Source organism: Balaenoptera ricei, chromosome 13 (genome assembly GCF_028023285.1).
Source record: "Balaenoptera ricei isolate mBalRic1 chromosome 13, mBalRic1.hap2, whole genome shotgun sequence".
Classification (NCBI taxonomy): domain Eukaryota; kingdom Metazoa; phylum Chordata; class Mammalia; order Artiodactyla; family Balaenopteridae; genus Balaenoptera; species Balaenoptera ricei.
The window spans coordinates 35696995-35769083 of NC_082651.1; the positions used below are offsets into that span (position 1 = coordinate 35696995).

General features: G+C 43.2%; 2 pseudogenes; both read left to right on the forward strand.

Moving 5' to 3' along the window:
• Positions 1 to 9622: 9622 nt before the first annotated feature.
• Positions 9623 to 10121, forward strand: LOC132376963 (mitochondrial import inner membrane translocase subunit Tim8 A-like; annotated as a pseudogene).
• A 21315-nt stretch (positions 10122 to 31436) lies between these two features.
• LOC132377341 (heterogeneous nuclear ribonucleoprotein A3-like) lies at positions 31437 to 35695 on the forward strand (annotated as a pseudogene).
• Positions 35696 to 72089: the final 36394 nt, after the last annotated feature.

Genomic DNA, 72089 nt, shown 5'->3' on the forward strand with positions numbered 1-72089 from the left:
ACTACAGATCTAGAGACACATACAGACTAAAAGTGAGGGGATGGAAAAGGTAGTCCACACAAATGAAAATCGAAAGAAAGCCAGAGTACCAATATTTATATTAGATGAAATCAACTTTAAAATAAAAACTGTCACAGGAGACAAAGAAGGACACTACAGAATGATCAAGGGATCAATCCAAGAAGAAGATATAACAACTGTAAATATATATGCACCCAACATAGGAGCACCTGAATACAGAAGGCAAAATATTAATAGACATAAAAGGAGAAATCAACAGCAGCACAATAATAGTAAGGACTTTAACACCTGACTTACATCAATGGACAGATCATCCAGAGAGAAAATCAACAGGGAAACACAGGCCTTAAATAACACATTAGACCAAAGGGACTTAACTGATATTTATAGAGCATTCCACCCAAAAGCAGCAGAATGCACATTCTTTTCAAGTGCACATGTAACATTCTCCAGGATAGATCACATGTTAGGCCACAAAACAAGCCTTGGTAAATTTAAGAAAACTGAAATCATATCAAGCTTCTTTTCCAACCACAACTCTATGGAACTAGAAATCACCTACAAGAAAAAAAACCTGCAAAAACCACAAACACGTGGAGGCTAAACAATATGCTACTAAACAACCGATGGATCACTGAAGAAATCAAAGAGGAAATCAAAAACTACCTAGAGACAAATGAAAACGAAAGCACGATGATCCAAGACTTATGGGACGCAGACAAAGCAGTTCTAAGAGGGAAGTTTATAGTAATACAGGCTTACCTCAGGAAACAAGAAAAATCTCAAATTAACAACCTAAACTTACATCTAAAGCAAGTAGAGAAAGAAGAATAAATAAAAACCAAAGTTAGTAGAAGGAAAGAAATCATAAATATCAGAGCAGAAATAAATGAAATAGAGACTAAAAAAAACAATAGGAAAGATCAATGAAACTAAAAGCTGGCTCTTTGAAAATATAAACAAAATTGATAAAACTTTAGGAAGACTCATCAAGAAAAAAAGGGAGAGGGCCCCAATCAATAAAATCAGAAATGAAAAAGGAGAAGTTACAACCGACACCACAGAAATACAAAGGATCATAAGAGACTACTATGAGCAACTACATGCCAATATAACGGACAACCTAGAAGGAACTGATGAATTCTTAGAAAGGTACAACCTCCCAAGACTGAATCAGGAAGACACAGAAAATATGAACAGACCAATTACCAGAACTGAAATTGAATCAGCAATTTAAAAATTCCCAACAAAGAAAAGTCCAGGACCAAATGGCTTCACAGGTGAATTCTACCAAACATTGAGAAGAGTTAACACCCATCCTTCTGAAACCCTTCCAAAAGTTTGCAGAGGAAAGAAAACTTCTGAACTCATTCTAGGAGGCCACCATCACCCTGATACCAAAACCAGATAAAGATATTACACAAAAGAAAACTACAGACCAATACCACTGATGAACATAGATGCAAAAATCCTCTACAAAATACTAGCAAACCGAATCCACTAATAAATTAAAAGGCTCATACACCATGATCACGTGGGATTCATCCCAGGGATGCAAGGATTTTTCAATATCTGCAAATCAATCAGTGTGATACACCGCATTAACAAACTGAAGAATAAAAACCATATGATCGGGCTTCCCTGGTGGCACCGTGGTTAAGAATCCACCTGCCACTGCAGGGGACACGGATTCGAGCCCTGGTCCCGGAAGATCCCACATGCCGTGAAGCAACTAAGCCCGTGTGCCACAACTGCTGAGCCTGTGCTCTAGAGCCTGTGAGCCACAACTACTGAGCCCGCGTGCTACAACTACTGAAGCCTGTGCGCCTAGAGCCTGTGCTCCGCAACAAAGAGAAGCCACCGCAATGAGAAGCCCGCACACCGCAACAAAGAGTAGCCCCCGCTCGTTGCAACTAGAGAAAGCCCGCACACAGTAATGAAGACCCAACACAGCCAAAAATAAATAAATAAAATAAATTTATTTAAAAAAAACATATGATCATCTCAATAGATGCAGAAAAAGCTTTTGACAAATTTCAACACACATTTATGATAAAAACTCTCTAGAAAGTGGGCACAGAGAGAACATACCTCAACACAATAAAGGCCATATATGACAAACCCACAGCTAACATTATACTCAATGGTGAAAAGCTGAAAGCATTTCCCCTAAGATCAGGAACAAGACAAGGATGTCCACTCTCGCCACTTTTTTTCAACATAGTTTTGAAGGTCCTAGTCGCGGCAAGCAGAGAAGAAAAAGAAATAAAACGAATCCAAATTGGAAAAGAAGTAAAACTGTCAGTTTTTACAGATGACATGATACTATAAAATCCTAAAGCTGCTACCAGAAAACTACTAGAGCTCATCAGTGAATTCGCTAAAGTTTCAGGATATGAAATTAATACACAGAAATCTGCTGCATTTCTACATACTAACAACGAAAGCTAAGAAAGACCAATTAAGCAAACAATCCCATTCACCATTTAGAACTAATAAACGAGTCAGCATCGTTGCAGGATAAAAGTTAAATATTAAAAAAATCAATTGTATTATGATATACTTGCAATTAACAAACTGAAAATGAAATTAAGAAAACCATTCTGGGGGAATTCTCTGGCAGTCCAGTGGTTAGGACTCTGCAATTCCACTGCAAGAGGGCATAAGTTAGATCCCTGGTTGGGGAACTAAGATCCCTCAAGTCAAGCAGCACAGCCAAAAACAAAAAGAAAAGCAAAAGGAAACCATTCTGTTCACAACAGCCTCAAAAAAATTAAAATATTAATGTAAATTTAACATAAGAAGAGAAAAACTTCTACTCTGAAAGTTACAAAAAATGACTGCAAGAAATTAAAGAATATCTAAATAAATATCTAAATCAATAAATATCTATCTAAATCAAACATCCCAAGTCCACGGACTTACTGTTAAGAAAGCAATTCTCACCAAAGTGATCACAGATTCAACACAATCCCTATCAGAATCCTAGCTGATTTCTTAGTAGAAATTTTGCAAGCATATGGAATTGTCAAGGACCCAGAAGAGCCAAGACAATCATGAAAAATAAGGTCATGTTGGAGGACTCATACTTCCCAATTTTAACTCACAGAATGGGAGAATATATCAAAATCAAAATTTTGATAAGAATGTGTATCTAGAATACATAGAACTCTTAAAACTCAATAAAAAAGAGAAATAGCCCAAATAAAAACCAGGCCAGGATCTGAATACACATTTCTCCAAGGATAACACACAACTGGCCAATAAGCACACAGAAAGATGTTCAACATCATAATCAGGAGGCAAATGCAAATCAAAAGCAAAATGAGATACAACTTCACATCCACTAGAATAGATCCAATGAAAAAGTCAGATAATAAGTGTTGGTGAGTTAGTAGAGAAATTGAAATCCTCATACATTGCTACTGGGAATGTAAAATGGTGCAGCCACTTTGGCAAACAGTCTGACAACTCCTCAGATGATGAAATATAAAGTTATCACATGATCTAGGAATTCCATTCCTGGGTACGTACCCAAGACAAATGAAAACATATTGTCCATATAAAAACCTGTACATGAATAGAAAAGCATTTATATTTTATAAATATAAAATCATTATTTTATAAAAGCATTATTCATAGTAGCCAAAAGGTGGAAACAACCAAATGTCCATCAACAAACAGATAAACAAACTGTGATACATACATACGATGAAATATTATTGAGCCATTAGAAGGAATAAAATAATGATACAAGCCCTAACTTGGATGAACCCAAAAACATCATGCTGAGTTACAAGAAGCCAGTCACAAAAGTCCACACATTAAATGATTCCATTTGTATTAAGGTCTAGAATAGGAAAATTTATAATAGAGACAAAGTAGATCAGTGGTTGACTTAGGGCTTGGGGGGAGGTGGGTGATGAGGAAATAGAGGGGTGATAGCTAAGGGGTATAGGGTTTCTTTCTGAGGTGATAAAAATGTTCTAAAGTCAACTGTGTGGATGGTTGCACATATCTGTGAATAGGGTAAAAATCATTAAATGGTACACTTTAAGTGGGAGAATTATATATGTGCATTACATATTAAAAAAGCTGTTTGAAAAAAAAATGTTCTATGAGCATTTGAAAGGTTGTGTTTTAAAAGCATACAAACATTTATACACATCAACCTCAATATTTCCAGATGTTTCTCTAACTCTGCTTTTTTTTTTTTTTAATTTCATTTCTATGGTCTGTCATGGGCTAAGTATGTGTGTTCAAGCTCTCTAGTGTTCTGTATTATCCATTTCTCCTTGAGGGTCCTCTAGGGCAGCGGTCCCCAACCTTTTTGCCACCAGGGACCGGTGTCATGGAAGACAATTTTTCCACAGACGGGGTTGGGGGGTGGGGGGATGGTTCAGGCGGTAACGTGAGGAATGGGGAGCGATAGGGAGCTGCAGATGAAGTTTCTCTCGCTCGCCCGCCCGCCGCTCACCTCCTCTGTGCGGCCTGGGCTAGAGTATGCTTCTGCAGGTTATATTTCCATCTTTCTTTTCCAAGCTATGTCTCCTAGACTACCCACTGCAGAATTGCAATGTTGTTTTTTCATCTTACACATTCTTTTTTGTGTGTGATAAACACAGAAGATTAAATTTACCATCTTAACCAATTTTTAAGCATACAGTTCAGCAGTGTTAAGTATGTTCACACTGTTGCACAACAGATCTCTAGAACATCTTCATCTTGCAACACTGAAACTCTATACCCAATAAACATGAACTCCCCCTCCTTTCTCTCCCCAGCCGTTGGCAGCCACTTTTCTACTTTGTTTCTATGATTTTCACTATTTCAGATACTTCACGTAGGCGGAATATACAGTGTTTATCTTTTTGTGACTGGCTTATTTCACTCAGCACAAGGTCCTTGAGATTCACCTATGTTATAGCATGTGACAGGATTTTCTTCTTTTAAGGCTGCATAACATTCTATTGTATAGATATCACATTATATTTATCCATTCATCTGCTGATGGACGTATCTTGATTATCGTGAGTAATGCTGCAATGAACATGGGTGTGCAGATATCTGTGAGATCCTGCTTTGAATTCCTTTGGATATACACCCAGAAGTGGGATTGCTGTATCATATCGTCATTCTATTTTTAATTTTTTAGGAACCTCCACACTGTTTTCCATAATGGCTGTGCCATTTTATATTTCCACCAGCAGTGCACAAGGGATCCAATTTCTCTGCATCCTTGACAACGATTGTTATTTTCTGTTCTTTTGATACTACCCATCCTAATAGGTGTGCAGTAGTATCTCATTGTGGTTTTGATTTGCATTTCTTTGATGATTAGTGATATTAAGCATCTTTTCATATACTTGTTGGCCATTCATATATACTCCCTGGAGAAGTGTCTATTCGAGTCCTTTACCCATTTTTAAATTGGGTTTCTTTGTTGTTGACTTTTAGAAGTTCCATATATAATCTGGATATTGGTCACTTATCATGATTTGCAAATATTTTCTCCTATTCCACAGGTTGTCTTTTAACTCTGTTGATTGTGTCCTTTGAAGCAGAGTTTTAAATTCTGATATAGTATAATTTATTTATTTTTGCTTTTGTTGCCTATACTGTTGGTGTCATATCCACGAAATCATTGCCAAATCCAATGTCATGAAGCTTTCCCCCCATGTTTTCTTCTAAGAGTTTTATAATTTTAGCTCTTCTGTTTGGATCTTTGATCCATTTTGGGTTAATTTTGTATATGGTAAAAGGTAATGGTCCAAATTAATTCTTCTGCATGTGGATATCCAGTTTTCCTTTGACAGCTAGGTAGTAATGGCTTGTGTCCTATACACTTTTCTTTTATGTTATTAGAAAAAGGGGACCATGGGTGAACATAAATAGATTTGATCTTGGGTCTTTTTTATTGTAATTTTTTAAAAGTTTGTATTGAGATTCTTTCTGTCTTTGTCACAGTCATCTGGAATGCCTTAAGCTTTCCCTCCCCTGTTTCAGTGTTGAGACATGATACTTCACTTCTAATACTATCAGCCTTGGGTATTTAATTGTAATTTTGTTTCTAAATTGCCAGTGTCTTTTCCCAGAAGTAACAATTATCTTACAAATAAATACATACATCCACACAGACAAAGAAGCACTGAAGTGATATGCATAAGAAAGCAAAAAATAAAAAGATGGAACTCTGTTTAAATTGTGAGACTATAGTCTCATCAGAATTAAGTGGAAACACGTAGACACAGGCGTTTGCGTGTGCATGCTCTCTCTCTCTCACACCCCCTACCCCACTCCCCATTACCTGCAATATCTATTTGCAAGGATTTCTTCTCTTCGGGCCAGGCTTCCTTAGGAACGGTCCTCTTACTGTGGATCTCCCCTTTCTGTTTAATGGCTTTAGTGTCTGCTAGATTATCAATCTTCGTGTCTTGTAGTTGAGCTGACTGCTCTGAAGCAGCAGCAGCCCTGGAACCTAAGAGAGGGAAATCACGATTCAGACAGGAAGCTGACAAAAATTATTTTAAAATACCTCTCAAGCATCTACTAGTGTGAGAAGAGAGTTACACTGGATAAACAGTGAGATGGATGCAGGACAGGAATAAAGACGCAGACGTAGAGAACAGACGTGAGGACACGGGGAGGGGGAAGGGGAAGCTGGGACGAAGTGAGAGAGTGGCACGGACTCATATACTACCAAATGTAAAATAGATAGTTAGTGGGAAGCAGCCGCATAGCACAGGGAGATCAGCTCAGTGTGGTGTGACCAGCTAGAGGGGTGGGATCGGGAGGGTGGGAGGGAGATGCAAGAGGGAGGAGATATGGGGATATATGTATATGTATAGCTGATTCACTTTGTTATAAAGCAGAAACTAACACACCATTGTCAAGCAATTATACTCCAATAAAGATGTTTAAAACAAAACCAAAAAAACTGAGATGGAAAGAGAAAAGCATTTTGGGCAAAGGTGAATACATATGAAAAAAATGGAATCAGGAAAGCAATTGAACATCTAAGAAACAGTGCAAGTATATAATTTATTAGATTATAGAATTTGTAAGGAAAAGAGAAAAATTAGCATTTGAAAGGTTCTTTGGGAGCCCATTCTACTGTTCTGAAAGACTAGGCTTAAAAAGTTTAGTTTTCATTCTTTTTCTTTAATAAATGTATTTATTTGTTTATTTATTTGGTTGCATTGGGTGCTCATTGCTGCGCGCGGGCTTTCTGTAGTTGCGGCGAGCGGGGCTACTCTTCATTGTGGTGCGCGGGCTTCTCATTGCGGTGGCTTCTCTTGTTGCGGAGCATGGGCTCTAGGCTCGCGGGCTTCAGTAGTCGTGGCATGCGGGCTCAGTAGTTGTGGTGCATGGACTTAGCTGCTCCACGGCATGTGGGGTCTTCCTGGACCAGGGCTTGAACCCGTGTCCCCTGCGACGGCAGGCAGATTCTTAACCACTGCGCCACCACGGAAGCCCCTCTTGTTTCCTGTTCTTGTTCTATGTTATTTTGCTTATTTTATATACTCAACAATAATTTGGAAGACAGATATCTAGTTTTAAAATTCTTTTCGAGTTTCATTTTTTGGTAGCTTTTTTCCATTGTGGTAAAATATACATAAAATTTACCATTTCAAACATTTTTAAGTATACAAGTTAAGGCATTAAGTATATTCACATTGTTGGGCAACCATCACACCATCCATCTCCAGAATTAACTCATTTTCCCAAATGGAAACTCTGTACCTATTAAACAATAACTCCCTTTTCCTCCTCCTCCAACCCTTTTGTGACTGGCTTGTATTACTTAGCACAATGCCTTCAAAGTCCATCCACAGTGTAGCATGTGTCAGAAATTCACTCCTTTTTAAGGCTGAATAATATTCTATTGTATGTATGTATCACATTGTATTGATCCATTCATCAGGTGGTAGACATCTGGATTGTTCTCACCCTTTGGCTATTGTTAATAATGCTGCTATGAACCTGGGTGTTCAAAATCTGTTCAAATCCCTGCTTTCGATTCTTTTGGGTATATACTTAGAAGAAGAATTGCTAGATCATATAGTAATTCTATGTTTCATTTTTTGAGGAACCACTACACTGTTTTCCACGGTGGCTATACCATTTTACATTCCCATCAGCAATACACAAGAGTTCCAATTTCACCATATCCCTGCCAACCCTTGCTCTTTTTTATTTCATAAAAGCCATCCTAATGGGTATGAAGTGGTATCTCTTTGTAGTTTTTATTTACATTTCCTTCATGACTAATGAAGTAAAACATCTTTTCACGTTCTTTTTGGCCATCTGTATCTTTCCTGGAGAAATGTCTCTTCAGATTCTGTACTCATTTAAAAATTAGATTGCTTTTTGCTGTTGTTGAACTGTAAGAGTTCTTCATATATTATGGATAGTCATCTCTCATCAGATATATGAATTGCAAATGTTTTTCCCAATTCTGTGTGCAACCTTTTTACTATGTTGATGGTGTTTTTTTTTTTTTTTTTTTTTTTGGTGCACACAAGTTTTAAATTTTAATCAAGTCAAATTTATTTTTTATGAAAACTTCTTTAACCTATCTGATCACCAAGTCATGAATAAAATGACAGCTCTTTAGTCAAAAAGACAAAAAAATACAATTGTTTTTTCTTTTCATGCCTTTCATTCCAAAATTAACTTTTGGCATTTTTTTTTCCACCTTGTAACTAAATTTGCTATTTAGATGAGTGTTGTGTCAAACTGACTTCAAAGTTCACCACTGATCACTTTCAGCATTGCTTCATTTCTCTGTAATGAATTCTTCATTTTGATTCATCTCTTCAGCTGGGTGAGTCTTCAAGTGAATTTTTCAAGAAGGTACAGAGGTTGAATATACTTTCTAGCTGCTGTGTACTTGTGAAAATGTCTTTTCATTGTCATAGTGCTTAATGAAAATGCACTGGGTCCATAAATCCTTGAATTATATAATTTCCCCAATAAATACAGATTTGGTTCCATTATTTTTACATTTAGTATTTTAAATAAGCCTGATATCAGACTAAATTTTCTTCTCTTAACTTTTTTTTTAAAATTGTTTATTTATGGGATTTTCTTCTATTTATTTTGACTCAAAAATCTTTTTCTGATATGTGTCTCAGTCTCTGATTTTTCCCTGGATTTTTATGGCAACTTTCAATCTGCATACAGTGTTCCCCTTTTCAGGAGGAGGATGTTTTATTCAATTAAGTGTTTGAATATTACTTTCTTCCTCAGCTGCAGATATAATTCTTGGTTTGGTTTACTTAGCTATGTTTCTTATGTCTCTCATCATCTTTCACAGCATTTTCATTTTCTTCTCCTTTTTCCTCTGTAATTTTGCAGACTCTCAGATTTGTCCTCATCACTAATTTAACTTCCTTCATGTTAATTCCACCCTTTCTTGCCTGCAAAATGTATTTTAAATCTGTTACCAAATCTTTACAGTTTTAGGCAGTCTTTTCCTTCATATGTTCATTCCTGCCCACCCCCCCCCACACACACACACACTTTTTTTCTAAATTGAGACAAAACATGAAATTCACCATTTAAGGGTTCTGCCGCGGAGACACGTGAAGGTCGGTGACTTGGTGCGGAGTTTGTCTCGGCACGCGTGGCCGCGCTGGGATGGCGTCCTCCTCGTCTTCCTCCGCAGCGGGTTTGGGCTCGGTCGACCCGCAGCTGCAGCATTGCACGGAGGTAGAGACTCAGAAGCAGCGCTTCCAGCAGCTGGTGCACCAGATGACGGAACTTTGTTGGGAAATGTGCATGGACAAGCCTGGGCCAAAGTTGGACAGTCGGGCTGAGGCTTGTTTTGTGAACTGCGTTGAGCGCTTCATTGATACAAGCCAATTCATCTAGAATCGACTGGAACAGACCCAGAAATCCAAGCCAGTCTTCTCAGAAAGCCTTTCTGACTGACCTGAGTATTACCTCTCTGGAAAAGGAAGGTAGTTCAAGAAATGAAGAGCAGTTGATGGGATGGTTGAAGAAAAGGCTGTGGGGGGATCGGCTCCCACCTTTGTCACTCTTGGGACATCCTGTCATCTGAGAATGAATAAAGACCGATTTTTGTGTGTGGGGGTGGTTTGAGGGTCAAATGTGTTTGGGGTTGTGTTTTTTAATGCTAATCTTGGGAAAACAATTGACAGATGAATGGAAAACTCTACTAGGTGTATGTTACTGTATGTGGGACGATGCTTTCCTCATAGTCCCATTAACTGCTTCCTATAATTTTAATAGTGGAACTGCTCTATAATTTGATATGTGGGACCACATAGGTAATAATCTGTTATTTGTGTGGATTCCTTTCAGATTTCTGGAGAGATCGATATACATCTTTGTGTCTCTCAGAAAGGGCAGCAGTGGGGGAAAGAGTAATTTGGTACTTGACTGTAGGCCTCCTTATCTAGTGTTTGATTATCAGTGCTGGAAAAAAAATGTATGGAGTATTCATACAGTACATTTCACTTTTCTAGATTATCTCCCTCCCTTATACTGTGATTCACTTAAATTTCTATATATAAAGTACAGTCTTGAGCTAGTACAGGTAGCCTGAGAGTCTAGAGGACTTTAGTTAAAGGAATCTAGCCAGCGAACATAATTCTCATACTAAACTGCCACAAGGAAGACGTTAACTTACCCTGTATGTCAGGGTCCAAAAAAATTTAAAGATGTGCCTAAATGAAAAAATAAGTTATAAAGATTTAGGCCAGTCAAAAACTAACAGCAGTTTCAGGTAGAGGTGCATGCCTAACGTAAACCAGCATAGTTTCCATTTACTGCGTTCTTTTCATCACTGAAATAAAAACTTCTACAAGATTCAAAAAAAAAAATTCACCGATTAAAGTAAGTGTACAATTCACTAGTTCTTAGTATTTTCACAACCAATATTGCTATCTAATTCCAGAACATTTTTGTCACGCCCCCACAAAGAAATCTTGTATATGTTAGCTGTTACTCCCTATTTTCCCCTCCCCAACATCCCCTGGCATCCACTAATCTACTTTCTGTCTATATGGATTTGCTCATTCTGGACATTTCATATACATGGAATTATACAATATATGACCGTTTGCTATTGGCTTGAAATATTTCTCCGTTTAATAGTGTCAGTTTTTCGGACTTCCCTGGTGGTACAGTGGTTAAGAATCCGCCTGCCAATGCAGGGGACACGGGCTCGAGCCCTGGTCTGGGAAGATCTCACATGCCGCGGAGCAACTAAGCCCGCGCGCCAAAACTACTGAGCCTGCGCTCTAGAGCCCAAGAGCCACAACTACTGAAGCCCATGCACTTAGAGCCCGTGCTCCTCAACAAGAGAAGCCAGCACAATGAGAAGCCCGCGCACCACAACAAAGAGTAGCCCCTGCTCGCCACAGCTAGAGAAAACTCGCGCGCGGCAACGAAGACCCAGCGCAGCCAAAAATAAAAATACAAATAAATAAATAAATAAATTTATTTATTTATTTAAAAAAATAGTGTCAGGTTTTTTCATTTTAATTCTGTTAGTTTTTCTTTATGTATTTGGGACTTGCTTATACTGCATTTGTCTTTTAAGTCATATAGGAGAAAAACTGACTTACAAACAAAAATACATTTATACTGTCTTTTGTATTTACTTATGTAGTTACCTTTAGTACTTTTTTCATGTGGATTTAAGTTACTGTCTGGTGTTCACCATTCCATCTTGAAAAAAATCTCTTTAGTATTTTCTGTGGGTCAGTTTGCTAGCAGTGGAGTCTTTCAACTGTTGTTTATCTGAGAATGTCTTCATCTCTCCTTCATTTCTGAAGGGTAGTTTTGCTAGGTACAGAATACTTGGTAGGCAGGTTCTTTTCCTCAGCTCTTTGCATATGTCATTGCAATGCCTTCTGGCCTCTATGGTTTCTGATGAAAAATCAGCAATTAGTTTTATTGAAGATTCTTTGTACATGATAACTCCGCTCTTGCTGCTTTAACACTGTCTTTGTCATTTGATGGTTTATGATGTATGTAGATGTGGCTCTCTTTGACTGTATCATGCTTGGACTTCCTTGAGCTTTTGGGATGTGCAGATTAACAGCAGTCATCAAATTTGTGAAATTTTAGGCCATTATTTCTCCAAATACTCCTTCAGTCTCTTTTTCTGTCTCTTCATCTGGAACTCCCATTATGTGTATAATAGGATGCTTGAAGGTGTCCCATAGGACTCTGAGATTCTGTTAATTTCTCTTCATTCTTTTTTCTTTCTGTTTCTCACACTGGATAATCTCAATTGGCCTATCTTCAAGTTCACTGACTCATACTTCTGCCTGTTCAAATCTGATACTGAGCTTTCTCCAGTCAATTTTTTATTTTAGTTATTGTACTTTTCAACTACAGATCTTCTATTTGGTTCTTTTTTGTAATTTCTCTTTATTGATATTCTCTATTTGGTAAGACACTGTTCTTATACTTCTTTTTTTTTTTTAAACATCTTTATTGAAGTATAATTGCTTCACAATTGTGTGTTAGTTTCTGCTTTATAACAAAGTGAATCAGCTACAGATATACACACGTTTCCATATCTCCTCCCTTCCGCATCTCCCTCCCTCCCACCCTCCCCATCCCACCCCCCCCCCAAGGTGGTCACAAAGCACCGTGCTGATCTCCCTGTGCTATGCGGCTGCTTCCCACTAGCTATCTATTTTACATTTGGTAGTGTATATATGTCCATGACACTCTCTCATCCTGTCACATCTCACCCCTCCCCCTCCCCATATCCTCAAGTCCATTCTTTAGTAGGTCTGTGTCTTTATTCCCATCTTGCCACTAGGTTCTTCATGGCCCTTTTTTTCCCCCTTAGATTCCATATATATGTGTTAGCATACTGTATTTTTTTTTCTCTTTCTGACTTACTTCACTCTGTATGACAGACTCTAACTCCATCCACCTCATTACAAATACCTCCATTTCATTTCTTTTTATGGCTGAGTAATATTCCACTGTATATATGTGCCACATCTTCTTTATCCATTCATCCGATGATGGACACTTAGGTTGCTTCCATGTCCTGGCTATTGTAAATAGAGCTGCAATGAACATTTTGGTACATGACTCTTTTTGAATTATGGTTTTCTCAGGGTATATGCCCAGAAGTGGGATTGCTGGGTCGTATGGTAGTTCTATTTGTAGTTTTTTAAGGAACCTCCATACTGTTCTCCGTAGTGGCTGTATCAATTTACATTCCCACCAACAGTGCAAGAGTGCTCCCTTTTCTCCACACCCTCTCCAGCATTTATTGTTTCTAGATTTTTTGATGATGGCCATTCTGACCGGTGTGAGATGATACCTCATTGTAGTTTTGATTTGCATTTCTCTAATGATTAATGATGTTGAGCATGCTTTCATGTGTCTGTTGGCCATCTGTATATCTTCTTTGGAGAAATGTCTATTTAGGTCTTCTGCCCATTTTTGGATTGGGTTGTTTGTTTTTTTGTTATTGAGCTGCATGAGCTGCTTGTAAATCTCGGAGATTAATCCTTTGTCAGTTGCTTCATTTGCAAATATTTTCTCCCATTCTGAGGGTTGTCTTTTGGTCTTGTTTATGGTTTCCTTTGCTGTGCAAAAGCTTTTAAGTTTCATTAGGTCCCATTTGTTTATTTGTGTTCTTATTTCCATTTCTCTAGGATCTGGGTCAAAAAGGATCTTGCTGTGATTTATGTCATAGAGTGTTCTGCCTATGTTTTCCTCTAAGAGTTTGATAGTGTCTGGCCTTACACTTAGGTCTTTAATCCATTTTGAGTTTATTTTTGTGTATGGTGTCAGGGAGTGTTCTAATTTCATACTTTTACATGTACCTGTCCAATTTTCCCAGCACCACTTATTAAAGAGGCTGTCTTTTCTCCACTGTATATGCTTGCCTCCTTTATCAAAGATAAGGTGACCATATGTGCGTGGGTTTATCTCTGGGCTTTCTATCCTGTTCCATTGATCTATATTTCTGTTTTTGTGCCAGTACCAAACTGTCTTGATTACTGTAGCTTTGTAATATAGTCTGAAGTCAGGGAGCCTGATTCCTCCAGCTCCATTTTTCGTTCTCAAGATTGCTTTGGCTATTCGGGGTCTTTTGTGTCTCCATAGAAATTGTGAAATTTTTGGTTCTAGTTCTGTGAAAAATGCCAGTGGTAGTTTGATAGGGATTGCATTGAATCTGTAGATTTCTTTGGGTAGTAGAGTCATTTTCACAATGTTGATTCTTCCAATCCAAGAACATGGTATATCTCTCCATCTATTTGTATCATCTTTAATTTCTTTCATCAGTGTCTTATAATTTTCGGCATACAGGTCTTTTGTCTCCTTAGGTAGGTTTATTCCTAGATATTTTATTCTTTTTGTTGCAATGGTAAACGGGAGTGTTCTCTTAATTTCACTTTCAGATTTTTCATCATTAGTATATAGGAAGGCAAGAGATTTCTGTGCATTAATTTTGTATCCTGCTACTTTACCAAATTCATTGATTAGCTCTAGTAGTTTTCTGGTGCCAGTTTTAGGATTCTCTATGTATAGTATCATGTCATCTGCAAACAGTGACAGCTTTACTTCTTCTTTTCCGATTTGGATTCCTTTTATTTCTTTTTCTTCTCTGATTGCTGTGGCTAAAGCTTCCAAAACTATGTTGAATAATAGTGGTGAGAGTGGGCAACCTTGTCTTGTTCCTGATCTTAGTGGAAATGGTTTCAGTTTTTCACCATTGAGGACAATGTTGGCTGTGGGTTTGTCATATATGGCCTTTATTATGTTGAGGAAAGTTCCCTCTATGCCTACTTTCTGCAGGGCTTTTATCATAAATGGGTGTTGAATTTTGTCGAAAGCTTTCTCTGCATCTATTGAGATGATCATATGGTTTTTCTCCTTCAATTTGTTAATATGATGTATTCACGTTGATTGATTTGCGTATATTGAAGAATCCTTGCATTCCTGGAATAAACCCCACTTGATCATGGTGTATGATCCTTTTAATGTGCTGTTGGATTCTGTTTGCTAGTATTTTGTTGAGGATTTTTGCATCTGTGTTCATCAGTGATATTGGCCTGTAGTTTTCTTTCTTTGTGACATCTTTGTCTGGTTTTGGTATCAGGGTGATGGTGGCCTCGTAGAATGAGTTGGGGAGTGTTCCTCCCTCTGCAATATTTTGGAAGAGTTTGAGAAGGATAGGTGTTAGCTCTTCTCTAAATGTTTGATAGAATTCGCCTGTGAAGCCATCTGGTCCTGGGCTTTTGTTTGTTGGAAGATTTTTAATCACAGTTTCAATTTCAGTGCTTGTGATCGGTCTGTTCATATTTTCTATTTCTTCCTGGTTCAGTCTCGGTGGGTTGTGCATTTCTAAGCATCTGTCCATTTCTTCCAGGTTGTCCATTTTATTGGCATAGAGTTGCTTGTAGTAATCTCTCATGATCGTTTGTATTTCTGCAGTGTCAGTGGTTACTTCTCCTTTTTCATTTCTAATTCTATTGATTTGAGTCTTCTCCCTTTTTCTCTTGATGAGTCTGGCTAATGGTTTATCAATTTTGTTTATCTTCTCGAAGAACCAGCTTTTAGTTTCATTGATTTTTGCTATTGTTTCCTTCATTTCTTTTTCATTTATTTCTGATCTGATCTTTATGATTTCTTTCCTTCTGCTAGCTTTGGGGTTTTTTTGTTCTTCTTTCTCTAATTGCTTTAGGTGCAAGGTTAGGTTGTTTATTCGAGATGTTTCCTGTTTCTTGATGTAGGCTTCTATTGCTATAAACTTCCCTCTTAGCACTGGTTTTGCTGCGTCCCATAGGTTTTGGGTCGTCGTGTCTCCATTGTCATTTGTTTCTAGGTATTTTTTGATTTCCCCTTTGATTTCTTCAGTGATCACTTCGTTAATAAGTAGTGTATTGTGTAGCCTCCATGTGTTTGTATTTTTTACAGACCTTTTCCTGTAATTGATATCTAGTCTCATAGCGTTGTGGTCAGAAAAGATACTTGATACGATTTCAATTTTCTTAAATTTACCAAGGCTTGATTTGTGACCCAAGATATGATCTATCCTGGAGAATGTTCCATGAGCACTTGAGAAAAATGTGTATTCTGTTGTTTTTGGGTGGAATGTCCTATAAATATCAATTAAGTCCATCTTGTTTAATGTATCATTTAAAGCTTGTGTTTCCTTATTTATTTTCATTTTGGATGATCTGTCCATTGGTGAAAGTGGGGTGTTAAAGTCCCCTACTATGATTGTGTTGCTGTCGATTTCCCCTTTTATGGCTGTTAGTATTTGCCTTATGTACTGAGGTGCTCCTATGTTGGGTGCATAAATGTTTACAATTGTTATACCTTCTTCTTGGATCGATCCCTTGATCATTATATAGTGTCCTTCTTTGTCTCTTGTAATAGTCTTTATTTTAAAGTCTATTTTGTCTGATATGAGAATTGCTACTCCAGCTTTCTTTTGATTTCCATTTGCATGGAATATCTTTTTCCATCCCCTCACTTTCAGTCTGTATGTGTCTCTAGGTCTGAAGTGGGTCTCTTGTAGACAGCATATATATGGGTCTTGCTTTTGTATCCATTCAGCCAGTCTGTGTCTTTTGGTGGGAGCATTTAATCCATTTATATTTAAGGTAATTATTGATATGTATGTTCCTATTCCCATTTTCTTAAATAGTTTATGTTTGTTATTGTAGGTGTTTTCCTTCTCTTGTGTTTCTTGCCTAGAGAAGTTCCTTTAGCATTTGTTGTAAAGCTGGTTTGGTGGTGCTGAACTCTCTCAGCTTTTGCTTGTCTGTAAAGGTTTTCATTTCTCCATCGAATCTGAATGAGATCCTTGCTGGGTAGAGTAACCTTGGTTGTAGGTTTTTCTCCTTCATGACTTTAAGTATATCCTGCCACTCCCTTCTGGCTTGCAGAGTTTCTGCTGAAAGATCAGATGTTAACCTTATGGGGATTCCCTTGTGTGTTATTTGTTGTTTTTCCCTTGCTGCTCTTAATATGCTTTCTTTATATTTAATTTTTGATAGTTTGATTAATATGTGTCTTGGCATGTTTCTCCTTGGATTTATCCTGTATGGGACTCTCTGTGCTTCCAGGACTTGATTAACTATTTCCTTTCCCATATTAGGGAAGTTTTCAACTATAATCTCTTCAAATATTTTCTCAGTCCCTTTCTTTTTCTCTTCTTCTTCTGGGACCCCTATAATTCGAATGTTGGTGCGTTTAATGTTGTCCCAGAGGTCTCTGAGACTGTCCTCAGTTCTTTTCATTCTTTTTTCTTTATTCTGCTCTGCAGTAGTTATTTCCACTATTTTATCTTCCAGGTCACTTATCCGTTCTTCTGCCTCAGTTATTCTGCTATTGATCCCGTCTAGAGTATTTTTAATTTCATTTATTGTGTTTTTCATCGTTGCTTGGTTCCTCTCTAGTTCTTCTACATCCTTGTTAAATGTTTCTTGCATTTTGTCTATTCTATTTCCAAGATTTTGGATCATCTTTACTATCATTATTCTGAATTCTTTGTCAGGTAGACTGCCTATTTCCTCTTCATCTGTTAGGTCTGGTGTGTTTTGACCCTGCTCCTTCACCTGCTGTGTGGTTTTTTGTCTTCTCATTTTGCTTATCTTACTGTGTTTGGGGTCTCCTTTTCACAGGCTGCAGGTTCGTAGTTCCCGTTGCTTTTGGTATCTGTCCCCAGTGGCTAAGGTTGGTTCAGTGGGTTGTGTAGGCTTCCTGGTGGAGGGGACTAGTGCCTGTGTTCTGGTGGATGAGGTTGGATTTTGTCTTTCTGGTGGGCACGTCCACGTCTGGTGGTGTGTTTTGGGGTGTCTGTGGCCTTATTATGATTTTAGGCAGCCTCTCTGCTAATGGATGGGGCTGTATTCCCGTCTTGCTAGTTGTTTGGCATAGGGTGTCCAGCACTGTAGCTTGCTGGTCATTGAGTTAAGCTGGGTCTTGATGTTGAGATGGAGGTCTCTGAGAGATTTTCACCGTTTGATGTTACGTGGAGAAGGGAGGTCTCTTGTGGACCAGTGTCCTGAAGTTGGCTCTCCCACCTCAGAGGCACAGCCCTGATGCCTGGCTGGAGCACCAAGAGCCTTTCGTCCACATGGCTCAGAATAAAAAGGAGAAAAAAATAGAAAGAAAGAAAGAAAGAGGATAAAATAAAATAAAATAAAGCTATTATAATAAAAAATAAGAAAAAAAATTAAGAATAAATGTATTCAGAAAAAATTTTTTTTAATTTTTAAAAATAGATTTATTAATTTTTTGTAGTAAAAAATAAGAAAAAAATTATTAAGAAAAAAATTTATTAAGAAAAAATGTTTAATTTTTTAAAATAAAAAATATGAAAAAACTTATTAAAAAATTTTTTTAATTTCTAAAAATAGAAAATAAGGGAAAAATTATTAAGAAAACATTTATTAGGAAAAAAATTTTTTTTGAGTGAACAAAAAAACAAACAAAGAAAAAAAACATGGACGGACCTAACCCTAGGACTAATGGTGAAAGCAAAGCTATACAGACAAAATCTCACCCAGAAGCATACACATATACACTCACAAAAAAAGGAAAAGGGGAAAAATTAATATATTCTGCTCCCAAAGTCCACCTCTTGAATTTGGGATGATTCGTTGTCTATTCAGGTATTCAACAGATGCAGGCACATCAAGTTGTTTGTGGAGCTTTAACCCACTGCTTCTGAGGCTGCTGGGAGAGACTTCCCTTTCTCTTCTTTGTTCGTACAGCTCCCGGAGTTCAGCTTTGGATTTGGACCCGCCTCTGCGTGTAGGTCGCCTGAGGGCGTCTGTTCCCCGCCCAGACAGGACGGGGTTAAAGAAGCAGCTGCTTCGGGAGCTCTGGCTCACTCAGGCCGGGGGGAGGGAGCGGTATGGAGGAGGCGGGGCAAGCCTGCGGCAGCAGAGGCCGGCGTGACGTTGCAGCAGCCTGAGGCGCGCCGTGCGTTCTCCCGGCGAAGTTGTCCCTGGATCACGGGACCCTGGCAGTGGCGAGCTGCACAGGCTCCCGGGAGGGGCGGTGTGTAGAGTGACCTGTGCTTGCACACAGGCTTCTTGGTGGCGGCAGCAGCAGCCTTAGCGTCTCCCGCCCGTCTCTGGGGTCCACGCTGATAACCGCGGCTCACGCCCGTCTCTGGGGTCCGCGCTGTTAGCCGCGGCTCGCGCCCGCCTCTGGGGTCCGCGCTTATAGCCGCGGCTCGCGCCCGTCTCTGGAGCTCGTTTAGGCGGCGCTCTGAATCCCCTCTCCTTGCGCGCCACGAAACAAAGAGGCAAGAAAAAGTCTCTTGCCTCTTTGGCAGCTGCAGACTTTTTCCCGGACTCCCTCTCGGCTAGCACCGAAGCCCGAGCCTCAGCTCCCAGCCCCCACCCGCCCCAGCGGCTGAGCAGACAAGCCTCTCGGGCTGGTGAGTGCCACTCAGCACCGCTCCTCCGTGCGGGAATCTCTCCGCTTTGCCCTCCGCACCCCTGTGGCTGCGCTCTCCTCCGTGGCTCCGAAGCTTCCCCCCTCTGCCACCCACAGTCTCTGCCCGTGAAGGGGCTTCCTAGTGTGTGGAAACCTTTCCTCCTTCACAGCTCCCTCCCACTGGTGCAGGTCCTGTCCCTATTCTTTTGTCTCTGTTTTTTCTTTTTTCTTTTGCCCTACCCAAGTACGTGGGGAGTCTCTTGCCTTTTGGGAGTTCTGACGTCTTCTGCCAGCGTTCAGTGGGTGTTCTGTAGGAGCAGTTCCACGTGTAGATGTATTTCTACTGTATCTGTGGGAAGGAAGGTGATCTCCTCGTCTTACTCTTCCGCCGTCTTGCCCCTCTCCCTATACTTCTTTAGACATGGTTTCATTTAGTTCTTTGAACATATTTTAAATAGCTATTTTAACATCTTCATTTAGTAAGTCCAATGTCTGAGATTCCTCACAGACAGTTTCTAAACTTTTGTATGGTCCATATATTTTGTTTTTACTTTGAATTTCCATATCTTGTAACTTTTTGTTGAAAACTCGACATCTTAAAAAATATAATGTGACAACCCTGGAAATCAGAGTCTACTACCTCCCTACAGTTTCCTGCTGTTGCTTTACGCTGTTTTTTTTTTAAGTAACTTTTCTGAACAAATTCTATGAAGTCTACTGAAGCTGCCACTCAACTAGCTTAGTGGTCAGCTAATGCCTAGATGGAGGTATCCTTAAACATCTAGAAACAATAAATCTCCCAGTCTTTGCCGAGGGACTACGTGCACATAGCCATCAACGCTGAGGGCAGGGAGTTATCAATTCTGCCTTAGCCTTCCCTTTCTTCTTGCCCAGAGCCTCAAGGGCAGCCAAAGGTAAAGGGTAGGCCCCTCTCAGATCTTTCCTGAGCATGCACTCAGGCCTGTGCACACTTGTGGTCTTCTAGAGTCCTAGGAATATATCAATGCTTTTCAAAATATCTATGGACATCTCATCCTCAGTTTTTCCGTTAAAGCTTTTGGTTAGTCTATTGTTTGTCTAAAGTGTTATCCACTGCCTCCTGCATTGTGACATTAAAACAGTTGCCTGGGGACTTCCCTGGTGGTCTAGGGGGTAAGACTCCGGGCTCCCAATGCAGGGGCCCCGGGATCGATCCCTGGTCAGGGAACTAGGTCCTGCAACTAAGGAGTCCGCATGCCGCAACGAAGATCCTGAGTGGTGCAACTAAGACCCGGCGCAGCCAAAATAAATAAATAAAATAAATAAATATTTAAGAAACTAAAATAAAACACTTGCCTGTAAGTGTTTTTTGACAAACACCTCACACATAGACACAGAGGCTCATACGCACTGGATAGCTCTGAGTAAGGTCAAATAAAGATAAGCCTTTTGAGTGGAGTCTTCCAGAGAGCCATCAGACAGATCAAATACTGACAATTCTTTGGGAATGAAATTGTGAAAGAGGTCCAGCTCTGTTCTGCTCCCTCCAGTCCTGGGAATGCAGGCTGATATTTTTCAAGGTTATCACTGAGCTGAGTGCGGCAATGAGAATAGGGCAAGGTAAAATGCCACAAGCTTACTATTCTTATCAAGGTTCAGCCATTTTTCTTGAATAAATGCTTACTACAAAAGCTACAAGCCTTTGGTTAATTTCGAGTTTTGGAAAAGTTTTCCATAAAGTTTTGCCAAAATTCTGTTGCTTTTATCACAGGGCAAAATGTTGGAGGTCTTTACTCCACCATTTTTTTCTGCTATTAACTCCTCACTTTGTTTTAAAAATCCCAACCAGTTCTCTCCCCATGGCTTTTTGCTCCTATTGACAGTACTAGTACACAAAATATTTAAATGTCTTTAAATGAATATAAAAATAACATCTATATTATATATTGGTATGAGGTATAAAATGGCTTACAAAAAAAAAGACATAGTACCTATCTTCACAGAACTTACTGTCAGATATAAATGAAATCCTGTTACTACTTCAGAGTGTTACTTGACCTAATGAGTAAATCTCTAACATCTATCTCTTTCTTTGCGAGGTTACCTTTGCCTTGTTTTTTTGTTTTTGTTTTGTTTTTAATTTATTTATTTTTATTTTTGCCTGTGTAGGGTCTTCGGTGCTGTGCACGGGCTTCCTCTAGTTGCGGCGAGCGGGGGCTACATTTCGTTGCAGTGCGCGGGCTTCTCATTGCAGTGGCTTCTCTTGTTGTGGAGCACGGGCTCTAGGCATGCGGGCTTCAGTAGTCGTGGCTCGCAGGCTCTAAAGCGCAGGCTCAGTAGTTGTGGCGCACAGGCTTAGTTGCTCTGTGGCATGTGGGATCTTCCCGGACCAGGGCTGGAACCCGTGTCCTCTGTATTGGCAGGCGGATTCTTAACCACTGCGCCACCAGGGAAGTCCCTTTGTTTTTGTCTCTAAAAGAATTTTATGAGTTCAATTGTTTACTCATTCTCAACTGAGGAGAAATTATTTGGTCCAAATATCTGCAATGGTTTATGACTTGCCCTTGGCCCCAAACTCTAGTTGGATCTTTCTAGTATCTATAGAATCACAACATACTAATAGACACTATCTATCAGAACAATTCCTAGGCTTTCATCTAGATCAGCTCTACTGGTCTAAGAAACTATTATTTTCTACTGTCAACTCCCTCACTCTCAGAATAGATGCAGAACATGATAAATGACAACCTCAAGTATATATAGCCAACAGATCTCTTCTTGTCTAACTGATGCATTCAGTACTTTATTTATACGGACAGTATTTCTCAGGATACAGTGTACCATCCCTGAGTCATTTCCTCTTCCCACTACTGTCCAATTTTTCTCAAAGTTAATGTCTCCAAAGGGAAGAGTTAGGATGTAAATGAATAGAAGTACACAGGAGGCCTCAAAAAATACTGGAACACCTGATTAGACTTCTATTGGTACATTCTGTCTTCTGAACTAGGGGGCTGAAAGTGAGACTGAGATAAAAGATTTTCCTACCTACAATCAATTAAGTAAGCTTGTTTTATGTCTCGTAGCCACTAAGTGAGTTTTTAAAATCATAGCCATGCAGGTAGTGAAAATTTCTTCCAGTTCCTGGTTATAGGCTTCATAATCAATCCTAACATATGAGCATTTTGTGGTTCTTTTTTTCAGTGGCATCACAGTGGGAAATCAGGAGCAATTATATCGGGGCTTTAACTCAGTTACCATTAGATACTAGTTGGGTCCTCTTAAAATTAACAGAAAATCTGCGTAAGACCAGGGACAACTACTTTCTTTTTAATTTCTACACCTATAAAGATGTCTATTGACAAATCATGAACAATTTATATCTAAACTGAACCAAGTCAACTCCTGTGGACCAATCAATATGTTATCCCAACAATCAAAACCCCGCACCATACCAACTCCGTATCCTTATAATTTTCCACAGAAAATATTTATTCAGTTCCTCCACAGGATGCTATTCATTTTCTAAATCTGCAGTTCTATTGTGGTGATCTCACAGGGATGTTGTGGGATATTTTAAAATTCTAGAGAAAGAGTGATATGTAATATCTGGTGTACAGGACAAAAACTAATCGCTAAAGATAGTTTAAAGTTTCAACATTAGATACTGCTACATTCCTTTCAATGCTGCTGTCTGTATCTCTGCAGAGTTGGATTTTTGACGGTTTCTGTAACAAAAGCAATAAATGAGGGTGGTTGTGTCCAATCTCATCTCAAGGTTTGAGAAACTGTGCCCTAATAGCCACACATATCTCGTTAGCAAGTAATTATGCATATTTCTGAACAAAGTAAAATGTTTTCTTTCAAACACAAAACGAAAAATATTTTTGCTTATTAAGCTGTAAGATCAAAACGCTAAGTATTTTTATACCCTAATAACATAATAGCTTAGTGTCTGAAAAAATACTTCATGTATTTATATGCTGCTGATGATTTATATCCCCACGATGATGAGAAAAGAAATCACCCAAACACTAAGGTGACTGTGAACAGAGAAAACTTGGAAACCTTTGTCCTAGATGGAGTCCACTAACCCAAACAAGTAACTGTTCATACAATTTTCTTCAAATATTTATCAAATGTTTGAGTGTACACAATACATCTGACCAAATAACTCACCTATCTGAACCAGAGCCTGTGTCATGAAAATCTCCATGTTTCACTTAAAGATTAAAGAGCACTGAGCTTTCATATGTCATCCAGAATTAAACAGCCAATCCACAAATAAAATTTCAAAAAATAAAATTTTGAATAATTTCTGCATAATACCTGAGTGTGAGCTCTCAATGGTGGTGTCTGACTTGGAATCCAGAGATGAAGGAATTTGTCTTAATTGGGGAACATAGTACATCTTTGTACTACCAGAAGGCTTATATGGCAACAGTAAAGGCTGGCCTAAGGACATAAAGATCAGAATAATTAATAAGAAAACATTTATTAATTAACTGAACAAATATTAAGCACCTTTAATGTGCCAAGCAGTGGTCAAGATTCTTGGAATGTATCAGTAAACTAGCATTCTAGAAGAGGGAGATAGACAGTAAACAATTAGCATACTAAATAAGTAAATCATCTAGTATTTTTATAAATTATTAGTGACATAAAAAATTAGAAAATACTGGGACTTCCCTGGTGGTGCAGTGGGTTAAGAATCTGCCTGCCAATGCAGGGGACAGGGGTTCGATACCTGGTCTGGGAAGATCTCACATGCTGTGGAGCAACTAAGCCTGTGCACCACAACTACTGAGCCTGCGTGCCACAACTACCAAAGCCCGCCCGCCCTAGAGCCCGAGCGCCACAACTACTGAGCCCATGTGCCGCAACTACTGAAGCCCACGTGCTCTAGGGCCCTTGTGCTGCGAGTACTGAGCCCTCGTGCTGCAACTACTGAAACCTGTGCGCCTAGAGCCCACGCTCTGCAACAGGAGAAGCCACCACAATAAGAAACCCATGCACCACAACGAAGAGTAGCCCCTACTCACCACAGCTAGGGAAAGCCCGTGTGCAGCAACAAAGACCCAAAACAGCCACTCCCCCCCCAAAAATTAGAAAATGCTGAGGAAGATTAGAAGTATTTGGGAAATTGCAGCAGGATGCAGTTTAAATAGAGTGGTAAGGGTAGGATTCATTGAGAAGACGACTTCTTAGCAATCTATTCCATATTTAGATGGCTCTAACTAAGAAACACTTTATCTTATATTGAACCCAAACCTGGTCGTTGTTAACCCCTACTACTGATCTTTGAAGGTTCTCCCTCCAGAGTCATAGAAAGTAAATCTAATTCTCTTCTATGTGGCAGATTTTCAAAATAAGTTTCCCATTAAAAAAGTATAACTTCTCAATATTAAAAAAATACACAGAAATAAAAAAGACAAAGTCTTACCACTCAAAGATAACTATTATTAATATTTTAATGTATTTCTACAGGTCTTTCCTCTGTATTTCTTATTTGTTTACATAGTTGTGTATAGTATGTATAATGTGGAATTCAGTTTTTCTACTTTACATTGATAATAAAATATTCATTTTATTTCCTATCTTCACATTTTTTATCATTCTACTACACATTAAGTGTATTTAACCCTTCTCATAATGTTAAAAATTTAGGCTGGATTAAATTTTCAATAATAAAGAATTCTGTAATAAAGACTTCCTGTTTATAGCATACCCATTCTCCCCTGCTGCCCCATTTCACATAAGTTTTCTGATTTCAGAGTGAAAAATTATGTCATTTATAAAGTTTCTTTTTTTTAAATACTAACTGCTAAAATTCTTTCTAAAATGTCTGTGACATGGTAGTAATTTGATTATTATAGAAGATGAAATCTTTTTCTTCTTCTTCTTATTTTTTTACTTCATTGGGTCTTCATTGCTGCACGCGGGCTTTCTCTAGTTGCGGTGTGGGGGGGCTACTGTTCGTTGTGGTGCGCGAGCTTCTCACTCTTCTCACTGCAGTGGCTTCTCTTGTTGTGGAGCACAGGCTCTAGGCACGCAGGCTTCAGTAGTTGTGGAGCATGGGCTCAGTAGTTGTGGCTCGCAGGCTCTAGAGCACAGGCTCAGTAGTTGTGGCACACGGGCTTAGTTGCTCTGCGGCATGTGGGATCTTCCCGGACCAGGGCTCGAACCCGTGTCCCCTGCACTGGCAGGTGGATTCTTAACCACTGCGCCACCAGGGAAGTCCCTGAAATCTTTTTCTATACACTTGTTTTTCTTTCATGATGTGGTAGAAACTCTCTCTCTCTCTCTGTAACAGCATTTTGATATTTAGCTGGGTACATACTGCTCATCTGTACACTGTATTTCCCAATCTCCCTTGCAGACATGTATGGACATATGACTAAGTCTGGGCCCATAGGTCAAGGGTGAGAATAATGTCTGCAACTTCCAGGCATCCCATTAAAACACTCCACTGGCTGCTGCTAAAATTTATCCTCCCCATTACTCTTCTTTTCCAGTATTTTCTTTATTAGTCTTCCGGAAAAAACTTAAGATCAATTAAACAAGTTCAAAAGAACAATTCCATTAGAATTTTGAGTAGAATTACATTAGAGTTTAAATTCATTTGGGAATAAATGACATCTTTAAATATTCAATTTTCCCATTCAGAAATATCCCATCCCTCCTTTTAGTCTACTCTCCTTTTCTATGCCTACACAAAGGATTAGTATTGCCATCACATGAGTCCTATAAAATTCTTGTTTAGGTTACTCCTCAGTATTCATGGGGTTGTACTGCTCATTCAAATAGAATTTTGTAGATAGCTACCACTTCTCCTGATTAAACACAACAGCTTCTTCAGTTTATCCTTATGGACCATGGTCTTCTCTTGCATCCTGTAATCACCTCTAGATGGACTCCTAGTTGCCCATGTCTAGTTTATAAAAATCAAAATACTCTAGACAGAGTCTGATAGTCCCAGAGTAGAATGAGATCTCCTTCATTCTGGACGCAATAACAACTTTTATATTACTTAGAATTGTGTTACCATCCTTGACCACTCCATCATTCTGATGATTTGACATGGAATCCATATTACTAGTACCCTGCTTCCAACCAAGGAACTGACTTCATAGTGAAGGAAATGAGACAACAGGCTGATGCCTAAAGGGAGTCACTGTTCTCCTCACAAGCCTGATCACCCACAGCTATGGTAAACTCAAAAACAAAAAAGCGAGTGAACAATTTACTGATAACTGTCATGGCACAAGCTGGGAGGCATCACTTTCTGAGGCTGGAATGCTAGCTTGCCAAATACGGCATGTGCTCAGAACCACATATGGCACTTGCCTATCCTACAGACAGAATGCATATATTTAGGAACAAAGGCAGAAGCCTTTAAAATCTTTTGCTTTCTATCTCTGTGACTCTGCTTTGTTTGATGGAAGATCTTAGAAATAAGGGAGGGGCACTTCTACCGGGAGACAGGAGCCATCTAGTCATTTTACATTCTTTATGTCACTGAAACAATACAGGGAATAGGATGCCATAGTGTTGACTAAAACTACAATTGACCTTAACTATCAGGGAGAAATAAGGTTACCTTAAAAGAAGAAAGTCAGTAGGAGTATGGCTTACACCTAGGGGACCACTTTACCAAGCCTGGTCATAGAAATTAACAAAAAATGACCTTAAACCTATGCAGGGCTAGCAAAGCCTTAGACTACTTAGGAATACTTGTACCAACCTATCAGGCAAAGCCCCAGCCAATGAGAACCTGGCTGAATTCAAGGAGAATGAAGAAATGTATAGAGGCTGGAAGAATTTAAATAACAGGAAAAATAGGCTGTAGCCTCTACTTCTCTTTGGACGTTGCTGTAGTCATTATTGTTAGAATATTGACTTAGTAGTTTTCTTCCTCCACCAGTGTATATAAAGCTTGGTGGTGATGGTTAAATTTACCATTTAGTTCAAAGTTTGCAGAAAATGGACAACAACAATTGGGCAGAATTACAATGGACCCAGAGCAAGAATGGCTACCATGTGGAGATGGAGAATTCAGAGGCAAGATAAGTGGCTTTTTGAAATTCTCAACAACTTTCTGTTTGGATGCAGAAGTCTTAAAGTTACTTTGGACTGCCTATCTCTGGGGGAAGAAGCGACTATTCAGCAAATAATGGTTGTTCCTGGGAGAGAAAGAAAGGACTGCAGAAGGGTAAAGAAGAAAGTCCAACCATAAACTTTATTCCTTCAAAAAACTTGCAAATGGAACTAAATATAAACATATAGCATATTACTCTTAATTTGTTAATTCAGAGCAGTGGACACATAGTCATAAATTCAACATGCTATTCTGTATACTTTTAAAATATTTTTAAAATTTTACTTCTGAATCCACAGAGTTAAAAATCTTTTATTATTAAACCAAATAATATTTCTCTTTTAAAGGAGTCCTTTCTACCAAGTACCTGTATGTAAAGGTAAGACCGTGAACTGTGGGCTCTATGTAGACCGATCCATTTGATGTCAGAAGAGGTATAAAATACACTTTCACAGTTGGATTTCCTCTCCTGTGCTCTGCCACCAACATGAAAACAGCATACCCAGAGTAGCCTGGGTTTCAGTACAAGGCATGTGGAACAGACCCAAACCGTTTTTGCATCCTGATGCCAAACTCCAACTGACTCATAAGCCCATGAGTGAGGAAAGCAAATGTCTGTTGTTATAAAGCACTGAGATTTTCGAGGTTCTTATACAGTATCACGGTGGCAATAGGTAACTGACACATTAAAGGTGTTCTGTGTGATATTGATTAGACTATACATTTGGGGGGCATAATTTTATATCACAATAAAAATGTATAAGAAATATAACCATCTCGGGTTTCCCTGATAGCGCAGTGGTTAAGAATCCGCCTGCCAATGCAGGGGACACGGGTGCCAGCCCTGGTCCGGGAAGATCCCCCATGCCGCGGAGCAACTAAGCCCATGTGCCACAACTACTGAGCCTGCGCTCTAGAGCCCGCGAGCCACAACTACTGAGCCCATGCACCGAAGCCCACGCGCCTAGAGCCCGTGCTCCACCACAAGAGAAGCCACCGCAATGAGAAGCCCGTGCACCGCAACGAAGAGTAGCCCCCGCTCGCCGCAACTAGAGAAAGGCTGCACGCAGCGATGAAGACCCAACACAGCCAAAAATAAAATAAATAAAAGTAAAAAAAAAAAAAAAAAAGAAAAGAAATATAACCATTTCAACATATAAATGTATTTATTCAAATTAAATTCAGTGCAATTTACATGTGGAACTAAGCAATTTTCTTTATACATTTAGGCATATTCCATTTATACCTACAGACAGATAAACTTTTTGCACAAGTAGGAAAACTTAAAATATATTTTGAATAGATTTGTACAAACTGTTGAATACTTTAAAATTAGTAATTGAAAGTTCCCACCCTCATTTGGAGGCAGAATGGGAACTTAACTTTCCAGTTACTGGTCTGAAAAAGAAAATAACTTGCTATAATTTTGAATGTTATATAGTATAAGCACTATAAAAATATCACTGTCATGATAGCATAGGAACACTCTAAATGTAGACCTTATGGTAGAAATTGCTAGCTGTTCACCAAAACTCTTTTCTTCTTCATCCTGGAAAGCACAGCTAAACTATTCCTAGTCAGTGGAAAGTGATGTGGGCCACACCTAGGCCTAGCCCATAAAAGCCTCCCAACATGTGCTCCTCCATGCTTTTCGTCCCTTCCAGTTGACTATGATGATGAATCCAGGGTTCCATGTTTTAAAGAAAGCAGAGTCACAGTCAACCTGGGTCCCTGCTCAACGTTTCTTGAGCAAGAAATAGACTGGTATTGTGTTTGCTATCTGTTCACTGTATCATGCAAAACAATAGTAAAAGAAACAATGCCAAATAGTTATCTACCTCCCTAAAATTGAACCTCTATAGTTTTTATGTTTTCATGAACTACTTGCATTCTTATGACAAGTATTATGAGTTGAAAATACGTCAGCCACAAGTAGCATGAGTTTCACATAGGTTGTTAACTTCACTAGAAATTGAAGTAAAAACATAATAAATTATATTCTCTTCATAGCTATGTAAATAAAAGATGTTTTAATCATGTACAACCTAATGCTTAAAATTAAAATTAGGTTTTCTAACTAGAAAGACCCAATCAAGAAATTTCTTAGTTAATGACACACAAAAGTTGGTAATGTGACCTAAAATTCTCTTACCATCTGTGCCATGAAGAACAGTAATCTGTTTGGACTGAAGATGATGAAGCAAACTTGACAGGAACTTTGCCCAACTTCTGTGTACCTGAGGTCTGGAATATCATGTCCACGATCTTCAGCATTAACAAAAATCTCAGATGAAAACATGGTTTTTCCTGGACTCTCTGTTGTTATCTGAGTGACTGCATCAGATGATAATTTTCCAGAGAAGGGAGAAAACGGGGTCTTAATCTCCTTTGGTGATCTGAACAAAAAAGAGAAAGCACACAGCAGGTCATATCCTTGGCTTATCAAATACTGTAATTTCTTTCCAAATGTGGCTTCAATATTTTTTGGAGACACATCCAACTCAAATGGTTAAGTTATTTCTGCAGTACCCTTTGCTTTTTTACATACTTATTACAGGGTGATCATGCATGAGTTTACTTTTACTTATTTTAAAATCTACTTTTATTTTGGATTTAGAATGCTATTATATAAGGAAAGGGTACTTTTCAGTTGAAGTGGAAAGATATCCATTAAAAAATAATTACTGGAAGTCCACTATAAATTAGGGGACTATGCTAAACGCATAGAGTGTACAAAAATAAAAAAGAAACAGAGCCTTTCCTCAAAAAGTTTATATGTCAGTGGGGGAACCAGAGGTTTTTAAGGTTGTAATTATGTATATAGATTATAAAGAATCCATATTAAAACATAATGGAGTAAATAAATGAGTGTATAAATAAATAAATAATAGGAGGGAGGGAGAAGACAAATCTTGCCAACAGAAGAATTCCATATGTAGGTAACCTCCCCCCCGCCCCCCCCGCCCCCCCCCCCCTCCCCGGCATCCATCTCCTCCCCAAGGAGGTGGAGGTGAAGCTTAATCTTCCCCTTAAGTCCAGTCCTGGGCTGGCCTTAATGATTGAATTCCAAAGACAGTATAAAATGGGAGAAAAAGTAACTTTACAGTGGAGAAACCAAGCAAACACCATGTTATGCAAGTGATGATGTTTCACATCACCAGTGATGTCACGGAGACACTACATACTCTCTGTTATGATGTGATGAGACGGTTACTTCGCTTCTGCGGTATTCTTTGTCAAAACCTATAACTCCAGTCGAATCATGAGAAAAACATCAGCCAAACCCAGACTGAGAACAATTCTACAAAATATCAGACAAATATTCCTCAAGACTGTCAAAATCATGAAAAACAAGGAAGGAATGAGGAACTGTCATAGACCAGAGAAGACTAAGGAGACATGACAACTAACTAAGTGGAATGTGATATACTGGATTGGGTCCTAGAACAGAAAAAGGTCATTAACAGGAAAACTGGTGAAATCCAAAAAAAGTCTTAAGTTTAGTTAATAGTAATGTATAAATGTTGGCTTTTTAATTTTGAAAAATATACTATGGTAGTATAAGATGTTAGCAATAGGAAAAACTGGGAGAGAGGTAAAGGGAACTCTGTTTGTATCTTTTCTGCAGATTTGAAATTATTTGAAAATGAAAAAGGTCATTTTTAAAAAATGGAGTAATACTGTATTGTATTATATCACAGAAGAAGAAGACCTTTTAAAAGGTCTTTTAAATCTCTACCCTCTATATACTATTCACTAATTAAAAGGACAATTATGAGAAAAGAAAATAGGCCCATCTCCCTTATGTATACAGAAGCAAAAATCATACACAAAATGTTAGACAATCAAATGTAGAGTGTGTGAGTGAGTGAATGTGTGTGTGTGTGTGTGTGTGTGTGAATTCCTACCAAGTTGTTTTACTCCAGAAATGCAAGGTGAGTTAACATTCAAATATCAATAGATGTCATGCACCACATCCATAAAATAAAGGAGAAAATGTATATGATCATATCAGTATAGTCAGATAAAGCATTTGATAAAATTCAATAATTATGTATGATTAAAAACTCATAGCAAAGGGAAACTACAAAAAACTTTAGAGCCACCATCCTGTTTATAGTGAAATGTGGAGAATGTCCACTGTAAGATTAGGAACAAAATAAGAATGCCAACTCTTACCTTTTCTATTCAACCTATTAGTAAAAGTATTAAATGGCATTAGCAGTAAGGCAGGAAAAAGAAATCAGAAATATAAGGCTAAGAAAGGAAGAAATCATACTGTCACTTTCCATAGTTGATATAATTAAGGATACAGAAAATCCAAAACCATCTACAGATAACTTATTAGAATATCAGTTAGTTTTTAGAAGAGTTGCCAGATAAGAGACCAAACATTAAAAAATTCCACTAACATTTTTCTGTGTCTGAAAAGTTATAAAATTAAAAACTAAAAAATATGCCATCTACATTATCATCAAAACATCATATACCTAATAATAAGTGTAATAAAAAATGTAAGAACCCTATTAGAATAGAAAACTATTGATATATCATAGAGAGAAATTAAAGGTGATCTAAATAGGATTTCTGCTTTGAGGCAGGATGTATAGGCATACCTCACTTTATTGCACTTCACTTTATTGTACCTTGCAGATAATGCTTTTTTTTTTTTTTTTTTTTTTTACAAATTGAAGGTTTGTGGCAACCCTGTGTCAAGCAGCTCTACTGGTGGTGCCATTTTTCCAACAGCATTTGCTCACTTCGTGTCTCTATGTCATGTTTTGGTAAGTCTCACAATATTTCAAACTTTTTCACTATTATACTTGTTACATGATCTGTGATCAGTGATCTTTGATGTTACTATTGCAAAAAGATTACAGCTTGCTGAAGGCTCAGATGATGGGTAGCATTCTTTTTTTTTTTTTTTTTTTTCAATTTTTTTTTTTTTTTTAATTAATTTATTTTTATTTTATGGCTGTGTTGGGTCTTCGTTTCTGTGCAAGGGCTTTCTCTAGTTGTGGCAAGTGAGGGCCACTCTTCATCGCGGTGCGCGGGCCTCTCACTATCGCGGCCTCTCTTGTTGCGGAGCACAGGCTCCAGACGCGCAGGCTCAGTAATTGTGGCTCACAGGCCCAGCTGCTCCGCGGCATGTGGGATCCTCCCAGACCAGGGCTCGAACCCATGTCCCCTGCATCAGCAGGCAGATTCTCAACCACTGCGCCACCAGGGAAGCCCCCTATGGGTAGCATTCTTAAAGTCTACTTTCAAATTAAGATATGTACTTTTTTTAGACATAATGCTATTGCACACTTAATAGACTACAGTATAGCATAAACATAACTTTTACATGCACTGGGAAACCAAACAACTCGTGTGACTTGCTTTCTTATGATATTCTCCTTATTGTGGTGTCTGGGACCAAAGCCATATCTCCATAATAATATGCCTGCACTAGGTAGGCACAGGCCATCACTCCTGCTGCAACGAGCAAACAAACTTGAATAAAAGATCATCGAGCTAAGGAAGCAATCAAGAAACAATATCAACTAATATGCTAGAGAGGGACATTTAGAGATTTGGAGCAGGGGTTTGGTGTAGGGAGACATACTCCACTGGAAAAGAGAAATCACCATACCTTTTGATGAACTCATTTGCTGGCATGATGGAGTGAAATCTAGCAGAATGTCAAGCCGATTTCCCCCACAGGACATTTCCTTAGTGTCAGGGTGGTATAGGATGATGGGGGACTGAGCCAAGAAAGCAGAGTGAAATTTCCTGCACAGTCATGGCACTAACAAACCAAATCCCGCTAGATAAAGGGGCCTGTGACAATCATTAGGTCTCCTCTTCAAGACATTTGCCAGTTTTTGAACCTATATAAAGCAGGAAGCTAAATACCTAATGCCTGAGGGAGAGAACTTTCCAAAGTGAGGAATTAGAGACCTACCAGACTCACAGTAAAAACCCAGAAGTGCCATCCCCAAGAAGGGGGCTGAGTCAGAAAAAGTGAAATCATCTGCAATGTTTCAGTGTTTATGAGACAAATTTTCACTGAGAAAGTGTAACGGCAACAAATACATAGCTGGTCTCTCCTTACATTTGCCATACTCTGAAGCTGTGAGAACTGAGAGCCTAAAGAGCTGAATTCAAACATCTGAAAGACTGAAGTCAATAACTGACTGTATTTATTGAAGAATCAAAGACCTGTCAGGCTCACAGCAAAAATCCAGGGAGGCCACAAATTAGGAAAAATCATAGGTAGGATGAGACAACTAAAGCTCCAACCCAGTTCTGACCTAGTAAAATTCCTGAAATGACTGAAATGATCAGCCACTCTGATTAACAGAGAAAAGGGTAAATCTTCTCTGGTGCAAAGTAATAGCATCTTCAGTCTCTATGAATTTTTTATTCACCACGTCCAGCACACAATCAAAAATTATGAAATTCCTGAAGCAGGAAAAAGTGACTAAAACTTAAGACAAAAAAAAAAAAAAAAAACCAAGAAAAATTGATTTAGAGGGAATTCAGATTCTGGAGTTAGCACAGAACTTTAAAATGACTATATTGAGAGTAAAAGATGGGGATTAATAGATTAAAATATGGAGAATCTCAACAGAAAATTGGAATCAATTTTAAAAAATCAAATACAGATAAATGAAAAATAAGAAAACTGATCCCCAGCAGACCTTAGGGAATACTAGAAGAAATTTTTTTGGGCTGAAGTAAAATGGCCCAACATAGAACAGAGCTGGGCTCTCGGTCCCATATTGAACTCGAGTTGGAAGAGGCGAGTCCGGTCTCAAAACGGAGGTAAAACCGCCGCCCGGTCGCCCCCAGCCCGACTCCGGCCGCCGCCGCCGCCGGGGGGAGGAGGGCCATGATCCAAAGGAACCAGAACAGTTGAGAAAACTGTTTATTGGCGGTCTGAGCTTTGAAACTACAGACGATAGCTTAAGAGAACATTTTGAGAAATGGGGCACACTTACAGATTGTGTGGTGATGAGAGACCCCCAGACAAACCGTTCCAGGGGCTTTGGTTTTGTGACTTACTCTTGGGTTGAAGAGGTGGATGCAGCAATGTGTGCTCGACCACACAAGGTTGATGGGCGTGTAGTGGAACCAAAGAGAGCTGTTTCTAGAGAGGATTCTGTAAAGCCTGGTGCCCATCTAACAGTGAAGAAAATTTTTGTTGGTGGTATTAAAGAAGATACAGAAGAATGTAATTCGAGAGACTACTTTGAAAAGTATGGCAAGATTGAAACCATAGGAGTTATGGAAGACAGGCAGAGTGGAAAAAAGAGAGGATTTGCTTTTGTAACTTTTGATGATCATGATACAGTTGATAAAATTGTTGTTCAGAAATACCACACTATTAATGGGCATAATTGTAAGTGAAAAAGGCCCTTTCTAAACAAGAAATGCAATCTGCTGGATCACAGAGAGGTCGTGGAGGTGGATCTGGCAACTTTATGGGTCGTGGAGGAAACTTTGGAGGTGGTGGAGGTAACTTTGGCCGTGGTGGAAACTTTGGTGGAAGAGGAGGCTATGGTGGTGGAGGTGGTGGCAGCAGAGGTAGTTATGGAGGAGGTGATGGTGGATAAAACGGATTTGGAGGCGACGGTGGTAACGATGGTGGTGGTCCTGGTTACAGTAGTAGAGGAGGCTATGGTGGTGGTGGACCAGGATATGGAAACCAAGATGGTGGATATGGTGGCGGTGGTGGAGGATATGATGCTTACAATGAAGGAGGAAATTTTGGAGGTAACTACGGTGGTGGTGGTGGGAGCTATAATGATTTTGGAAATTATAGTGGACAACAGCAATCAAATTATGGACCCATGAAGGGGGGCAGTTTTGGTGGAAGAAGCTCGGGAAGTCCCTATGGTGGTGGTTATGGATCTGGTGGTGGAAGTGGTGGATATGGTAGCAGAAGGTTCTCAAAACTCAGAAGAAAAGGGCTACAGTTCTTAGCAGGAGAGAGAGCGAGGAGTTGTCAGGAAAGCTGCAGGTTACTTTGAGACAGTCGTCCCAAATGCATTAGAGGAACTGTAAAAACCTGCCGCAGAAGGAACGATGATCCATAGTCAGAAAAGTTACTGCAGCTTAAACAGGAAACCCTTCTTGTTCAGGACTGTCCTAGCCACAGTTTGCAAAAAGTGCAGCTATTGATTCATGCAACGGAGGGTCAATTAGATGTACATTCCTGAGGTCTTTTATCTGTTGTAGCTTTGTCTTTTTCTTTTCATTACATCAGGTATATTGCCCTGTAAATTGTGGTAGTGGTACCAGGAATAAAAAATTAAGGAATTTTAAACTTTTCAATATTTGTGTAGTTCAGTTTTTCTACATTTTAGTACAGAAACTTTAACAAAATGCAGTTTTGAAGGTGTTTCCTTGTGAGTTAACAAGTAAAGAAGATCATTCATTGTTCATTAATATTTTGTATGAATTTTGCTAAAGTTAACTGTAAAGAAACACCTGCTGACTTGCAGTTTAAGGGGATCTATTCTCCCCATTTCCAAACCATGAAATGAATGGGCTCTGACATGTGGAGAGAATAGATATTTGTATGTTTGCAATGTGTGTTTTAGATAATAGAATTGGGTATTTAAATTAGCATATTTGTGAATTTAATAGCTTTAAGATGTACTTCAAATGAAAAATCTCAGAATTCAAAAAAAAAAAAAAACAAAAGAACAGAGCTGGGAGCGCGATTGGCGCTGCCTGCGGGGGAGGAGCGCCGCCGCCGCCGCCGCCGCCGCGAGCTGGGAGCTCGATTGTCGCTGCCTGCGGGGGAGGAGCGCCGCCGCCGTCGCCGCCGCGAGCTGGGAGCTCGATTGGCGCTCCCTGCGGGGGAGGAGCGCCGCCGCCGCCGCCGCGAGCTGGGAGCTCGACTGGCGCTCCCTGCGGGGGAGGAGCGCCGCCGTCGCCGCCGCGAGCCGGGAGCTCGATTGTCGCTGCCTGCGGGGGAGGAGCGCCGCCGCCGCGAGCTGGGAGCTCGCTTGGCACTGCCTGCGGGGGAGGAGCGCCGCCGCCGCGAGCTGGGAGCTCGCTTGGCACTGCCTGCGGGGGAGGAGCGCCGCCGCCGCCGCCGCGAGCTGGATTGGCGCTGCCTGCGGGGGAGGAGCGCCGCCGCCGCGAGCTGGGAGCTCGTTTGGCGCTGCCTGCGGGGGAGGAGCGCCGCCGCCGCCGCCGCGAGCTGGGAGCTCGATTGGCGCTGCCTGCGGGGGAGGAGCGCCGCCGCCGCCGCGAGCTGGGAGCTCGATTGGCGCTGCCTGCGGGGGAGGGGGGCCGCCGCCGCGAGCTGGGAGCTCGCTTGGCACTGCCTGCGGGGGAGGAGCGCCGCCGCCGTCGCCGCCGCGAGCTGGGAGCTCGCTTGGCACTGCCTGCGGGGGAGGAGCGCCGCCGTCGCCGCGAGCTGGATTGGCGCTGCCTGCGGGGGAGGAGCGCCGCCGCCGCCGCCGCCGCGAGCTGGGAGCTCGTTTGGCGCTGCCTGCGGGGGAGGAGCGCCGCCGCCGCCGCCGCCGCCGCGAGCTGGGAGCTCGATTGGCGCTGCCTGCGGGGGAGGAGCGCCGCCGCCGCCGCCGCCGCGAGCTGGGAGCTCGATTGGCGCTGCCTGCGGGGGAGGAGCGCCGCCGCCGTCGCCGCCGCGAGCTGGGAGCTCGATTGGCGCTGCCTGCGTGGGAGGAGCGCCGCCGCCGTCGCCGCCGCGAGCTGGGAGCTCGATTGGCGCTGCCTGCGGGGGAGGAGCGCCGCCGCCGTCGCCGCCGCGAGCTGGGAGCTCGATTGGCGCTGCCTGCGTGGGAGGAGCGCCGCCGCCGCCGCCGCCCCCGCCGTCGCAGTCGTCGTGAGTGAAGAAGCGCCTCGGTCACGCCTGGTGAGGGCCCTCGCCGACGCCTGGGCTTACCTGCCGCCCGGCCAGCTCCTCTCGTTTCCCGTCCCCCGCGGCCCGGCGCGGGGCAGGCCTGCCAGGGCCATGGAGGACGAGGTGGTCCGCATTGCCAAGAAGATGGACAAGATGGTGCAGAAGAAAAACGCGGTGAGCGCGGCGGGCGGCGCGGGCCGGAGGGAGGCCGGGCGGCGGGCGGGGGCCAGTCGGCCTGAGGGGGCTCCCGGCCCGCGGTGAGCGCGGCGGGTGCTGCGAGACGGCGGCGAGGCCCGCGCTCTGGGGAGGGGTTCCTGGGGAGGGGGGAGCTTCGTGTCCCGCGGCCGCGTCCCGGGCAGGGGTTCTGGGGGGCGTCCTGTCCCGCAGCTGCGTCCCGGGCAGGGGTCTGGGGGGCGTCCTGTCCCGCAGCTGCGTCCCGGGCAGGGGTTCTGGGGGGCGTCCTGTCCCGCGGCCGCGTCCCGGGGAGGGGGTCCTGGGGGGGTCCCGGGGAGGGCGTCCGGTCCCGCGGCCACCGGCGCTGGGATCCGCCCTGGGCGCCCGAGGCCCCTCGTGATTAGCGCAGCCCGGTAAACTCTATGGAGGCATCTTCCTCATTATTTTAAACGTGACGGTGGTAAAGCCTCGCTGGTTTAGCTGAAGAGTGCAGAGAGCCCTCCCTGTTTGAAAGAATTGGTTCTCTTTCCCGGGCTCATTGGCCAGCAGCGAGAAAACAACATCAAACAGAGGTTTGTGATCAGTTTTAGACATGAAACTGTTCAAGCAAAACGTGAATTTCCTGGATCTTATTTTTGAGGAAGGCTGAACATTCCCTTGATTGTCTCAACTCCCCTGCATGTTTGTTTAGCAATTAAAAAAGGTGAACTACGCCAGTGTACTTGGCAAGTTGCTAAACTTTTTGGAAAAAGTGGATCTCGTTAGGCCGCGGAGTGCGGGGAGCTGTGTTTAAGGCATTGCCGCCGACGAGGCTGTGCTGCCGGCTGGATTTGGACACATGTCGTTGCTGGTCCTCTCAGTGGTTTACAGTTGCTACCGGTGGCGTTTTCTGTTACTGATAACGTGTGCACGTGAACGTGGTCTCTTGCGGTTTGTATGAGGTGCTCCAGTTTCTGCATTTCTTTCCACCTGTGTGGGCCACTCTCAGTCCCTTGCTTCCGAGTCGTCTATATTTTCAGCTAAACTTCTGAAATTCTAAGTCCAACGAATGTGAAGGAGAGAAGGGCTGCTCTGATTTGCACAGCACTTTGGAGTTACAAAGCGTTTGTGCAGAATTCTTTGGGGACTCACGACAGCTGTGTTGCATTCATTTTACAGAATAAGAAACTGAGTCAGACCAAGCAGTTCACCTCCTTAAATGAAGTGTGCGTTGTGGATTAAGCCAGGACCCGAGTTTTCTGCTGGGCAGCATGCAGAAGTAGTGTTAAACACCGAATTCTTAAGACTTCAGACTTGGTGTGCGCCTCTTTTCCTTTAACAGGTGCATTGCCCGGCGTGTAATTTCATACCCTGTTCATCTGTCTTTGCAATTTTGGCTTTTTAAAGGATTTCCTGTTTGTTTTCTGTTGCAGACGTTGCCGGTGCCATTTATTTTTTCTGTTGATACAGGCCTTTCATTCCTCACTGCAAGTGATGAGTTCTGTATATTTGATTGGCTGAACGTTTCTGTTACTCTGTTTAAACTGGCAAGTTTTTTTTCTTTGCCTAGAGAACCCTAGACTCCCCTAGTAGAAGCTGGCTCCTAGGGAAAAAGGCCGTTTCTTGGGTAATTTTTTTCTCGAACTCAGGCTATAAAATGTGTACCTTTTAATCATCTAGTGCACTAGGTGTTTTTGTTTGTTTCCTTTCCTTGAAATAGACGTTTCCTAGAAATGAGGAATTCCTTAGTGAGCAAGTATGGAGAAGACCAGTTTGTATTTATCTGCAGTTCTCAAATTATAAACACATAATGCGTCAGCAGGAGAATGAGGATAAGCTCCACAGATAATCCTCAAGTCTCACTTTTCTTTTCAAATCTTATATTTCTAGTAGTACAGAACTTTACCAATATAAAAACTTGCCCCCCCCCCCCAAAAAAAAGAACACAACTGCAGGAAAGAACAAAGAGCACTTAAAGTGTGTGTGTGTGTCTAATATATACATGTACATATACCCAGGTACATACACCTTTATATTTATACGTTATTTTGTAAATAAATGACAATAATAATGTCTTGTGGAGATGTAGAACAGAAGTATACAACAAAAGCACAAACAGCAGGAGGGGGCAAATGGAGTTAAACTGTTAAACCTCCATGGGATGGTTCCATGGAGGAGGCAGAGAGGGGGATGGGATCCTCGAAGAGCTGCTGAAGACCTTGCATTTTTTGCAGATCTCTTTAGAATGCTACTTGCATATTGTGCTCTCACTGAATGCACCTGGCTGAGCTATGGCACATTAGCACGGTAAACATTTGTCAGATTTGCCCTAGTCAGAAAATTTTCTATACCTGCCATCCTGCTTGGCACTTAAAAAAAAATTTTTTTTTTTTAAGCTCTCTATGATATAGGGATGATGGGTGAAGAAGGTAGGCTGCAGGGTAATATGTAGTATGTATGATCCCATTTTGATACAGTAAACAGAAAGTATTAAATGCATGCCTGTTTGTATGAGCAGTGAGTTTGCATGGTTATCTCAAGAGGGAGGGAATGGGACGGGTAGAGAAAGAGACTGACCACAGACTATTGTTTTACTTGTTACAAGAGGCATGTGTTGCCTTCATTTCTGATTAAACTTTTTGTTTACAGATTATTGTAGGTTTACATGCAATTGTAAGAAATAATAGTGCGATAGCTCCTGTGTGTCCTTTCCCCAGTTTTCCCCAATGGTAACATCTTACAGAATCATAGTATACTGTCACAACCTGGGTATTGCCATTGACACAGTCAAGATAGAGAACATTTCCATCCCACAGGATCTCTCCTGATGCCATTTTATAGCCACTGCTGCTCCCCCACTCCCCACCAAATCATAATGATCTGATAGTGCAGTGGATAAAGTTGCAATAAAGTTTTTGTGCAGATGATCAAGGGAAAATACCCCCTGGGGAAGATGGCCCGTCTCCCACTCCCCCGGCCCTATCTGTCCCTGGCAACCTGTCATTTCAAGAATGTTATGTGGGACTTCCCTGGTGGCGCAGCGGTTAAGAATCTGCCTGCCATTGCAGGGGACATGGGTTTGATCCCTTGTCCGGGAAGATCCCACATGCCGCGGAGCAACTAAGCCCATGCGCCACAACGACTGAGCCTGCGCTTTAGAGCCCGGGAGCCACAACTACTGAGCCCACGTGCCACAACTACTGAAGCCCGCGTGCCTAGAGCCCGTGCTCTGCAACAAGAGAAGCCACCGCAGCGAGAAGCCCGCACACTGCAACAAAGAGTAGCCCCCGCTCGCCGCAACTAGAGAAAGCCCACACGCAGCAACGAAGACCCAACGCAGCCAAAAATAAAATAAATTAACTAATTAATTAAAAAAAAAGAATGTTATGTGAATAAAATCATATAGTGTGTAACCTTTTTTTTTTTTTTAAGTAAAAAAAATTTTTTTTTGGCTGCGCTGCCGGTTGTGCGATCTTAGTTCCCCGACCAAGGATTGAACCCAGCCCAGGTAGTGAAAGTGCTGAGTGCTAAACACTGGACCGCCAGGGAATTCCCAGTATGCAACCTTTTGGATTGGCCTTTTTCAATCAGTGTAATTCCCTGGAGAGTCATCCAAATTGCATGAATCAACAGTGCTCCTTTTTTTTTTAAAAAAATATTTATTTATTTATTTGGCTGTGCGGGTCTTTAGTTGCAGCATGCGGGATCTAGTTCCCTGACCAGGGATGGAACCTGGGCCCCCTGCATTGAGAGTGCAGAGTCTTAACCGCTGGAACACCAGAGAGGTCCCAGTGCCGCTTTCTTTTTAATTGCTGAGTAGTATTCCATGGTTTGGCTGTACTTCAGTTTGTTTAATCACTTGCCCATTGAAGAACATCTGAGTTTTTTTCCCATTTCCTGACTATTACTGATAGAGATGCTGTGGACATTTGTGTACCTTTTTTTGTGCGAACATGCGTTCTCTGGGATAAATGCCGTAGGGTATGTGTTGCTTTTTTTGTTTTTTTTTCGGCTACGCTGTGCCACATGTGGGATCTTGGTTCCCCAATCAGGGATCGAGCCCGTGCCCCCTGCATTGGGAGCTTGGAGTCTTAACCGCTGGACTGCCAGGGAAATTCCTGTATTGCTCCCCCCGCCCCACTTGATTGATTGATTGGTTGATTGGCTGTATTGGGTCTTAGTTGCGGCATGCGGGACCTTCGTTAAGGCATGTGGGATCTTTATTGTCGTTGCGGCGCACGGGCTCTTCGTTGCAGCATGAGAGCTTCTCTCTAGTTGTGGCGTGCGGGTTTTCTCTCTCTAGTTGTGGCACGTGGGCTACCTCATTGAGGTGTGCGAGCTCAGTAGTTTGGTGCGAGGGCTTAGTTGCCCCGCGGCATGTGGGATCTTAGTTCCCCGACCGGGAATCGAACCCGCGTCCCCTGCATTGCAGGACGGATTCTTTACCACTGAACCACCAGGGAAGTCCCTGTATTGCTTTTTTAAATTAAAAAAAAAAAAAAAAAAAGGAAAAGCAATTAGAGGTGAAACAACTAATTATACGATTGCCTTTCAAAGTACATATTCAAACCCTACATTCTTGGTGTACATAAGTTATTTATGTTGATTTGTGGTGTTTAGCTCTAGCAACAAGGCAATAATAATAACGCTGTAGTTTTCCTTGTTTCTTTCAACTGATGATCTGTGTATTTATTACAAATATTAATTAACACTCACAAGCTACCAGGAGGCAAGTAATGGTTAGCGCTGGTGTGGTTAACTCCTTTATAGATAGGGAGGTTGAGGCATGGGTATTGTGGAATTTGCCATGTTGAGGCATGGGTATTGTGGAATTTGCCTAAGGTTATAGCACTGTGTTCTGACTCAGATTCATTCAGATTTATTCCTTCCCTTTCTGTCTCCTGAATTAACGCTTTGTAATTTTGACCTAGGTGTGAGGACACGAAAAGGGTTTTTTTCTGTATCTGAGGTTTAGTGCTTGTTTTATAGAAGCAATATAGTATAGTATAGTGGTTAGAGTAGGCACTTTAGCATCTGATTTTTGTTTTTTTCTTAAGTCTTTAATGAATTTGTTACAATATTGCTTCTGTTTTATGTTTTGCACATGCCGGAAAGGTAATAGGCCTTGGCCCCTGGGCCTGGGCTTCGTCTCTTGTGCTGTCTCCTGTCCCTGTTGCCCCCGCGCGCTGGCCCGTCCGCGCTGTGCCAGGGGGTATTGGTCGTCTCGCGGCTCAGTTCACAGTAGCTGAAAGGGACTGTGTGTGATGTTCTCATTTCTGCCCATCGTTTTCAAAGGGAGGCTCTGGCCATTGCTCCTCGGGTAAAATGCAGAGGGAGTGCTTTTTAAGATGGGACTGTCAGTGTTGGGGACACTCCTTAATTACCAAAACGGAATCCCCTTCAGTTCCTCCAGCTGTGTTGTTTTGGCACAGAAGATGTGAGTAATAGGAACTGGAGCTAAGTTGGAGTGAAAAAACGCACCGGTCCCGCCGAATTTTCCATCGAAACAGTTGATTTGTGTTGTCTCTAGGAATTCTAAAGGGCGTACCGTTGCTTCCTAACCGGAGTCATTTGAGAGATCTACCTCTGTACGTTCAAATGATTAATTTTGAGACTTTGCTCATGTGTGCAGTAAACCCTTTAATTCCCTAAGACCTTCCTTTCCTCCATCTCATACCCCATTAAGCCCGCTTCAGTTCATCTCCTGAATTTCTTTGGAATCTGTCAGCTCTCCCTCAACACCCTAATACTGAACTTGCCTGTGTGTTGCGATTAGGTCCTAACTAGTGTCCATATATCTTGTTTCCTTCCAATCCGTTCTTCACACAAAAAACCTTCAAGGCAAGTTGGAACATTGCTCATAAACATCGCTCACAAGCATTGTTTTGAGAATAGAAAACAGTGTTGGCCTTTAAGACTCTGCGTGGTCTAGAATCCTCTCTGCTTCTCTAGCCCCATCTTATGCCACTTTTGCCCTCACTTTCTATGCTTCAGATACACTGAAATAACCTTAGTTCTCACTCATCTGACAGAAGTCAGTTCAGATATTATTTTTCACTGTGATCCCTAGCATTAACCAAGTTGATTATCAGGTTTTGTATGAGGACTAAAACTAAACTGGGAAGTGGAAGAATTGAGTTTCAACTGTTTCAGTCAACACGCATGTATTAATGATACCTAAGTATTGAACACCGGGCTAGGTTTCATGAGGGATACAGAAGTTTTGGCCATCTCTGGTTTTGGATATCCCTTATTTGTTGAGACCTTTGCGTTGTTTGGTTGCCTTTTGTCTGTTTTCCAGATGGGAAAACAGGAACAAGGGAAGTATAGGTTATTACTAGGTGGGGTTGAACAAGTGGAGCAGCAAACTGCAAAGCAGAAAGAAGAGGGACGTACTATAGAGGGATATGACTTCCATTCTCAAGGCGCCTGCATCCTGTGCAGGGAGACAGCCTAACATAAAATGTGCCTAACAACAAATATATTGACTTCTTACTAAAAATCTCCAGTTCATAGAACCGAGGGGTTTGTACCTTCTCCTTTAAAAGTGATAGTCCTGGGACTTCCCCGGTGGTCCCGTGGTGAAGACTCTGCGCTTCCAATGCAGCAGGCGTGGGTTCAATCCCTGGTTGGGGAGCTAAGATCCCACATGCTGCGCAGCCAAAGAAATTTTTTTCGAACGTTATACTCCTGTATTATTGGCTTTAGTGGTTTCGATTTTGTTTTACTGTTAAGAAGATTTCAGTTTATTTACCGGGAACAAACAACACATAATGTAAAAATAGTTTCCCAGAAACGATTTCCATCATTCTCTTCTTCCCTTTCTCCCGCAGACTGGTGTTTCACCTTGACAAGTTCTCTGTCATTCCATAGGAAAGCTGTCTGGCTTGGAGGTTGCAATCCCAGGGAATTTTTCATCAGCGGGGAAGTCTCCATCACTACAGAGGAATCAAGGGAGAAGTCAGTCCCTGGTAAGTGAGATGCTCCCCCTAAACACCAACACAGCAGTCGTGTACCTTTCAAGGGGTTCAGGGGCAAGATGGGCAAAGGCATTTCTACTAACTCTTCTTAAGGATCACGGACAGTGCCCTATGCTACGAGGTAAGCGGTGACTGTTGTAGTTCTTACTGGTGATCCTTTCCTGTCACTGATTCTCGGCTTTCTTTGTATTTCATAGGACTGTTGTAAGTCCAATACAAAATGAGTCTTATTTTTAAAAACCTGAAATGTTTTACAGAGCCTAGCATTCTCATATAGGGTCCTTTCCATTCTGCCCACTTTCCCGAGAGGCCAAGAACACTTCACACCATGAACTAGGAGAGGGGGTAGAGCCCTTTCTGATGAAATACATCAACAAAGACAGAGCCTTAGCCTGCTTGCTCTCTGGACAGGATCTCGGACCACAAGGTCTTCACTCCTGGTATAAATGAAGGAAGTGAGGACAGTTCAACTGGCACTCTCATAACAAGAGTTCTGAAACACCTTCCAAAGAGACTATAGCAGTAGATGAGGGAAGGGAGTGCTACAGTGTGGCAGTACAGGGGGGAACGATCGGCTACAGCAGTGAAAAGTGTGGTACCGATTGGTGTGCTCTCGGGGTTCTTGTACATGTAGCATAGATGACCTCTACAGTGGCCCTCCCACCTTCCCACCTGCATTAGGTGTTCTTTTTTTTTGTAAGTTATGTTTATGTATTTATTTACTGTTTGAACTTATTTATTCTACGTATTTATTTTTTTGGCCGCACTGGGTCTCTCATTGCTGTGCACGGGCTTTCTCTAGTTGGCGGCTAGCGGGGGCTACTCTTGGTTGCGGTGTGCGGGCATCTCATCGCGGTGGCTTCTCTTGTTGCGGAGCATGGGCTGTAGGCACGTGGGCTTCGGTAGTTGAGGCTCACGGGCTCTAGAATGCAGGCTCCGTCGTTGTGGCACATGCGCTTAGTTGCTGCACGGCATGTGGGATCTTCGCAGACCAGGGCTCGAACCCGTGTCCCCTGCATTGGCAGGCGCCACCAGGGAAGCCCTAGGTGTTCTCATATAGAGTCTAAAAACAGAGAGCACTGAGAGAAGGTAGTGGTTATTAAAGGCTCAGGATCTAAATTCTACCTGTCTCTACACCCCTTCCCAGCTGTCGATTTGACCCCATTTTTGAATGCTGACCTCATTGTTCAACTTTTCTCTGCCGTCTGTATACTCACCTTGAAAACTTGTTTCTGTGATGCGTTGAGCAGACACAGGGTGGCAGACTGCAGAGGTGGAAGCTGGTGGTCGGATATTTGTGGGCTGAATCTCCTTCAGTCCCGTTCCCATTTCTGGTTGCCCAGAGGCCCGACTTCCTGTGTGTGACGCAGAGCCGTAGGATTGCGGGCAGGAGCCAAGTTCTCCATACAGTAAAGACCCCAGTGTGCCTTGGTTATAGTAATATACCTGGCTTCCTTCCTGGCAGGGAAGTGACAGGCGGCTCTGCCCCTGATTTGTTCGTGGGCCTCCTGATCCAGCAGTTCCCTTGGCTCTGCCCCTGTCGTCAGCTGCCCCTAGGATAACTCTGAGCCCTAGCCACTTCTCTGGTAGATTTCCCTATTCCCCCACTACAGTCACACCTGAATAAGGCAACTCAGACCTTTCAGAGATGTGTCCTGAACCTCTTGTTTTCTGAAATACCTATCTGGTGGTTGTGAGACTTAAGGCCAGCGTCCCCGAGAGACTTTTTCTATTTCTCCTAGTAAACCTAGACTCCTCTTCTGTCACCTTCAACTCTACTCCAATTGTGTTCTTTCAACCCAGACCTCTGACCCTGCTTTTTACTTCTGCCATTTCATCCTCACTCCTGCTTCCTTTCCTAAATCCATACGTCTCTTTTGGCCTTCCTAGCCCTGGGCCAAGTTCCTTCCTCTTTGCTCAGTTTTTACCCCTTTCTTTCATTCTCCCATCCAACTTTCAGTCCTTCCTTTCTCACGCCCCAGTTAGCAGCATCTGAAAATTCGAAAGGTTTGTTACTCGTCTATTTAATTGTATTCCATTTACTTATTCAGTTCTATACCTGTCTTACCTGTGTATGGAAGAACAGCTGGTAGCCAAGGTGGCACCAAGAATCCTAGCAGCTCTCACTTGACGTATCCGTAGTAGTCGGCAATTTCCATTTCGTTTTCCCTCTCGGTGAAAAATTGCAGCTTGCCCGAAGAGGTGTATCTGGCAGCATTCTCCCGTTGTTGTTGAGCCCGCCTCTTCATGGCCTCTCGCTCTGGCCTCTGCTCTTGTTCGATGGGCTTTGACATGACTGGCTCAGGCACGTTGGGTTCCCTCCATGGAACTCGTTGCTTGCTGAAGTCTTGGAGTAGAAATTGGGTTTGGAGCTTGGGTGGGGCCTGGCGCTTATTCACAGCAGGGGGAACAGGCTCCCGCTGGAGAGGAGCGCCAGATGAAGTTTTGGAGGGTGCAGGCCTAGGAGCAGCAGACTGAGGGACACGAGGCTGGGTGTGGTTGGTCCAAGCCGGTTGGGTTGGTCACAGTTGGCTGAGCTGGTTTGGCGGGGCCTGGCAAAGAGGCAGGAGCTGGCTGGGATGAATTGACTGCAGCAGGTTGAGCTGAGTCAGTAGAACCAGGCTGGGCACGGTAAGCCCCAGCAGGCCGATGTGAGGCCAGAGACTGTGGCCTCCGAGGAGCGGGTCGAGCTTGAGGCTTGTCCCAGGCAGAAAAAGGCAGAGGTATCAACTTGACCTTCCCAGGAGGAGGCCGCTCATACTGGGCTGGAGATGGACACTCTGTTTCAGCACTGCTGTCTGGTTTCTGGGCTTGGACTTGCGTTTTCTCAGGACCCTTCCCCTCACGTGGGGTATGCCGCCATGGCTGGATAGCTGGGGGTGGCTGGGGGTCTTTGGGGTTGCTTGACTTTCCCAAGAGCCGACAGGAAGAGAGCCCAGTTTTCGTCTCATTCTTCTTCCCCAGCGCATGAAGAACCTTCACAGACTCCAGCATGCGCACGCCAAGGGAGGTTCGAGGCTTTTGAAAGCTCTGTTGGAGAAGCTCAGTTTGGTGTTCCTTTCGCTTCGTGTGGGGGATTGCTGGCTTCTCTTCTGCCTTGACTTTGTTCCCTGACTGCTTGTTCTCTTCAGCCTTGTTTCTCCCTCTGGTCCTTTTGGTCTTTTCCTGCCCGTGGCTCTTAGTTTTGCTGATCTTTCTGGATGCAGCTTTCTGAGGTTTGCCTTGAGAGTGCTTGGCCGTGTTCACAGGAGCCCTGTCACTGACTGCAGCGTGGCAGGTAACCACTTCTCCCCCTAACAGGCACTCTGGTTTCTTTGGCTGGATTTTGGCCTTGGGAGCGCCACTGATAGGCTCAGAGGCTTTCTGTTTGTTCTTCCTGGGTTGATCAGAGGGAACCTTTATGACACTTGGCTTTTCCTGCACCTGATTCACCTTAATGGCTCTGGTGTCTTTAGCTTTGATCACGTTGGGACCTTGGGATTGATCAAGATCTTTCAAAGGATTAAAGAGCTGGGGAAGGTGAATATCCTCCGCCAGTGTAGTAACGTCTGCAAGACCACTGCTAGGTTCAGTCCCATTTTCAAGTGTCCCTAGGTCCTGACGACTCCGGCTGTTCTCTCCCAGATCAGCATTTTCAGAACCAGGCTGCTCCTCTTGGCTGAGGGGATCGGTGCAGGCCAGCGGCTGGTGAATATCAGGGATTCCTAAAGGGAGTAGTGGAGGATCTTGGTTCTCTGTTGGGATCTGGTAGGCATCCAGAGGCTTTGAAAGCTTGGTTTTGATATCATCCACGTGCTTACTCTCTATTTGTCCCTGGCTTGGAGCTGGAGGCAGGGCCAGGAGACGCCTGGCACTCTGGACTGGAGCTGTCACTGAAATGTCCCCAAGTTCAGATGGTGGGTTACTCTCAAGTATGTGGCTGTTTCTGCTACTGCAGGACTTGGGGAGTTCTTGACTTTGTGTCACACAAAACGTCTGGCTTGGAGGTTGCAATCCCAGGGAATTTTTCATCACCAGGGGGGAGGTCTCCATCCCTACAAAGGGATCAAGGGAGAAGTCAGTCCCTGGTAAGTGAGATGCTCCCCCTAAACACCAACACAGCAGTCGTGTACCTTTCAAGGGGTTCAGGGGCAAGATGGGCAAGGCATTTCTACTAACTCTTCTTAAGGATCATGGACAGTGCCCTATGCTACGAGGTAAGCGGTGACTGTTGTAATTCTTACTGGTGAGCCTTTCCTGTCGCTGATTCTCGGCTCGCTTTGTATTTCATAGGACTGTTATAAGTCCAATACAAAATGAGTCTTATTTTTAAAAACCTGAAATGTTTTACAGAGCCTAGCATTCTCATATAGGGTCCTTTCCATTCTCCCCACTTTCCCGAGAGGCCAAGAACACGTCACACCATGAACTAGGAGAGGGGGTAGAGCCCTTGCTGATGAAATACATCAACAAAGACAGAGTCTTAGCCTGCTTGCTCTCTGGACAGGATCTCGGACCACAAGGTCTTCAATCCTGGTATAAATGAAGGAAGTGAGGACAGTTCAACTGGCACTCTCATAACAAGAGTTCTGAAACACCTTCCAAAGAGACTATAGCAGTAGATGAGGGAAGGGAGTGCTACAGTGTGGCAGTACAGGGGGAACGATCGGCTACAGCAGTGAAAAGTGTGGTACCGATTGGTGTGCTCTCGGGGTTCTTGTACATGTAGCATAGATGACCTCTACAGTGGCCCTCCCACCTTCCCACCTGCATTAGGTGTTCTTTTTTTTGTAATTTATGTTTATGTATTTATTTACTGTTTGAACTTATTTAGTCTACGTATTTATTTTTTTGGCTGCACTGGGTCTCTCATTGCTGTGCACGGGCTTTCTCTAGTTGGCGGCTAGCGGGGGCTACTCTTGGTTGCGGTGTGCGGGCTTCTCATCGCGGTGGCTTCTCTTGTTGCGGAGCATGGGCTGTAGGCACGTGGGCTTCGGTAGTTGAGGCTCACGGGCTCTAGAATGCAGGCTCCGTCGTTGTGGCACATGCGCTTAGTTGCTGCACGGCATGTGGGATCTTCGCAGACCAGGGCTCGAACCCGTGTCCCCCGCATTGCATTGGCAGGCGGATTCTTAACCACGGCGCCACCAGGGAAGCCCTAGGTGTTCCCATATAGAGTCTAAAAACAGAGGGCACTGAGCGAAGGTAGTGGTTATTAAAGGCTCAGGATCTAAATTCTACCTGCCTCTACACCCCTTCCCAGCTGTCGATTTGACCCCATTTTTGAATGCCGACCTCATTCTTCAACTTTCTCTGGCGTTTGTTATACTCACCTTGAAAACTTGTTTCCGTGATGCGTTGAGCAGACACAGGGTGGCAGACTGCAGAGGTGGAAGCTGGTGGTCGGATATTTGTGGGCTGAATCTCCTTCAGTCCCATTCCCATTTCTGGTTGCCCAGAGGCCCGACTTCCTGTGTATGACGCCGAGCCGTAGGATTGCGGGCAGGAGCCAAGTTCTCCATACAGTAAAGACCCCAGTGTGCCTTGGTTATAGTAATATACCTGGCTTCCTTCCTGGCAGGGAAGTGGCAGGCGGCTCTGCCCCTGATTTGGAATCTGAGATGGTGTTCCCTGAGCAAGGCTGGCAGAAAGCGATGGATGTAGAGGGACCATGTTCTTGGCGTCTGAAGTTTTATCATACTGGGCTGCCAGAAACATGGAGGAGGCAGCTGTGTGGCGGTCAGTGAGTGCCAGAGTAAAGTCTCCGAGTGAAGAAGAATTCTTTTCAGTGCTTGCTGTGATGTCCCACTCAAGAACACCTGGATAGGAAGCAGCTGAAGTGGAGATCTGGCTGTGGTCAGTAACTCCAGATAACATAGTCGTGCTAGAATGTTGGTAAAGGTAGGCACTACCCATGAGTGTCTGGAAAGGGGTACCAGTAGCCGATGCCGAACTGACGGCAGGGGCAGAGACTCTGGAGAAGTTGCAGACACTTCGTGTTAGGGAAGTTGCATTGCTCACCACAGGAGGAGAATGCTGCAGAGAATTTAGAGTTCCAAGTAGAGATGGATGTTGGAAATTTTCTGTAAGAACAAGAGGGTCATGACAAACTCAGGGAGGTTGAGAAATTCTCACTACGTTTGAGGAACGGCATCATCTGAAGGTTCTTGCTATCAGGACACCTCTACTATCACTACTTCCTGAGAAACCCAAAATCAGACAGTTAATGATGGCTGTAAGGACTGAGCAGTTTTCCACTCTTCTCTATTAACTGCCTGTGCTCCCAATCTTGGGCACAGACGGGCAGAAGAGCCAAGTGGTGTGGTTCAGAGATTGTTCTCTAGGCTGGAAGCAACCTTCTCCCTGCCCTGTCTTTCCCTTCAGCCTGCACTCGTATTGACTTCTATGCTATTTCCTAGACTGGAAGCATTTTAGAACTAGGAGGCCCTTAGAGAACTTCGATGTTCTCAGTCTCATTTCGTGAGTAAGGAAACTGAGGCTCAGAGAGGTCGGGTTGACTTGTTCAAGTTCTCTCATTATGTTAGTATCATTACCAGGTTTCAGAACCTAAGTATCCTGACTTCCTTGCCAGGACTCCACTCTGAGCATGATACTGCCAGAAAGCAGGAGAAACAGAACTTATAATATAGGCATTTTTTTTTGTCCATTAGAAAACAGTACGGCTATTACCATTGTCGTCTTCAGTGTCTCCCTTTGCTTGTGCAGTTCCCACGCTATTACCTAGAGGTGACGTACAGCTCAGTCCAACTGGTGAATTGAAAGAGTCATTTTTGCCCTCTTCAAGCCTGGTTTCTCATCCTACCTCAAAATGATTACCCGAAAGTGGATTTCTTAAGTGCTTTTGGAAAGGGAAAAGTTATCTGATTCCTTCAGATTACTCATCTATAAAGTGGTTATAACACCACCACCAATAATAATAGCAGTAATAATTAATAGATGAATAAGCTGATCTATTGCGTATGGTTTATATGGAGGAAGATACAATAAGTTCTAGAAAGACAAAGAAAAATCATGACAAGCATATTACGTTAACGAAAAAGAAATCCATAGATATTAATGAAAACGGGGGTATGTGGCAAGTATCGAAGCCTAATGAACTTACTAACAAATGGCATTCTGTACTATCCATGCAATATTATGAAAGTGAATTTTGCCCACTCTATTTTAGTGAATACTATTAACCAGAAAACACGATGGAGGTGATAGAGGTGAATGAATTCCTAGCCAATGCATACAGACAGAGAAGGTATGTCAGTAAAAAATGCATAACAAGCAACAGAATGCAATAAATGTGCATGTATAGGTAGCCACAACACATATAGACAAGTATTTCAATGAAAACCGGTACGAAGCAGACAGCAAAATAATAAGTGTAAAAGAGTTTCATTATTGTGCTCCTTCATATTTTTACCCAGCAAGTAAGAGGTATTAAGCCTAGGAGAAATATATATTTCAATGAATATAGCTTATATAATAAGCAGAAAGGAAGCTTAAAATGTATCAGGAAGGTTTTTGGATTTATCCTAGAACTTAGATTAGAATCATCTTCAGCATCCAAGAAGATGGCATCCCAAAACCTCAAAAAACCATCATGCCTAGAATCCAATTAAAAAAGATTTTCAAATGTAAGAAAATCCACAGGACTCCACAATATGGTTTTCGATAAACGTGGATGTTTGTTTGTTTTGTTTCTTTGGCCGCGCCGCGTGGCCCTGGCCGTGAAAGCACCGAGTCCTAAGCACTGGACCGCCAGGGAATTCCCTAAGTGGGGGGGAATTAGAGATGTGGGGCTTGACTTTTTCTTCTTCTTCTTCTTCTTCTTCTTCTTCGGTAGCTAAGATCTACAAGCGAACGATGGCTGTTGATCAATGTGCTCTCTGTGTTAGGAAGGAAATAACTGTAAAAATGAAAAGCAGCCTTGCCTTAGAACCTACATATCACACAAAGGAAAATAGTCCTTCTGATTCAATTTAGAAGATATCACTTAAAATGTTGAATTGGCGAAATGTCTACCTAGTTTAAAAATTAGAAAGAATAAAACACTGAAAAGCAGCCCCCTAGATAACCACTGTGGTTGCTTGTTTATAGGAGGCATCATTTCTAAAACGTGTTTCTAAAATGTTTATATTCAAAACTGTCAAGTGGCCAACTGTATTCAGAGAGGCAATAAAAGAAAGAAAACGGAGTATGACTTTTCTGATAAGCTGCCTTTCCTGGTGATCCCCTGTTCTGGCCTTACTTTCCTTCTTCGTCTGTTAATGTAAGGGTTTGCTACCATCAACTTGGTTTTGCCCTGCTCTGAGCAGGTTTCCCTCTGTGCTGTTTCTGCTTTAATTGAAAATCTTTGGTTCCCATCAGCATTCCATTGCAAACTCCGTTTTTCTTGAGAGCTCCTCTATGCTTTCCCTCTTCATTCTTACATTTTCTCCCATCTCTTGGTGCCTGTTGGCCTGTGCTAATGAAAACCATCCTAAACTTCCTTACGCTCGACTCTGTGCCTCCCTGTAGAGCCCAGTACTCTCCATCCTCTCTCCCTATTCTCTCTTTTCAACTAGTCGAAATCCTAGTGGAGGGAGACCATTAGAGATGAAACATCTTGGTATATATTGCTAGTTTTCTATGTCCCCTGGCTTTTCTATGTTTCTGTTGAAACACTCTTGAGAAGTGTCTGATTTCGTTTTCTACATGGGTACCCTTTAAGGCTCAGTACTGGAAAAGAAGGGGATCAGAGTGATCAACCCAATGTGGTATCCTAACGTAACAGTTAAGGAAAGCAACAGGCTTTGTGAGACAGCCAGTGATTTGTCCAAAGTCACACAGATAGTAAACGTCAAAGTCAAAACTGAAATTAGGTCTCCAGACTTGTAGTTCAATACTTTCCCTCATTATTCCATGCTATTTTGAATCTCCTACTCAATTTAGGGGCAAAAGAAATCGAACGCAAAACTTTCCAAAGTTTCTTTTCTTACCTGACATGGTCAGAGAAGAGGAAGCATCCACTGCAGGTACAAGGGATGAGGAGACAACACTAGAGGATGTCTGAGTGGCTGCAGCTGAACGGCGCACGTGTCCAGTACAGAGGTCACTGGTTACTGGTCCAAACAGCTCCACGGAAACCCCAAGGCTCTACCAAGTGGTAGTAGGTTTGGTAGGAGAGTGATGTCACAAAGCAGGCAGTTGAAAGGTATGAGAGAGCCAATAGGGAGGTCCGATCCCCAACAGGAAGGCGGGCTTGGGTGAAGAGAGTGTAGGAGAGCTAAAACAACACCTGAGTTTCTGAGCTCTGGGGAGGAAATCCTAGAAGACAGATTTACCTCCCCCAGGCTCTTCCATTAGGGAAATCATTGCAACATTTCTTACAGACGTTCATTAATACACTGAACTAAGAGTTACTTACATTCTACAGAGTATTCTATTTTATGTATCATATACTTAGAGCTATATAGATCTTATTTAATTAATAATCCTTAGGAAGGAAAGAGCCATCTAGTTTGAACTATTACAGTTGTTCTGAAATCATATGTGTCTAATGAGTGAACTGATAGCAGCTTTTAAGGAGCCAAAGTAGGGATTAAGAAGCTCTCTTTGTAACTTGGTTCAAGAGTAGGGTGAAGTTTCTTGAGTGTACCTTGTGGAGAATGTTGTGGTCCAAGGCTCTTCTCTTTTAGTTTCTTCTCCTTGACTCCTACCTTCCTTGGGCTGGGCTAGGCTGGGGGCCAGGTTGGACTTGCGACTTAACATTTCTCTTCCGCTTTCTCTTGTTTTTTTTTCTTCCATTATGGGCATTGCTTCGAGGACAAGCCTTGATCTTGCATTGGACGTTACTTCCTGTCAACTTCCAGCAGCAGGAGTCTTCTTTTCAGTGCTTGATGCCTCACGAAATAGACTCTGCCCGTTGGCAGCAAATACCAGAGAGCTAGGAGACAGAGCTGGTTGCAGACCTTTCCTCTTCCAGCCTTTGGTTGCAATTGTTTGGCCCGTAATTTGCTAGCTCTAGTTCCTTGGGCCACACAGGTATCCTGCCATCTCCAGCTCTTGTTATATGTGAGAGACATTCTGAACACTGTCCCTTTTTCTTTGCACAGAAGTATATACAGTGTGGCAGTTACTGTAATCTCCTCCGCCTTGCAAACAGCCACTCTAGAATCTTGGACCTCTAGGACTCTCTGTCTTGCATGCTTGGGTGCAAGGCCAAGCAAAATGAAGAGGAGAATAATTAGAGAAAGAGGAGGACGTTGGTGGAGAATTGGGAGCAGGTAAGGTGAAAGGGCACAGGAGAAAAGAGATGCATGTAGACTTTTTGGTTTCTGTGGGAAACAGGTTGACACACTTGGGCCTCATTTGGTATTAACAGAACAGAGAGTTAAAGATCTAAGTAGCTAGATATAGTGTGCAGCAACTGCCATGAAGTCTGTACACTGAAGAGAACAGTCTCACATCTAGTTTTCATTTTGTTTTATGTCATAGTACCTTATTTATAGCATTCACTGGTGTGTTTGTAGAATACAGATGTTTTCAAATGCTCTGGTTTTGTCTACATGGTTATCTCCTTGTCCTGTTTGTAAGGAATCCAACATTGTAAGACATATTGCATGTTTTTCTCTTGACGATTGTTGACCTTGAAGCGCCATGAACTAACTTGAGCTGTTGGATTCTGTGGAGAAACGTTCAAAAGGGTCTGTGAAAAAGGCACTGTGGTGAGTCGCATTATGCACCCGAGCGTAAGGAGCAGATATCTGCCACCAGCCCAGCTTGGCCTGGATTGCCTCTGTTTTAGTTCCCCTGGTTAGTGCTTTTCTCCCTAACCACTCTTGTGACTGTGATAATGTGAGTAAGGGCTGAGTTGCTAATGATCTATGTGTGAGGTAAGCTGGTTTGAGGGAGGAAATCTATGGACCTAGTCATTTTCCTTGGTGGTAAGCTTTCAGGGGTGCAGAGATTGATCTTCCTGGGGCCTTTTCTGGTCCCAGGAAGATATCGCATAGATGGGACCTCCCAAGACACACATTGAATCTTTAGGCCTGTTTTTCCTATTATGAGGTACGAGTTTCTTCACTGATGGGGATGATGCTTATCTGAGAAGAAATTGTGAAAGGTGGTGTAGTGTGGAGGTGTGGCTTCAGCTTTTAAGTTTTCCTCCAGGTTTTTCCCCTAAGCTTCCTACTTCGGACGGCCTACTTACATGATACTAGTAGGTGATGTCCGGCTAACAACTTCCTAAATATACCTGCAAGCCAGATCAGTGTCTCTTTTCTCTGTATTCCCATGGAAATCAAGAGTCCCGCTGAATTTTCCATCGAAACAGTTGATTTGTGTTGTCTCTAGGAATTCTAAAGGGCGTACCGTTGCTTCCTAACCGGTGTCATTTGGGAGATCCGCCTCTGTACGTTCAAATGATTAATTTTGAGACTTTGCTCATGTGTGCAGTAAACCCTTGAATTCCCTAAGACCTTCCTTTCCTCCATCTCCTACCCCATTAAGCCCGCTTCAGTTCATCTCCTGAATTTCTTTGGAATCTGTCAGCCAGCTCTTCCTCAACTTCCTAATACTGAACTTGCCTGTCTGTTGCGATTAGGTCCTAACTAGTGTCCATATATCTTGTTTCCTTCCCATCCACTCTTCACACAAGAAACCTTCAAAGCAAGTTGGAACGTTGCTCATAAACATCGCTCACAAACATTGTTTTGAGAATAGAAAACACACTGTTGGCCTTTAAGACTCTGCGTGGTCTAGAATCCTCTCTGCTTCTCTAGCCCCATCTTGTGCCACTTTTGCCCTCACTTTCTATGCTTCAGATACACTGAATTAACCTTAGTTCTCACTCATCTGACAGAAGTCAGTTCAGATACTATTTTTCACTGTGATTCCTAGCATTAAGGAATTTGATTATCAGGTTTTGTATGAGGACTATTTCATCAGGGGTACAGAAGTTCTGGCCATCTCTGGTTTTGGATATCCCTTATTTGTTGAGACCTTTGCGTTGTTTGGTTGCCTTTTGTCTGTTTTCCAGATGGGAAAACAGGAACAAGGGAAGTATAGGTTATTACTAGGTGGGGTTGAACAAGTGGAGCAGCAAACTGCAAAGCAGAAAGAAGAGGGACGCACTATAGAGGGATATGACTTCCATTCTCAAGGCGCCTGCATCCTGTGCAGGGAGACAGCCTAACATAAAATGTGCCTAACAACAAATATATTGACTTCTTACTAAAAATCTCCAGTTCATAGAACCGAGGGGTTTGTACCTTCTCCTTTAAAAGTGGTAGTCCTGGGACTTCCCCGGTGGTCCCGTGGTGAAGACTCTGCGCTTCCAATGCAGCAGGCGTGGGTTCAGTCCCTGGTTGGGGAGCTAAGATCCCACATGCTGCGCAGCCAAAGAAATTTTTTTCGAACGTTATACTCCTGTATTATTGGCTTTAGTGGTTTCGATTTTGTTTTACTGTTAAGAAGATTTCAGTTTATTTACCGGGAACAAACAACACATAATGTAAAAATAGTTTCCCAGAAACGATTTCCATCATTCTCTTCTTCCCTTTCTCCCGCAGACTGGTGTTTCACCTTGACAAGTTCTCTGTCATTCCATAGGAAAGCTGTCTGGCTTGGAGGTTGCAATCCCAGGGAATTTTTCATCAGCGGGGAAGTCTCCATCACTACAGAGGAATCAAGGGAGAAGTCAGTCCCTGGTAAGTGAGATGCTCCCCCTAAACACCAACACAGCAGTCGTGTACCTTTCAAGGGGTTCAGGGGCAAGATGGGCAAAGGCATTTCTACTAACTCTTCTTAAGGACCACGGACAGTGCCCTATGCTACGAGGTAAGCGGTGACTGTTGTAGTTCTTACTGGTGATCCTTTCCTGTCACTGATTCTCGGCTTTCTTTGTATTTCATAGGACTGTTGTAAGTCCAATACAAAATGAGTCTTATTTTTAAAAACCTGAAATGTTTTACAGAGCCTAGCATTCTCATATAGGGTCCTTTCCATTCTCCCCACTTTCCCGAGAGGCCAAGAACACTTCACACCATGAACTAGGAGAGGGGGTAGAGCCCTTTCTGATGAAATACATCAACAAAGACAGAGCCTTAGCCTGCTTGCTCTCTGGACAGGATCTCGGACCACAAGGTCTTCAATCCTGGTATAAATGAAGGAAGTGAGGACAGTTCAACTGGCACTCTCATAACAAGAGTTCTGAAATAACCTTCCAAAGAGACTATAGCAGTAGATGAGGGAAGGGAGTGCTACAGTGTGGCAGTACAGGGGGGAACGATCGGCTACAGCAGTGAAAAGTGTGGTACCGATTGGTGTGCTCTCGGGGTTCTTGTACATGTAGCATAGATGACCTCTACAGTGGCCCTCCCACCTTCCCACCTGCATTAGGTGTTCTTTTTTTTTGTAAGTTATGTTTATGTATTTATTTACTGTTTGAACTTATTTATTCTACGTATTTATTTTTTTGGCCGCACTGGGTCTCTCATTGCTGTGCACGGGCTTTCTCTAGTTGGCGGCTAGCGGGGGCTACTCTTGGTTGCGGTGTGCGGGCATCTCATCGCGGTGGCTTCTCTTGTTGCGGAGCATGGGCTGTAGGCACGTGGGCTTCGGTAGTTGAGGCTCACGGGCTCTAGAATGCAGGCTCCGTCGTTGTGGCACATGCGCTTAGTTGCTGCACGGCATGTGGGATCTTCGCAGACCAGGGCTCGAACCCGTGTCCCCTGCATTGGCAGGCGCCACCAGGGAAGCCCTAGGTGTTCTCATATAGAGTCTAAAAACAGAGAGCACTGAGAGAAGGTAGTGGTTATTAAAGGCTCAGGATCTAAATTCTACCTGTCTCTACACCCCTTCCCAGCTGTCGATTTGACCCCATTTTTGAATGCTGACCTCATTGTTCAACTTTTCTCTGCCGTCTGTATACTCACCTTGAAAACTTGTTTCTGTGATGCGTTGAGCAGACACAGGGTGGCAGACTGCAGAGGTGGAAGCTGGTGGTCGGATATTTGTGGGCTGAATCTCCTTCAGTCCCGTTCCCATTTCTGGTTGCCCAGAGGCCCGACTTCCTGTGTGTGACGCCGAGCCGTAGGATTGCGGGCAGGAGCCAAGTTCTCCATACAGTAAAGACCCCAGTGTGCCTTGGTTATAGTAATATACCTGGCTTCCTTCCTGGCAGGGAAGTGACAGGCGGCTCTGCCCCTGATTTGTTCGTGGGCCTCCTGATCCAGCAGTTCCCTTGGCTCTGCCCCTGTCGTCAGCTGCCCCTAGGATAACTCTGAGCCCTAGCCACTTCTCTGGTAGATTTCCCTATTCCCCCACTACAGTCACACCTGAATAAGGCAACTCAGACCTTTCAGAGATGTGTCCTGAACCTCTTGTTTTCTGAAATACCTATCTGGTGGTTGTGAGACTTAAGGCCAGCGTCCCCGAGAGACTTTTTCTATTTCTCCTAGTAAACCTAGACTCCTCTTCTGTCACCTTCAACTCTACTCCAATTGTGTTCTTTCAACCCAGACCTCTGACCCTGCTTTTTACTTCTGCCATTTCATCCTCACTCCTGCTTCCTTTCCTAAATCCATACGTCTCTTTTGGCCTTCCTAGCCCTGGGCCAAGTTCCTTCCTCTTTGCTCAGTTTTTACCCCTTTCCTTCATTCTCCCATCCAACTTTCAGTCCTTCCTTTCTCACGCCCCAGTTAGCAGCATCTGAAAATTCGAAAGGTTTGTTACTCGTCTATTTAATTGTATTCCATTTACTTATTCAGTTCTATACCTGTCTTACCTGTGTATGGAAGAACAGCTGGTAGCCAAGGTGGCACCAAGAATCCTAGCAGCTCTCACTTGACGTATCCGTAGTAGTCGGCAATTTCCATTTCGTTTTCCCTCTCGGTGAAAAATTGCAGCTTGCCCGAAGAGGTGTATCTGGCAGCATTCTCCCGTTGTTGTTGAGCCCGCCTCTTCATGGCCTCTCGCTCTGGCCTCTGCTCTTGTTCGATGGGCTTTGACATGACTGGCTCAGGCACGTTGGGTTCCCTCCATGGAACTCGTTGCTTGCTGAAGTCTTGGAGTAGAAATTGGGTTTGGAGCTTGGGTGGGGCCTGGCGCTTATTCACAGCAGGGGGAACAGGCTCCCGCTGGAGAGGAGCGCCAGATGAAGTTTTGGAGGGTGCAGGCCTAGGAGCAGCAGACTGAGGGACACGAGGCTGGGTGTGGTTGGTCCAAGCCGGTTGGGTTGGGTTGGTCACAGTTGGCTGAGCTGGTTTGGCGGGGCCTGGCAAAGAGGCAGGAGCTGGCTGGGATGAATTGACTGCAGCAGGTTGAGCTGAGTCAGTAGAACCAGGCTGGGCACGGTAAGCCCCAGCAGGCCGATGTGAGGCCAGAGACTGTGGCCTCCGAGGAGCGGGTCGAGCTTGAGGCTTGTCCCAGGCAGAAAAAGGCAGAGGTATCAACTTGACCTTCCCAGGAGGAGGCCGCTCATACTGGGCTGGAGATGGACACTCTGTTTCAGCACTGCTGTCTGGTTTCTGGGCTTGGACTTGCGTTTTCTCAGGACCCTTCCCCTCACGTGGGGTATGCCGCCATGGCTGGATAGCTGGGGGTGGCTGGGGGTCTTTGGGGTTGCTTGACTTTCCCAAGAGCCGACAGGAAGAGAGCCCAGTTTTCGTCTCATTCTTCTTCCCCAGCGCATGAAGAACCTTCACAGACTCCAGCATGCGCACGCCAAGGGAGGTTCGAGGCTTTTGAAAGCTCTGTTGGAGAAGCTCAGTTTGGTGTTCCTTTCGCTTCGTGTGGGGGATTGCTGGCTTCTCTTCTGCCTTGACTTTGTTCCCTGACTGCTTGTTCTCTTCAGCCTTGTTTCTCCCTCTGGTCCTTTTGGTCTTTTCCTGCCCGTGGCTCTTAGTTTTGCTGATCTTTCTGGATGCAGCTTTCTGAGGTTTGCCTTGAGAGTGCTTGGCCGTGTTCACAGGAGCCCTGTCACTGACTGCAGCGTGGCAGGTAACCACTTCTCCCCCTAACAGGCACTCTGGATTCTTTGGCTGGATTTTGGCCTTGGGAGCGCCACTGATAGGCTCAGAGGCTTTCTGTTTGTTCTTCCTGGGTTGATCAGAGGGAACCTTTATGACACTTGGCTTTTCCTGCACCTGATTCACCTTAATGGCTCTGGTGTCTTTAGCTTTGATCACGTTGGGACCTTGGGATTGATCAAGATCTTTCAAAGGATTAAAGAGCTGGGGAAGGTGAATATCCTCCGCCAGTGTAGTAACGTCTGCAAGACCACTGCTAGGTTCAGTCCCATTTTCAAGTGTCCCTAGGTCCTGACGACTCCGGCTGTTCTCTCCCAGATCAGCATTTTCAGAACCAGGCTGCTCCTCTTGGCTGAGGGGATCGGTGCAGGCCAGCGGCTGGTGAATATCAGGGATTCCTAAAGGGAGTAGTGGAGGATCTTGGTTCTCTGTTGGGATCTGGTAGGCATCCAGAGGCTTTGAAAGCTTGGTTTTGATATCATCCACGTGCTTACTCTCTATTTGTCCCTGGCTTGGAGCTGGAGGCAGGGCCAGGAGACGCCTGGCACTCTGGACTGGAGCTGTCACTGAAATGTCCCCAAGTTCAGATGGTGGGTTACTCTCAAGTATGTGGCTGTTTCTGCTACTGCAGGACTTGGGGAGTTCTTGACTTTGTGTCACACAAAACGTCTGGCTTGGAGGTTGCAATCCCAGGGAATTTTTCATCACCAGGGGGGAGGTCTCCATCCCTACAAAGGGATCAAGGGAGAAGTCAGTCCCTGGTAAGTGAGATGCTCCCCCTAAACACCAACACAGCAGTCGTGTACCTTTCAAGGGGTTCAGGGGCAAGATGGGCAAGGCATTTCTACTAACTCTTCTTAAGGATCATGGACAGTGCCCTATGCTACGAGGTAAGCGGTGACTGTTGTAATTCTTACTGGTGAGCCTTTCCTGTCGCTGATTCTCGGCTCGCTTTGTATGTCATAGGACTGTTATAAGTCCAATACAAAATGAGTCTTATTTTTAAAAACCTGAAATGTTTTACAGAGCCTAGCATTCTCATATAGGGTCCTTTCCATTCTCCCCACTTTCCCGAGAGGCCAAGAACACGTCACACCATGAACTAGGAGAGGGGGTAGAGCCCTTGCTGATGAAATACATCAACAAAGACAGAGTCTTAGCCTGCTTGCTCTCTGGACAGGATCTCGGACCACAAGGTCTTCAATCCTGGTATAAATGAAGGAAGTGAGGACAGTTCAACTGGCACTCTCATAACAAGAGTTCTGAAACACCTTCCAAAGAGACTATAGCAGTAGATGAGGGAAGGGAGTGCTACAGTGTGGCAGTACAGGGGGAACGATCGGCTACAGCAGTGAAAAGTGTGGTACCGATTGGTGTGCTCTCGGGGTTCTTGTACATGTAGCATAGATGACCTCTACAGTGGCCCTCCCACCTTCCCACCTGCATTAGGTGTTCTTTTTTTTGTAATTTATGTTTATGTATTTATTTACTGTTTGAACTTATTTAGTCTACGTATTTATTTTTTTGGCTGCACTGGGTCTCTCATTGCTGTGCACGGGCTTTCTCTAGTTGGCGGCTAGCGGGGGCTACTCTTGGTTGCGGTGTGCGGGCTTCTCATCGCGGTGGCTTCTCTTGTTGCGGAGCATGGGCTGTAGGCGCGTGGGCTTCGGTAGTTGAGGCTCACGGGCTCTAGAATGCAGGCTCCGTCGTTGTGGCACATGCGCTTAGTTGCTGCACGGCATGTGGGATCTTCGCAGACCAGGGCTCGAACCCGTGTCCCCCGCACTGCATTGGCAGGCGGATTCTTAACCACGGCGCCACCAGGGAAGCCCTAGGTGTTCTCATATAGAGTCTAAAAACAGAGGGCACTGAGCGAAGGTAGTGGTTATTAAAGGCTCAGGATCTAAATTCTACCTGCCTCTACACCCCTTCCCAGCTGTCGATTTGACCCCATTTTTGAATGCCGACCTCATTCTTCAACTTTCTCTGGCGTTTGTTATACTCACCTTGAAAACTTGTTTCCGTGATGCGTTGAGCAGACACAGGGTGGCAGACTGCAGAGGTGGAAGCTGGTGGTCGGATATTTGTGGGCTGAATCTCCTTCAGTCCCATTCCCATTTCTGGTTGCCCAGAGGCCCGACTTCCTGTGTATGACGCCGAGCCGTAGGATTGCGGGCAGGAGCCAAGTTCTCCATACAGTAAAGACCCCAGTGTGCCTTGGTTATAGTAATATACCTGGCTTCCTTCCTGGCAGGGAAGTGGCAGGCGGCTCTGCCCCTGATTTGGAATCTGAGATGGTGTTCCCTGAGCAAGGCTGGCAGAAAGCGATGGATGTAGAGGGACCATGTTCTTGGCGTCTGAAGTTTTATCATACTGGGCTGCCAGAAACATGGAGGAGGCAGCTGTGTGGCGGTCAGTGAGTGCCAGAGTAAAGTCTCCGAGTGAAGAAGAATTCTTTTCAGTGCTTGCTGTGATGTCCCACTCAAGAACACCTGGATAGGAAGCAGCTGAAGTGGAGATCTGGCTGTGGTCAGTAACTCCAGATAACATAGTCGTGCTAGAATGTTGGTAAAGGTAGGCACTACCCATGAGTGTCTGGAAAGGGGTACCAGTAGCCGATGCCGAACTGACGGCAGGGGCAGAGACTCTGGAGAAGTTGCAGACACTTCGTGTTAGGGAAGTTGCATTGCTCACCACAGGAGGAGAATGCTGCAGAGAATTTAGAGTTCCAAGTAGAGATGGATGTTGGAAATTTTCTGTAAGAACAAGAGGGTCATGACAAACTCAGGGAGGTTGAGAAATTCTCACTACGTTTGAGGAACGGCATCATCTGAAGGTTCTTGCTATCAGGACACCTCTACTATCACTACTTCCTGAGAAACCCAAAATCAGACAGTTAATGATGGCTGTAAGGACTGAGCAGTTTTCCACTCTTCTCTATTAACTGCCTGTGCTCCCAATCTTGGGCACAGACGGGCAGAAGAGCCAAGTGGTGCGGTTCAGAGATTGTTCTCTAGGCTGGAAGCAACCTTCTCCCTGCCCTGTCTTTCCCTTCAGCCTGCACTCGTATTGACTTCTATGCTATTTCCTAGACTGGAAGCATTTTAGAACTAGGAGGCCCTTAGAGAACTTCGATGTTCTCAGTCTCATTTCGTGAGTAAGGAAACTGAGGCTCAGAGAGGTCGGGTTGACTTGTTCAAGTTCTCTCATTATGTTAGTATCATTACCAGGTTTCAGAACCTAAGTATCCTGACTTCCTTGCCAGGACTCCACTCTGAGCATGATACTGCCAGAAAGCAGGAGAAACAGAACTTATAATATAGGCATTTTTTTTGTCCATTAGAAAACAGTACGGCTATTACCATTGTCGTCTTCAGTGTCTCCCTTTGCTTGTGCAGTTCCCACGCTATTACCTAGAGGTGACGTACAGCTCAGTCCAACTGGTGAATTGAAAGAGTCATTTTTGCCCTCTTCAAGCCTGGTTTCTCATCCTACCTCAAAATGATTACCCGAAAGTGGATTTCTTAAGTGCTTTTGGAAAGGGAAAAGTTATCTGATTCCTTCAGATTACTCATCTATAAAGTGGTTATAACACCACCACCAATAATAATAGCAGTAATAATTAATAGATGAATAAGCTGATCTATTGCGTATGGTTTATATGGAGGAAGATACAATAAGTTCTAGAAAGACAAAGAAAAATCATGACAAGCATATTACGTTAACGAAAAAGAAATCCATAGATATTAATGAAAACGGGGGTATGTGGCAAGTATCGAAGCCTAATGAACTTACTAACAAATGGCATTCTGTACTATCCATGCAATATTATGAAAGTGAATTTTGCCCACTCTATTTTAGTGAATACTATTAACCAGAAAACACGATGGAGGTGATAGAGGTGAATGAATTCCTAGCCAATGCATACAGACAGAGAAGGTATGTCAGTAAAAAATGCATAACAAGCAACAGAATGCAATAAATGTGCATGTATAGGTAGCCACAACACATATAGACAAGTATTTCAATGAAAACCGGTACGAAGCAGACAGCAAAATAATAAGTGTAAAAGAGTTTCATTATTGTGCTCCTTCATATTTTTACCCAGCAAGTAAGAGGTATTAAGCCTAGGAGAAATATATATTTCAATGAATATAGCTTATATAATAAGCAGAAAGGAAGCTTAAAATGTATCAGGAAGGTTTTTGGATTTATCCTAGAACTTAGATTAGAATCATCTTCAGCATCCAAGAAGATGGCATCCCAAAACCTCAAAAAACCATCATGCCTAGAATCCAATTAAAAAAGATTTTCAAATGTAAGAAAATCCACAGGACTCCACAATATGGTTTTCGATAAACGTGGATGTTTGTTTGTTTTGTTTCTTTGGCCGCGCCGCGTGGCCCTGGCCGTGAAAGCACCGAGTCCTAAGCACTGGACCGCCAGGGAATTCCCTAAGTGGGGGGGAATTAGAGATGTGGGGCTTGACTTTCTTCTTCTTCTTCTTCTTCTTCTTCTTCTTCGGTAGCTAAGATCTACAAGCGAACGATGGCTGTTGATCAATGTGCTCTCTGTGTTAGGAAGGAAATAACTGTAAAAATGAAAAGCAGCCTTGCCTTAGAACCTACATATCACACAAAGGAAAATAGTCCTTCTGATTCAATTTAGAAGATATCACTTAAAATGTTGAATTGGCGAAATGTCTACCTAGTTTAAAAATTAGAAAGAATAAAACACTGAAAAGCAGCCCCCTAGATAACCACTGTGGTTGCTTGTTTATAGGAGGCATCATTTCTAAAACGTGTTTCTAAAATGTTTATATTCAAAACTGTCAAGTGGCCAACTGTATTCAGAGAGGCAATAAAAGAAAGAAAACGGAGTATGACTTTTCTGATAAGCTGCCTTTCCTGGTGATCCCCTGTTCTGGCCTTACTTTCCTTCTTCGTCTGTTAATGTAAGGGTTTGCTACCATCAACTTGGTTTTGCCCTGCTCTGAGCAGGTTTCCCTCTGTGCTGTTTCTGCTTTAATTGAAAATCTTTGGTTCCCATCAGCATTCCATTGCAAACTCCGTTTTTCTTGAGAGCTCCTCTATGCTTTCCCTCTTCATTCTTACATTTTCTCCCATCTCTTGGTGCCTGTTGGCCTGTGCTAATGAAAACCATCCTAAACTTCCTTACGCTCGACTCTGTGCCTCCCTGTAGAGCCCAGTACTCTCCATCCTCTCTCCCTATTCTCTCTTTTCAACTAGTCGAAATCCTAGTGGAGGGAGACCATTAGAGATGAAACATCTTGGTATATATTGCTAGTTTTCTATGTCCCCTGGCTTTTCTATGTTTCTGTTGAAACACTCTTGAGAAGTGTCTGATTTCGTTTTCTACATGGGTACCCTTTAAGGCTCAGTACTGGAAAAGAAGGGGATCAGAGTGATCAACCCAATGTGGTATCCTAACGTAACAGTTAAGGAAAGCAACAGGCTTTGTGAGACAGCCAGTGATTTGTCCAAAGTCACACAGATAGTAAACGTCAAAGTCAAAACTGAAATTAGGTCTCCAGACTTGTAGTTCAATACTTTCCCTCATTATTCCATGCTATTTTGACTCTCCTACTCAATTTAGGGGCAAAAGAAATCGAACGCAAAACTTTCCAAAGTTTCTTTTCTTACCTGACATGGTCAGAGAAGAGGAAGCATCCACTGCAGGTACAAGGGATGAGGAGACAACACTAGAGGATGTCTGAGTGGCTGCAGCTGAACGGCGCACGTGTCCAGTACAGAGGTCACTGGTTACTGGTCCAAACAGCTCCACGGAAACCCCAAGGCTCTACCAAGTGGTAGTAGGTTTGGTAGGAGAGTGATGTCACAAAGCAGGCAGTTGAAAGGTATGAGAGAGCCAATAGGGAGGTCCGATCCCCAACAGGAAGGCGGGCTTGGGTGAAGAGAGTGTAGGAGAGCTAAAACAACACCTGAGTTTCTGAGCTCTGGGGAGGAAATCCTAGAAGACAGATTTACCTCCCCCAGGCTCTTCCATTAGGGAAATCATTGCAACATTTCTTACAGACGTTCATTAATACACTGAACTAAGAGTTACTTACATTCTACAGAGTATTCTATTTTATGTATCATATACTTAGAGCTATATAGATCTTATTTAATTAATAATCCTTAGGAAGGAAAGAGCCATCTAGTTTGAACTATTACAGTTGTTCTGAAATCATATGTGTCTAATGAGTGAACTGATAGCAGCTTTTAAGGAGCCAAAGTAGGGATTAAGAAGCTCTCTTTGTAACTTGGTTCAAGAGTAGGGTGAAGTTTCTTGAGTGTACCTTGTGGAGAATGTTGTGGTCCAAGGCTCTTCTCTTTTAGTTTCTTCTCCTTGACTCCTACCTTCCTTGGGCTGGGCTAGGCTGGGGGCCAGGTTGGACTTGCGACTTAACATTTCTCTTCCGCTTTCTCTTGTTTTTTTTTCTTCCATTATGGGCATTGCTTCGAGGACAAGCCTTGATCTTGCATTGGACGTTACTTCCTGTCAACTTCCAGCAGCAGGAGTCTTCTTTTCAGTGCTTGATGCCTCACGAAATAGACTCTGCCCGTTGGCAGCAAATACCAGAGAGCTAGGAGACAGAGCTGGTTGCAGACCTTTCCTCTTCCAGCCTTTGGTTGCAATTGTTTGGCCCCTAATTTGCTAGCTCTAGTTCCTTGGGCCACACAGGTATCCTGCCATCTCCAGCTCTTGTTATATGTGAGAGACATTCTGAACACTGTCCCTTTTTCTTTGCACAGAAGTATATACAGTGTGGCAGTTACTGTAATCTCCTCCGCCTTGCAAACAGCCACTCTAGAATCTTGGACCTCTAGGACTCTCTGTCTTGCATGCTTGGGGGCAAGGCCAAGCAAAATGAAGAGGAGAATAATTAGAGAAAGAGGAGGACGTTGGTGGAGAATTGGGAGCAGGTAAGGTGAAAGGGCACAGGAGAAAAGAGATGCATGTAGACTTTTTGGTTTCTGTGGGAAACAGGTTGACACACTTGGGCCTCATTTGGTATTAACAGAACAGAGAGTTAAAGATCTAAGTAGCTAGATATAGTGTGCAGCAACTGCCATGAAGTCTGTACACTGAAGAGAACAGTCTCACATCTAGTTTTCATTTTGTTTTATGTCATAGTACCTTATTTATAGCATTCACTGGTGTGTTTGTAGAATACAGATGTTTTCAAATGCTCTGGTTTTGTCTACATGGTTATCTCCTTGTCCTGTTTGTAAGGAATCCAACATTGTAAGACATATTGCATGTTTTTCTCTTGACGATTGTTGACCTTGAAGCGCCATGAACTAACTTGAGCTGTTGGATTCTGTGGAGAAACGTTCAAAAGGGTCTGTGAAAAAGGCACTGTGGTGAGTCGCATTATGCACCCGAGCGTAAGGAGCAGATATCTGCCACCAGCCCAGCTTGGCCTGGATTGCCTCTGTTTTAGTTCCCCTGGTTAGTGCTTTTCTCCCTAACCACTCTTGTGACTGTGATGATGTGAGTACGGGCTGAGTTGCTAATGATCTATGTGTGAGGTAAGCTGGTTTGAGGGAGGAAATCTATGGACCTAGTCATTTTCCTTGGTGGTAAGCTTTCAGGGGTGCAGAGATTGATCTTCCTGGGGCCTTTTCTGGTCCCAGGAAGATATCGCATAGATGGGACCTCCCAAGACACACATTGAATCTTTAGGCCTGTTTTTCCTATTATGAGGTACGAGTTTCTTCACTGATGGGGATGATGCTTATCTGAGAAGAAATTGTGAAAGGTGGTGTAGTGTGGAGGTGTGGCTTCAGCTTTTAAGTTTTCCTCCAGGTTTTTCCCCTAAGCTTCCTACTTCGGACGGCCTACTTACATGATACTAGTAGGTGATGTCCGGCTAACAACTTCCTAAATATACCTGCAAGCCAGATCAGTGTCTCTTTTCTCTGTATTCCCATGGAAATCAAGAGTCCCGCCGAATTTTCCATCGAAACAGTTGATTTGTGTTGTCTCTAGGAATTCTAAAGGGCGTACCGTTGCTTCCTAACCGGTGTCATTTGGGAGATCCGCCTCTGTACGTTCAAATGATTAATTTTGAGACTTTGCTCATGTGTGCAGTAAACCCTTGAATTCCCTAAGACCTTCCTTTCCTCCATCTCCTACCCCATTAAGCCCGCTTCAGTTCATCTCCTGAATTTCTTTGGAATCTGTCAGCCAGCTCTTCCTCAACTTCCTAATACTGAACTTGCCTGTCTGTTGCGATTAGGTCCTAACTAGTGTCCATATGTCTTGTTTCCTTCCCATCCACTCTTCACACAAGAAACCTTCAAAGCAAGTTGGAACGTTGCTCATAAACATCGCTCACAAACATTGTTTTGAGAATAGAAAACACACTGTTGGCCTTTAAGACTCTGCGTGGTCTAGAATCCTCTCTGCTTCTCTAGCCCCATCTTGTGCCACTTTTGCCCTCACTTTCTATGCTTCAGATACACTGAATTAACCTTAGTTCTCACTCATCTGACAGAAGTCAGTTCAGATACTATTTTTCACTGTGATTCCTAGCATTAAGGAATTTGATTATCAGGTTTTGTATGAGGACTATTTCATCAGGGGTACAGAAGTTCTGGCCATCTCTGGTTTTGGATATCCCTTATTTGTTGAGACCTTTGCGTTGTTTGGTTGCCTTTTGTCTGTTTTCCAGATGGGAAAACAGGAACAAGGGAAGTATAGGTTATTACTAGGTGGGGTTGAACAAGTGGAGCAGCAAACTGCAAAGCAGAAAGAAGAGGGACGCACTATAGAGGGATATGACTTCCATTCTCAAGGCGCCTGCATCCTGTGCAGGGAGACAGCCTAACATAAAATGTGCCTAACAACAAATATATTGACTTCTTACTAAAACTCTCCAGTTCATAGAACCGAGGGGTTTGTACCTTCTCCTTTAAAAGTGGTAGTCCTGGGACTTCCCCGGTGGTCCCGTGGTGAAGACTCTGCGCTTCCAATGCAGCAGGCGTGGGTTCAGTCCCTGGTTGGGGAGCTAAGATCCCACATGCTGCGCAGCCAAAGAAATTTTTTTCGAACGTTATACTCCTGTATTATTGGCTTTAGTGGTTTCGATTTTGTTTTACTGTTAAGAAGATTTCAGTTTATTTACCGGGAACAAACAACACATAATGTAAAAATAGTTTCCCAGAAACGATTTCCATCATTCTCTTCTTCCCTTTCTCCCGCAGACTGGTGTTTCACCTTGACAAGTTCTCTGTCATTCCATAGGAAAGCTGTCTGGCTTGGAGGTTGCGATCCCAGGGAATTTTTCATCAGCGGGGAAGTCTCCATCACTACAGAGGGATCAAGGGAGAAGTCAGTCCCTGGTAAGTGAGATGCTCCCCCTAAACACCAACACAGCAGTCGTGTACCTTTCAAGGGGTTCAGGGGCAAGATGGGCAAAGGCATTTCTACTAACTCTTCTTAAGGACCACGGACAGTGCCCTATGCTACGAGGTAAGCGGTGACTGTTGTAGTTCTTACTGGTGATCCTTTCCTGTCACTGATTCTCGGCTTTCTTTGTATTTCATAGGACTGTTGTAAGTCCAATACAAAATGAGTCTTATTTTTAAAAACCTGAAATGTTTTACAGAGCCTAGCATTCTCATATAGGGTCCTTTCCATTCTCCCCACTTTCCCGAGAGGCCAAGAACACGTCACACCATGAACTAGGAGAGGGGGTAGAGCCCTTTCTGATGAAATACATCAACAAAGACAGAGCCTTAGCCTGCTTGCTCTCTGGACAGGATCTCGGACCACAAGGTCTTCAATCCTGGTATAAATGAAGGAAGTGAGGACAGTTCAACTGGCACTCTCATAACAAGAGTTCTGAAATAACCTTCCAAAGAGACTATAGCAGTAGATGAGGGAAGGGAGTGCTACAGTGTGGCAGTACAGGGGGGAACGATCGGCTACAGCAGTGAAAAGTGTGGTACCGATTGGTGTGCTCTCGGGGTTCTTGTACATGTAGCATAGATGACCTCTACAGTGGCCCTCCCACCTTCCCACCTGCATTAGGTGTTCTTTTTTTTTGTAATTTATGTTTATGTATTTATTTACTGTTTGAACTTATTTATTCTACGTATTTATTTTTTTGGCCGCACTGGGTCTCTCATTGCTGTGCACGGGCTTTCTCTAGTTGGCGGCTAGCGGGGGCTACTCTTGGTTGCGGTGTGCGGGCATCTCATCGCGGTGGCTTCTCTTGTTGCGGAGCATGGGCTGTAGGCACGTGGGCTTCGGTAGTTGAGGCTCACGGGCTCTAGAATGCAGGCTCCGTCGTTGTGGCACATGCGCTTAGTTGCTGCGCGGCATGTGGGATCTTCGCAGACCAGGGCTCGAACCCGTGTCCCCTGCATTGGCAGGCGCCACCAGGGAAGCCCTAGGTGTTCTCATATAGAGTCTAAAAACAGAGAGCACTGAGAGAAGGTAGTGGTTATTAAAGGCTCAGGATCTAAATTCTACCTGTCTCTACACCCCTTCCCAGCTGTCGATTTGACCCCATTTTTGAATGCTGACCTCATTGTTCAACTTTTCTCTGCCGTCTGTATACTCACCTTGAAAACTTGTTTCTGTGATGCGTTGAGCAGACACAGGGTGGCAGACTGCAGAGGTGGAAGCTGGTGGTCGGATATTTGTGGGCTGAATCTCCTTCAGTCCCGTTCCCATTTCTGGTTGCCCAGAGGCCCGACTTCCTGTGTGTGACGCCGAGCCGTAGGATTGCGGGCAGGAGCCAAGTTCTCCATACAGTAAAGACCCCAGTGTGCCTTGGTTATAGTAATATACCTGGCTTCCTTCCTGGCAGGGAAGTGACAGGCGGCTCTGCCCCTGATTTGTTCGTGGGCCTCCTGATCCAGCAGTTCCCTTGGCTCTGCCCCTGTCGTCAGCTGCCCCTAGGATAACTCTGAGCCCTAGCCACTTCTCTGGTAGATTTCCCTATTCCCCCACTACAGTCACACCTGAATAAGGCAACTCAGACCTTTCAGAGATGTGTCCTGAACCTCTTGTTTTCTGAAATACCTATCTGGTGGTTGTGAGACTTAAGGCCAGCGTCCCCGAGAGACTTTTTCTATTTCTCCTAGTAAACCTAGACTCCTCTTCTGTCACCTTCAACTCTACTCCAATTGTGTTCTTTCAACCCAGACCTCTGACCCTGCTTTTTACTTCTGCCATTTCATCCTCACTCCTGCTTCCTTTCCTAAATCCATACGTCTCTTTTGGCCTTCCTAGCCCTGGGCCAAGTTCCTTCCTCTTTGCTCAGTTTTTACCCCTTTCCTTCATTCTCCCATCCAACTTTCAGTCCTTCCTTTCTCACGCCCCAGTTAGCAGCATCTGAAAATTCGAAAGGTTTGTTACTCGTCTATTTAATTGTATTCCATTTACTTATTCAGTTCTATACCTGTCTTACCTGTGTATGGAAGAACAGCTGGTAGCCAAGGTGGCACCAAGAATCCTAGCAGCTCTCACTTGACGTATCCGTAGTAGTCGGCAATTTCCATTTCGTTTTCCCTCTCGGTGAAAAATTGCAGCTTGCCCGA